Below are 69786 nucleotides of genomic sequence, written 5' to 3' on the forward strand. Positions count from 1 at the left end.
TCTGAGAGTAGTCTTTGGGATGACCTGTTCGACATCTGAAGAGGAAAAAGGGTGATGCTGGCGAACAGATTATTGTATGACGGTACACTTGGTTGTGCTTAAATGTTAAAGTTTGGGCATATGGATACAAAGCGACTGCAGCGATTTGAATTTTTCTACCAATCATATTGTGTCGCACGTCATATTTTCAGCACGCTAAATTCTCTGAAATTTATAAGAAAAGATCTGACAGGAGGTAGGATTTTCCATAAATTAAGAACTGATAACTTATTCGGCCTAACTTTATTCATAACGAAAAGGGTTCATATAAATTCTACGTCACGCAAAACTTGATAGCACTCTAATTAAAAACAAAGATCTTCAACTTTTACCGAAATGAATATATAAAAGGTATCCATTCATTCAAGACACGCACATTCACTCCTTATATTTTGAACGTTACTTTGTGGTTTCAGTAGGCTTGTCCAAGTAAGTGGATGACTTCGCGTGAATTCTATCACCCTCCTAAACCCAAACCCAGACCTTCTGGGCATTAACTCTATAGGGCCGAGCGAGGTTTAGCCATGCTTGGTCCTGTGCTTAAGCCCGCGTGCTTCTATTAAGCTCTAAGTAAAGACCGTCCGTTTCAAAGTGAGGAGGACTGCTAAAAGCGGGTGCAGCCACGCGTCCTCCTCACCATTAACATCCCCCGGCAATGTGTTTGTCACTTATTCAGTTTTCTTAAGAAGTAGGATGTTTGAACATTTTCTATTGGCTACATATTTGACCAAGTAAAGTGCATTCTAACACTCCCACTAACAGTTCAAGCACATTCTCCTTTCCCTTCTGAGGTCGCATATGACTCGCCTTATCCTATATCCAGTTGCGACTTGTCCAGCAAAAATACCATACGACCTTTCGTATTTTTGGCCTACTTGTGGATTTGTAAATAGTGAACACACTCTTTCCTATCCTGTTTTGATCACATGTGATCTATTTTATCCTAAATCAAGTTGCGACCTTTTGGAGATACCATGTGACTTTTCGTTGTCATGACTTTTCACACATCCGGTGATCCAAAATAGGTGGCTCCTTACTTTTGCGACACCCGAAATTTGTGACGTTCCATTATCCATTCCTATTCCCTTATTTTAAAATTTTGTGACCCAACCAGTTTTCCTTTTCCAATTTCCCTATGGTTTCTGCCTCTATATTGCACCTCTACTTTTTTTGTCTTCGCTAGAACCAATTTCCGTCCGTCCATTCTCTCTCAAATTTGTGTTCAGCATTCACAGTTCGACTTAGCGCCTTTGGCCGCGATTAAACCCTGGGGGGGGCTACGACAGTCAAGTAAAACGTCCAGACTTCGGGATGGTTCCACTTAAGCATGGCTGGGGCTTGCCCTTCCCTTCCTTGATGCGGTCAACGGTGGCTCTTACTTGATTTGCGCACGTTATCGTGCTCTGTCGAAGTCTAGTCCATAACCATTGACATGTGAACGTCTGAGAGTTTACCAATATCATGACGTTACGTCTTATTGTTTTTGCTGTAGCCGCATAAGTCTTATCATTGGTGCACTCCAACTTGGCCGTTACTATTTCACTTCAACTTAAGCCGGACGGCTAGGATATGCTACATGGCCCTTCAACCTCAAAGTATTTCGTGATACACGGTGACAGAAATTCCAAAGACCCCATACCTATTGTGGTAAGCGGAGGCATAGGTTCTTTACCCCCATGATACTTCTGAGTTTCCTAAATTGAGTTTGAGGTAGTGCCTTTGTGAGGGCATCTGCAATCATGTCATTTGTGTTGCAGTATGATACTACTATCTTCCCTTATCATGAATCGCTCGAGCATACAGCCCTTTGATATCGATGTATTATGTCGATGTATGATTTACTGGGTCCTTAATTATACTTATTGCCCCCCTATTATCACACCAACATATAATCGGCTGTGTTTACTTAAATCCCTATTCCTCTAATATACCCATAACCATTCGCTTTCCTTAATACCTTCACTCGCGGCTATTAATTCAGCCTGCGCTGTATGGAGGCTCACAGTACTTTGTCTTGAACTTTTCCAAGTAATACACGCGTCTGCCATAATACTCACATACCCAGTCACTGACTTTTGGTTTTCATTAGCATTCGCAAAGCTCGCGTCTGTGTACAGCTCATATATCAGTTCATTACTTTTCCCGTCAAATACGAGTCCGTACGTCGACGTCCCTTTCAGATATTTTAGTACTCTCTGGGCTGCCTTGTAATGACTCTTATTATAGCATGACAGGAATCTATTTAATTCTCGGATAGCATTTGCTACATCTGGGTGTGTACCACGCACAAGGTACATCAGTGACCCCACTAAACCTCTGTATTTGAATGTTTGCGCTGCGATTTCCTCTGGACGTACTTTTTCCTCTTTCTCAAGAACTATATTCTTTGCCTGTGGTGTTGGTTCTGAGTTACAATCGGACAAATCGAACTTTTGTTGTAAGTCCATAATCTACTTGTGTTGGGACATACTCAGAATCATGTTTTGCCCTATCCCTCTTAATCTCCATATTCAGTAGATAGTGGATATCACCTATGTCCTTCATTGTAAATCTCGAAGCCAGCTGGCCTTTCACCTTTTGCATCAATGTCATACTACTAGATGATAGTAATATCATCCACGTAGACGCAGGCAAGTGCTATATGCGTTACTCCTTTTACCTCCCACTTTTGACGGTACAAACAGTACTCCTTTTTGCACCGACAAAACCCTAGGCTTATCAGGAACTTATTGAGGAGTGCATACCAGATGTGAGGTACCTTTTTGAGTCCATATAGGCTTTCTTCAGTTTGCACACACTGGACACATCCCATGCCTAAATTTATGAGGTTGTTGCATATAAATACCCTCAAATAGCGATCCGTTTAGAAAAGCCGTTGACACATCCATTCGATGACATGAAGATCCTTTATAGTTGCTATTGGCAGTAGTAATCTTAACGACTCATACCGCGCCACCGGTGAAAATATCTCATTATAATCAACACCGTGTGTTTGTGTGTTTCCCCTATCCGCCAATCTCGTCTTAAATCTGTCAACTGCTCCATCTGGGTTATACTTCACGTCAAATACCCAGTGACAACCTAATGGTTTTCTTCCTTATGGGTACGGTACTATTTCCCAAGTACCATTTGCGACTAGTTCCTGATATATTGAACTTGCAGCGCAGTCTCCCACTGTTGAGCGTGTGGGCCTCGTCTCGCTTCTTTTATTGATCGTGGAATTTGTATCAACTTCTGTGCTAATTGTGACAGCATTGATTGATACGATACAGTCCTTTAAGCGAAAATTTTGTGTCCTTTTCCTACGACTGCGATATATATGTGGCACAGAAACTCGCGGTTTCTTTGATTTATCTGTTTCATTACCCGGTGCACACGCTTCCGACTCAAAATAAATTTTGGTTGCTTGTTAGACACATCCAGTCCCGTTTCTCTTTTTTTTCTTTCACTTTCCCTGACTTCCAGAACCATTTCCTCATTCCCCTCAATTTTTACGGACGGAAACGATCGTGGGATCAGTCCCTCAGTAATTGTCGCCCCAAATTTTACATCTCGAGTGTTTATGTACCTTTTTCCTTTATTATCGAGTAGACGATACCCTTTGTAATCTTCAGAAAGCCCCAGGAGTTTGCACTCTAGAGCCCGCTCACTAAGATTCGGATTGGTCCGTTTAGATTTTGGTACATGGGCGTAGCACGTACTACCCCATTTGTGAAGTTCAACCCCTGTTGGTTTGGTGCCAAACCGTGCTTCGTATGGACGTTTACCCTTAAGCCGGGCTGTTAATATCCTATTAGTTAATGCTGATATATATGTCAATGCCTCTGGCCACAATTTAGCAGCCATAACCGAACATATTAATGTGCACCTAACTCTACCTATAATTGTCTGGTGAGCTCGATCAGCAGACCCACTTTCCTCTTAGAACTCCACATTTGACTTTTGGTACACAGTCCCACTTTTATCGCAGTATTATTTTAAAAAATTCGTTGACAAATTCAGTACCCCCGTCGGTCCTAATCCGTTTTACCTTGTATGGGAATTGTTTCTCCAGCTGCTTAATAAGGGTTTTTACAATACCCCCAACCTCTTTTAGAGACTTCAGTACGAAATACCATTTATAAGCTGTGGCATCATCCACTACTGCTAGAGCATACTTGTGCCCAGTAGTACTATAGAGGCCCTGCGGTCTTATTTTTCCCAATGAGTCCATCTGCAATGTGTGCAAAGGCTCAGATACCTTATCTGCCACGATATTCCTATAAGACATTCACCATGATTTTGCCAGCACACAGGTATGACAGAAAAATATGTTATGCCAGTTCCATATTCTTTCTAGATAAATGGGGTGCAGCTCTGATTACTCTGCCAGCCAGAATGTTCACCAGTCTGCCTTTACCGACATGACCTAGCCTCAGGTGCCACTCCTTCAACGTCTTTTGGATCTTCAATCGAGATGTACTATCGACGGATAGAACGCCTGCATTATTCTCCCATTTCCTGCTCGGGTAATAGTATACCTCATCTATCGCAACTGCAGCAAATTTGAATCGGTTTAGCTATCAAGAAACTACAAATATTGCCCACCTTTTGACTGCATGTGGTGATACTCTTGTCTGGCAAGATAATATGCACTAAGCAAGTTACTACCGCACTCTTTATGAAAGGCAACATTTTGTATTTAGATATCACTATAGTACCCTCTGGGTTTGAGAATACAAAATCTCACTTCCCTTGTAGCCTGCTTGACGAGGTGCCTCCGCTTCCATATTCAAAGATATGAGTCCGTCCTGTGTCAAGCTGGCTGAACCACCTTCTATCCGAGCTTATAGCGTGTCCAGCTCCTGTATCAACCACCCATAAGTTATCAGTCAGGTTCAACTCCCTCAATTTAGAAAGATACTCAAGGTATCTCCTCCGTCCCTCATCATCAATCTCCATTAAGTGCATCGGCGCCTCAGCCTCGCTTCCTTCACTTGCTGGGGCACTTTCCTTGAACTCAAGCGCGTCGGCATCCTCAATTGCCTTGTTCAAATTGAGGTCGAACTTGGCAGCTTGGGCTGGGGTCCTTTCTTCGTCTTGATTCACATTCACCTTATTGGTAGTCGACTTGCCCCCCCCCCTTCGTGACCGTCATCGCTCGCTTCGTTTGGGTGACAGAAGCCGCTCGTATGTTTGAGCGAAGCAGCTTGCCTCCAGCCCTTTTCGGGTTATAGTCAGCCGCCACCACTGGTCAGGCCTTCTTCCAGTGGCCATCCTCAAAGCAGTAGTAGCACTACCTCACTGCCACTTCAAAGGATTACCCTTGGTTCCTTTTCTTCCCCGTAAACTTTCTTGCCGCATTGACAGTCATGAGCGTCTCTAATCAGTTAGCATCGAGGTTTCCTTCCTCGAGCGATCACCGAAAACGAGGCGAAGATTTGCCTCCACGTTTTCAATAGAAAACCACTCTTCAGTCATGATGATTGAGGCCGTGTTCGTTGAGCACATAATACGTATTATCTAGCCCATAATACGTATTATGCCGAATGATCGCGACCATTCATAATGCGTATTATCTCCGCTTAGTATGCGTTTTCTCAGATTAGCTGTTTTGGTAATCTGAAGAAGGCATACTATGGATTATGTGCTGAAGGGTCGCTCTTGCGTTGAAAGGGTCGCTGTAGTCTGCCCTTTCGGTATCGGTTCCCTGCTAGAGGTGCCTCTTGAATGTCCGTTACTTCTCTCAGAACACTTCCATCAATCGAACACGCGTCAACTGAACTAAAACTATGTTCGAACCATATCTGACTCTCAGTATACGTTTTACGATAATATGCATTATCGGCGAACACGGCCTGAACCTCTCCAAAACTCTCTTGGTAGTAACGCTAAATGCACAGCCAGGTCTCGGTCACCATGTCCTTGCCAACCAGACTCCTCATCTTCCTGTTAGTGCCGTTACGCAGCTTCTTTAGCTGGGCGAATAGGGCCCCCAAATTGGTCCAGTTCGCTCCGAGAAGACGTTCCCACTGGCGGCATAGCTCTATTACGCCTCCTGCATCCCCGATTCCGTACTTTTGCTCCTCGAGCTCCTTCCATATGTCACAGGGGTTCATCCTGGACACTCGATCCGGCAAACCAATAAAAAAACGAAAGGAAACGCTTGGTTGAATAGGTTCAACAGCTCGGATCGGGTCCTAGTCCAGTGTTGGTGTCGCCAACGCTTGACCTTCGCCTCCTCTTCAGAAATATCCCCTGCCACCGAAATGACGGGTTTCTCAGGCGTACCCTCAAGGAAGTCCATCATGACAACCGTAGCCTCGGGTTGGTCCTTTTCAACCTAATATTTCTCATCCAGCGTCTCTATGTGCTTGAGCACCTTGTCTCGCCACCTGGTGTAGTCCTCCTCACGGAACCTTGCCAGCCTTAGGACCTGGCCACTCCTATTGTGTCCTTTAACCTTGGGCCTGACCCTAGGTACGTATCTGAAATATTGAGCTAGGCCGTTTGTTGCAAACTGAGGAGGCAACCACGCGTCCTCCTCGCCATTAACATCCCTTGGCAATGTGTTTGTCACTTATTAAGTTTCCGTAAGAAGTAGGATACTTGAACATTTTCGATTGGCTACATATTTGACCAATAAAAGTGCATTCTAACAGCTTCCTTAACACCCTTTTGCGTATGAACTGGGTTTGTATGCCATAGAAACAAAAGTGTTCTGAAGGCACAATGAGCTAGAATGACCCGTTTGGTTGTTCCACTCCTTCACAGAAATGTATCCATTTCAACGCTTCCGTCATGCGAAACGATCCATTGTGGCTCGTTTTGAATGCATACGTCATTGGTTGAAACGAATTATGTGTGAAGCCGGATGCCCATTGGCCGACAGAGTGGGCTTTCTACGCAATTTATGATTTATGAAAGTGCGACGGACGCAATCAACAGAATCTGTCTGATACGACGAAGGTTAGACATCTTCATCTAGCGATGCAAATGTCACACTATACAGTGTATCAATGAGATCATCAAGATGCAGACGCAAACAGGCATCTTCACTGCCTAGGACGAGAACGACCCTTTGCTTCGCACTATCCTCTCACGAGAAGAGAGACCCGCAGCGTCGCAGCCGCGGGAAGCCAGTGTATTACGGCGAACGAGGGGTCGTGAACTGAAACCGCAGCAGTCCGAGCGAGCAGATGCCGATGTTCTCCAAATTGGCGCTCCAAATGCAGGTAGTCGGGACGTGTATCAACCTGGACAGCTTCAACAGCACCAGCAAGGTAGTGGCTGCGACAGCAGGCGCTGTAAGCGTAGACCAGCACTTCTCCCATCCACAACGACAGCAAACAAGCCATCGAGAGCAAAAGCAGTGACAACAACAACCAAAAGCAAGACCCCTGTCCAAAATCTGGGTAAAAAAACATAAACGCAACAGCGCAGCTTAGCAGCAGCTCTGGATAGAACAAATTCTATTACAATCGAAGCCGTTTGCCCAGAAAATAAATTACTAAATGTCGCCAGTTGCAACACTGACACCATCTCCATTAGCCGAAGCGGAAACAAAAAATCTCGAGATCGGTCACCGCTTACGGCCGCATCGTTGCCTCAACTATACATCGAGAAACTGATTGCATACTCACAGACCTGGTTATGTGGTCGAGTATTCGACGACGCGGGAAGTGCGTTCATCGTCGGCTGTGTCGCAAGATATGACAAGAAGAAGGCTCTATTTCAGGTTCATTGGTTACTCAATTCCAGAAAGCCGACAAGTGGATAAGTATGAGTCTTGTAAAGTCAGGGATGGGGAACTACAACTTGTGGTGGGTTCTCCGACTAAACCTGGTTGGAGATCACTTTGTCAACTTGACAACACGGAGATCAGTATTGGAGAGAACGACAGTGACCTGGAAGAAGTTGATGAGGATCGGTATGAATCTTACAATCCCTAAGTAGTAATTCCATCTTCGATGCGGGAGGTGGAGAGCATTAGGAACATGAATTTTGAGCCCCGCTGCACAGATTGTTGGTCCTTCGGATTTGTACCAGCACCCAAATACTACCATAAAGACTCGCATTCAGCCTCAATTTCGATATTTGCTCGAGCACTCTGCAACGGCTAGTTTTTTTTTGCGTATATACCGGTCTACTACTGGGTCGAAGTGTTACAGCAGACAAACAAGGCGATGACTGAGTACCAAATGGCACGGGCGCCTCGTCCAAGCAAGCCGCTTGCGTTGCAGAAGCTGATGACATTTTTAGAAATACTGTACTTGATGAAGCTGGTGGATAGAGGTGAATACGCAAATTTCTGGGGTGAGCAGTTTTGAAGACTCCGTTCTTGGTGGAAAACGCGGAGGGCTGGACTCGGTAATGTCTCTTAGTAGGTTCAAATTGATACGTCAGCATTTTTGCTTTCGTCACTCTCCAAATCCAGCTGCAACAAGTCGGTCAGCTGCGAGAGCTATTCAATTCTGGATACATCCGCATCTGAAGTTGGTAGTGGTGGTCTACCACCAGCAACAACGCAGCTGAGCAGCTATCAACTCCTCTACCTGATGCAGTCTTGCTTCTGGGCACTGCTCACGTTGACGAGGTGGTTCAATCTCAACACAACCAGGATAAAGAGACATCAGCTGCAGAAGTACAGCACATCGACCCTGTCAGAAGAATTCGTACGCTTTTGAGTATGTTGATAATTACCGGAGGGAAATATGTCGATATTGGACGAGATGTATCTCTGGACAAGGCGAGCGTGGCTTCTAGGACAAAGTTAGGCTGCCTGTTGATAATGTACAATCCTATGAAGCTCGGTGGAAAGTATCATTTCCGTATATATATTCTGCTGTGCGTCGTTGGGGATTGTTATAAAATTTCGCGTCCATTGTGCAAGTGATTTATCAGAGCGCCTGCAGGGCGTGGTCACCCCAGAAGAAATTGCAGATTTACGACAAGAACTAGACGAACTATCTGTGAATCGAGGGCAAGTCATGGAGGTGATGCGGCCTCTTTACCATACCAACCGCGCGATAACTGCCGAAAACAACGACGTGTCTGTACAACTACTTGCTGCGTTGCCGGTAAAGGGCGTATGCTGTATGGCAGGGGAAAATTTCTAAGAATAGTTTGCACTTACCTCACCATGTCGTCCTAAAAAAGACCGAGTGCCGTCGTGGGCAGTACCGGCAAGGTGTGTCGGTGGCACACGGTATGATTTTTGTGTCATATTCGATAGCGCCGTGGTGAAGATGGTCTCGAATGCAGATAAATCGACCGAAACTGTGTTGACACGGCGCGTTGGCGTCAAACTGCAACCTTTTGAGGCGTCAGTATGTGTCGGGCATTATAACACGAATATGCAGGGAGTCGATAGACTCGACCAGCTGCGCGGGCGATTTTCGATAGCTGACGGACATTCTTTCAGAAAATGGTACAAGAAACTTGGGATGGCAATCGTGGATGTTGCTTGTGTAAACGCGTACATGTCGAGACGGTTGAATATTAATATGACAAAAGAAAGAGACCCTCTTCGCTCCTTTATCACACAGCTTGCTCAAGAGTTGAAAAAAAGATTTGAAATCAGGAAATGGATGGAGGCTCCAAGCGACAGCAGAATGTTTTACTCAGCAAGGGGCGACGATGCAGAAGCTAATACAGTTGAGGCCCCTGTATTGTGGTGGCGTGGGGTGGGAGCAGCTCCAGTAAAAAGCAGCCCGCAAAAAAACTGTGTTGCTGTGAGCTCCAAACAGGTTTTCGACAAACAAAAGCGACGGTGTCATTGCGTGGTATGCCGATGGGAGGGTCGCCTTCCTACAATTGCTACAGGTCATTGAACCTTGCACGGCGTAAGCTTATGCCAAATCGTACACACAACAGCAGCAAAACAGTACCTTTGTCTGTGGACCTGCTGGGAGAAGTACCACATGTTTTACCTTGCTCAAAAACTATTCTTCAACAAAGGCAATCTGAGAAAGGCGTTTTTATTGGTCCAGCAGCGAAAAGAAGAGGAAGAATGCACAAAAACATCTCAAGACACCGCGAACCAGGAAGGCCAAATTGCTATTGTCTAGGAGAGTATATGGGAACATGAACAGCGTTTATTTTACTTCCGCTCAGTGTACAGATATGCTAAGACGAGAGTCGCAGTCCAGCTCACTTTCAACTTAGCAATATTTTCCAGCTTCCATCGAGTACAGAAAACATATGAGCACGTGGAGCTGTGGCGGGGACAAACCTTGCTGGTGAAGACGACCAGCCATGCATCAGTCAGAAAGAGCAGCTCATTTGTGATGTGGAGTGGAAGGCTCGAATCGTAAATTGTTCGCGAGAAGTATTGTTGCGCTGGAGAATGGGTACGTCAGCAAAAGATCGATTTGGTTCACATCTTCTGCATATACCTCCACGTTTTGTAGTTTCGCCCACTCTGCTACGTGGTCAACTAATACAGCGTTGCAGCGATCTACCAAAACACGCCGTATCTCTATGCCAATGCTGACGCGGACTTTGGTCGAAAGAGCAAAAAGAGCTATCACATTTCCAACACCAGATCCGATATCCATAAAAACGTCGCGTGACTGAATTTGATTAATCCGCTGAATGGCTTTGATCAGCGCAGTAACCCCATCTGGAAGCAACTCTTCAAACAAAATGCTACTAACGCGCCTTTGAGAGTTATTGAGATAATCGCTCTCAAAGTTGACAGCTCAAAAATCGTACATAAGTGAGGTTATGAGAAACGGACCAGTTTTCATTTTTAAAAATTTGAAGGAGGTGTATCGTCATTGAAGATTTCATTTACGAACTCACCAGCATCTATTCATGCCAGAGCAGCGTCAAGCCAGCGCGCCTGGCGAGGCTCCTGTGCAGGATGACACAAGCGCTTCGGCCCCCGCGCCTTCGTCTCCCGCCAGCGAGGATGAACCTGTCTGCGCCGTCGCTTTTGACGAGACTAGCGTCGATTTGGATGAAGGTGTGTGCCTTATCCGTCGGCAAGCGAGTCCTGTAAGAGTGACGACTACGAGGAAAGTAGCGATGAGAGCTTTTATGCCGCTTCTGATACAGTGGACAGCGCCGTTGAGTCGGCGTCGTCAGTGTCTACAGCTAGCGCTCCAAGTCAAAACGAAGAGGAAAACATAAGCAGCTTTTTGTTCGACGGCGATCTACATACACAAGTCACTAAGATTATCAACGCTGACAAGTGCCAGAATCATTGCGTATTAGGAAGGGCGAAAGAACTGGAGTCCTTAGTTGGGTCTCTCGACAATATGACAAAGGCAGAGCGGATGCAGAGTTTGTATACGTTGCTGGCACTGCTAATGGTTGCACCTACGTCCGAGCGCAAACGTGGCAAGGGCGTCCGCGAAAAGTTCCTCTACTTCCTGCCGTTTGTTGGTCAAGTTTACCGACCTATTCTTGCACTATGTTACGGAGTAGTGCCGATGATCACCAGCGTTGTAAAACACGCATCCGAGGCGGAAGCATTTCCGTCGCCACTCATGGCAACACGCAGAACAAGAACGCAGCAAAAGTGGACGTCGTGTGGTTGGTGAAGTGGTTTGAGCGATTTGCTGGGGGATTTGGCGAAGTGGTGCCTGTGAGAGTGCGAATGCAGAAGACCGTGGATGGCACGGTACGTAAGTATTACAGCAGCGAGAAGTACACCCTTTTGCCTGCCCACTTTGCGTGGAATGCAATCTACGACGAGATGCACGCGTTTGTTGCGTCAGGGCTCATGGCTCGCGAGCCAGCTCGTTCTACAATGCGAAAGCTGTTGACACTGCACTGCCCAACCATCAAAATCCGCTCCCCGCGATCAAACGTATGCGATGTCTGCTCAATTTACCTCTCAGCAATACGGGGCAACAATACGGCAGATAAGACAGAGGCGCTTGGGCGTCATACGGAGTCTGCGCGCCAAATAAGGTGAATTTGAATTTGGAGATAAGTAACATTTGGATTTTCTGCTAGCATTTTACCGTGGACATTGGTAACTTTTGATTTTGTCTTAGGCGAGAATACAAGCAAGACAGGCTGGCAGCAGACGGCGACCATGCAGTACTTGTGATGGACTTCTCGTAGAATCTTACAGTTCCAAGTGTTGCCAGTACGCCATCGCAATGGTACTTCTGCTCGCTGCTTTCGGTCAGCTGTTTCGGGATATTTTACGAGAACGAAGGTGTTCAAACGAACTACTTGTATGACGAAAGGACTAGTGGTAAGGGAAGCGACCATATCAACTCAATGTTGGATCCCTTTATCGGCAAACTGGCTGATTCGGGGAAGAAACGACTGACAGTTTACGCGGACAATTGTTCAGGTCAGAACAAAAACAACTTCGTCACTAAATTCTTCCTGGCTCAGGTCCACATGGGCCGTTTGCAGCACGTGAACTATAAGTTCTTCGTCAAGGGCCACACGAAGAACTCGTGCGACCGCGGCTTTGGGCATATTCGAAAGCATGTTGCGGGTATTGACATTAGGACGATGGATCACTTAGTAGACGCTGTTGGGGCAGCTGCGTCAAATGCAGCAACCGTATACGTGCCGGCGGGGGAAAAATTCTTGAAGGAATTTCAACTTTTCTCGATGGACAATGACAAACCCTGGGTAGTTTCCTGCCGAAAGAGCCCTGAGTCGGAGGTTGATGAAAGAGACTTGCGTAGGAAATTTGACGGCATCTTGACACCGAAAGAAAAGGTGATACGCATCCTGATCGACCACATTGAGTACCTCCCTCCTCCGGTACCAAACGCGGAAAAGATTGCTCAGCTCTATCAGTCAATTAGACCCTACGTTCCTGCTGAATTTAGCGACGTCCCTCTCTACGCGAAGCCGACTGCGCAACAAGGAGATGTTGCCAAAGCAAACAAGCAAGCCCGGCGTCTCCACCGTGCTGCAATGGTAATAGCTGCAAAAAAACACGAAGATCAACGAGGAAGAGGGGAAGTTGAAGACCATCCCGAGCCATCGCCCGAAAACCCAACTCCAGCTACAACTACAAATAAGACGAAGGGAAAAGCTGGTCCCGTACTGTCCAATCGAGGGGCAAAGAGCCGAAAAACTGCTGAGGGGTAATGAGGGAAGTCTCGTGGCAACCTCCACAAAGTTAGTTGAAAATGTTGCTAATGTCCTGTGAGCATTTTGACAAAACAAAATGTCACTAATGTCCAACAGTCTAAATTCAGAGAAAAAGTCAAAATATACCTCCGAAGATTTTAACCCACTCCACTCTATCGCAATTTTATCATCGCAGAGTGCGATTAAGCGCACAAGACTGCCACTAATCGATTCCTCGCTAATTTTTACGTCTTGTACAACATCAAAAAAATTGTCATTTCATGTTCGACATCGAGATAATTGTTTTGATGACCTCGTTCTCAACCCCACCTGCACCAAATTGGATGTATGAGAGCTTTATGGATAGATAAGACGTCCATCTATCGAGTGGTAGTCTTAAATCGCGATTCGTACTTAGGTTCATTAGTTACAATTCGTTTGACGCAGTCTCAAATGATAAAAGTGAGGAGCCAGACTCACTTATTGACCAATCAGGTGTAGACATGTGTTTGAGTGGCTCACACGAGACCAGGGGTAGCCGCCCTGGTCCTAAATAAATCAGAGTTGAATTTGACACAAACGAAAGACTTGGTTTTACTATTGCGGCTTCCTCCACACTATAGTGTAAGCTAGTGGCGGTAAATCTTACCCCGTTACACCTGGTAGCACTTTGTAGTCCTTCCAACGACCAAGTCAACGATGAGCCAAGTCCAGATCTCCGGGGCGACCCTGGGGCATGCTGCGTTCCCCCCGTCTCGCTCGCGTGGAGTGGGAAGCGCTTCACCGCCTCGTGGCGGTGTCCGGAGATGCCGTTGTCGCATCGCTGCTGAGCTCAGCGACGCCCGACCAGCAACGTCTTGCAGCACAAGCGTTCATGGAACGCGAGCTCGCCGATGCGAATCGGCGGGTGTCAACTCCCTCGCGTCCATCCCAGAATGACGTCGTCAAGTTGGAGACGTCTACGTATTCTGACGCCGGCAAAAACCGGCTCCCGCTAAACCGGTGGTTCGGCAAGATCAACATCGCTATCGCCTCGCGACGCATCGAGGCGTCATCCGCCAAGGTGAGCTTTCGCCTTTCCAGGTTAGCCGGGAAGGCCAAGGAATGGTCCCTTGAGAAGCTGGCTGTCGACCCCGAGGCTTTTCCAACTCTGGAAACTCTCCAGAACGACTTGCACCTCGCGTTCGAGCCCCGCAACATGAGTAACGCGCTCGTGCAGAGTTCTTCGCTCTTCGGCAAGTAAAGATGTCCATGCGTGATTACATCCAGAAGACGCGACATCTGGCATCATTCGTCATGACCTAGCCAATCGACATGGCCTCGCAAGTCCACGTATTTGTGTTCGGCATGCGCGAGAGTATGACCCGTTACTGCCTCACCAGAGCTGAGGCTTCCTCTCTCGAGGGGGCATTTGCACTCGCGATTCGCGAGGATTACATGGTCGCTGCATCGTACGCCGCAGCCATACCTGCGGAAGCCCGAGAGTCTACCCCGAGCCCATGAAGATCGACGCCATCAACGCGTCGATCGATCGACGTCGCGGGGCCTACCGCGGTAGCGCTGGGCGAAGCAATCGGCTCCCTCATTTAATTTCACTGTGGGAAGAAAGGTCACCGCGCGGCGGAGTGCCGCGCGCCAGCTCTCGTCGTCGCGCACACCGATGCGGAACATTCCTCGATCGCTCATTCAAAAAACGACCATGGCCAGTAGGGTGCGGGCACCCTACTGGCTTTAATGAAGGACCGGACCCTCCGGTGGCAGCCCAACCTTCGATCCCTCCCGTGCTCCAAGCGCACACCAATGCACCACTACGCCGGGCGACCCGAAACTGATCATCGTCCGCATCCACGTCGCCGGTGCCCGGCGACCACTGCGCGTGCTTCTTGACTCAGGAGCTACCAGTAACGGCTTTCGCGCGTCGTGTTTGTCGGTCTACCCAAGCACGTCCGCGTCCGGAATGGTCCGGGCGAGATTCAAGTCAAACTCACAGATGGTAAGGCTCGCCGCATTGCGCGGCGTGACGTGTCCTTGTCGTACACGTTCGACGGCTTCCGTAGCAAGGAAGACTTCTGGGTGATCGAGATGAATTATGCGTCTGACGTCATCCTGGGCATTCCTTGGCTTGCGCGATATCAGCCAGAGATTGACGGGCTGGCCCAATCGGTCAAGCGTCGACGTGGATTCGACGTGAGCGAGGTCTTCACACATCTCTTGGTGGCGCCAAGAGACTGGCCCCACGTCACAGTCGTGGACAAAATAGCAACGACGCAGGCAGTGCACAGAGAGAGCGATGGCCCTCTCTGCATGGCGTGTGCTACGTTGTTGGACGATGAGACCTCGCCGTATTGCAAGGTAGATGATGAAGTGGTCGAGCAGAGGCTTCCACAATACAAGACGGTGGTCGAGCAGGGGGACCCACAATACGAAACAGTGGTCAAGCCGCGTCTCTCACAACACGAGACGGTGGTCGAGCAGGGGCTCCCGCGTGCTCCCGGCCCGGTCGGGACGGTCCCCCGCGCCTCGGGGATGGTGATGCATTGTCGAGGAGCAGTGAGTCAGGCTCAAGCGTGAGCTCGAGGAAGCCGAAGAAGAAGTCGAAGAGACGACGCCTGAAGCCTCGTCGAGACTCCACGACCAGCGATAGCCCGCAGATGGTAGGCGCTCGAGTACGTGGAAGGAGGCCCAAGTCGGTCGCGCACTATCGCAGTCGCGAGTCCGCCGCGCGAAGCGGCGGCGATCACACGCCTTCCAGGCTTGACCTGGAAGAACTTTCTTCGGGACCGCTAAGCTGGAGACGTCGAGCAAGTGGGCTTGGTCGCCGAGGCAGTCTCGGGGGATGAGTCAGCAAATGCAGTCGCAACGGGTAGTGAACGTTCACGTCCGCAAGGTGCTGAACCTAAATCGGCTCGTGAGGAACGCTTCCAAACGCAGTCCTGGTAGGCCTTGCGGGAGTCAGCGAATCCCGTTTACGACACCGCCTGCGGGTTCGAAGACGTCTTTCCGGATGAGATCCCCGCCGAGCTACCGGCGGATCGTGGGGCTCAGCACGAGATCGACCTCGCGCCAGGTACGAAGTACTGCGTCACCAGACAATGGCCACTTCCCCGTGATCAAGTGAAAGCGATCGATGACTTCTTCGAGGGCCGCCGAAAGGCGAATCACGTGCGCGAGGGGACCTCGCCCCATTCAAGTCCAACGCTCTGTGTGAAGAAAGCTACAGGTGGCTGGCGCATTGTTCACGCAATCTACAATTTGAATGATGTCACCATCCCCGCGCAGACTCCGATCCCTCGGAAGGACATGGTACTGGACGCCATGGCTGGTACTGTTATCTACAGCGCTATCGACCTGAACGATGGATTCTACCAGATCCTGATGAGAGCATGTGATGTGCCTCTCACCGCCGTAAGAACACCGAGCGGGATGCGTTGGGATTGGCTCGTGATGCCACAGGATCTGAAGAACGCGCCTGCCACATTCAATCGCATGGTCTCCCATGCACTTCGTCCGCTCCGAGACTTCGCGCCGAGTTACTTCGACGGCATCTTCGTGCACAGCCGCACTGAGGACAGCCTCAGTGTCGTGGAAGTACATCTGAAACACCTGAGGCAAGTCTTCCAGGTGATGCGAGAGAACAAGCTCTACGCAAACCTGAATAAATGCGTCTTCTGTGCACCGGAGATTCCGGTGTTGGGATGCTACGTGAGCAAGAGCGGTGTGCGCGCGGACCTTGAGAAGGTCTCGTCTATCTGTGCTTGGCCAACGCCGACAAGCCCCACTGAGTTGCGCCAGTGGTTTGGCTTGGCCAATTACTTGCACAAGTGCACGAAGAATTACGCTGGGTTGATCCAACCGCTGCCCTCGCTGCTGAAGAAGGACGTGATCTGGGAGTCACCAAGCTGCATTCGACTCGGTGAAAAAGAGCTTGGCGTCTGCGCCGATCTTGAAGCTTGCTGATGACTCGAAGCCATTTCACGTCGTCTGTGACGCGAGCGATTTTGCCATCGGCTGTGCGCTGATGCAGCTCGATGATGACGAACATGAACGAGTTATCAGCTATCAGTCGCGACAATTGAGGCCAGCCGAGAAGAACTACCCAGTCCACGACAAGGAGCTCCTGGTAATGCGGTACGCTCGGATCAAATTCAGAGTGTACTTGCTCAGTGAACAGTCGTTTGCGGTTTACACTGATCACGCATCGCCGCGGACAGCGATGAAGAGCCCTCACTTGTCGCAACGAATGGCCCGTTGGCTGTCTTCTTCTCCGAGTACAGCTTCACTGTTCACTACAAGCCGGGCAAGAATAACATTCTCGCCGACGCGCTGTCTCGGCGCCCGGACAATGATCCCCGTGAAGTGCTAGGACATCAGGTGGCTGATGAGGACGACGACGAATGTGCGGTCTGCGTGTCGTCGGGCATCAAATTGACGCTGACCACGCCCACGCTCCCGCTGGGTGACGATATTGAAATAGCGTACGATGATGACCCTATATACGGTGACATCTTGAAACACCTGCGCGCTCCCAGTAGTGACATACTAAGTGCCCTGTCAAGGACCACGCGTAATTAGATCGATCTATATCGACTGGACGGCAATCTGCTGAAGTACAGCATCGTCAGGTTCGATGGACCTCGAGTCGTCGTCCCAAACGACGCTGATCCACGTGCGCGAATCATCCACGAGTGCCACGACGCCCCGACTGGAGGACATCTCGGTCGCGAGAAGACGTACGCGGCATTGTCAAGAGACTTCTATTGGCCACATATGCACAAGTGGGTACGCAAGTGGGTCCGCACATGTGAAACTTTCCTGCGAGTCAAACCGTCTTCGACGTCTCAGGCCCCATTGCGCCCTCTTCCAGTCACCACGGAAGCCTGGCGCTCCATATCGATGGACTTCATCTTCGGTCTTCCGCACGATACAGCCGGGTGCACAGGTGTACTTGTGTTCGTCGATCGTTTCAGCAAAATGGTCCATCTCGTTCCTGTGGCAGCCTCGATCACCGCGGAAGAGTCCGCTGCCCACTTTGTCGACGTGAGTTTTCGTCACCGTGGCCTGCCGGGGTCTATCGTATCCGACCGCGGCTCATCCGGAGTCGGATGGACAGACAGAGCGCGTCAACCGAGTCCTTGAAGACGTTCTCTGCAGCTACGCGACTTCGTACACGAGCTGGAGCTCGTTCCTGCCTCTAGCTGAACTCGCACTCAATAACGCCGAGCACTCCTCGACGGTCATGACGCCATTCTTTGTGAACCACGCTCGACACCCTCGTGTTCCGGCACTTCTCGCCGTGGGTCAACCCACGGATGCTGGCGGCTCCACCCTTGGTGGGGGAGGATCTCCTTTGGTCGTCATGGATGCTGAAGCTGCGATCAGTCCTGCAGACAACGAGCCCGTGTCGTGGTCCCCACCGGTACGCGAACCGGTGTCTCAGCGCGCACCGGTAACCTCGCCGGTCTCAACAGGTCTGTCAGCGACTTCAGAGTTATCTTCGGGCGTAGCCAGTGTGAGCGCCTTGGCCCGCTCCCCGTTCAAGCAAATCATTGAGCCTCATCGATGTACCGCATCTCCGATAACGAGATGGACATCGCAGAACTTGATCGATCCAGGCAGCAAGACTCGTGAGCAGGACGTTACCACGGTCAATTATACACCGAAACCCTCTGTGCTTCCAGCCCATCGCTCAGCTGTTGCAAAATTCGTCATGCAGAGACAATCCATCTCAAGGTTCGTCCGCGACGCACTGCAGAGCGCAGTGGGCAAGCAAAAGGAACAAGCAGATAAGCACGGTCGAAAGAACGTGAATGTATTCAGGACAGGAGACCGCGTTCTCCTTTCGACCGAGGGAATCCGCGCTTCTGCCGTAACCAACCTAACAAGCTTGCTCAACGCTTCATCGGTCCCTTCCGGGTAGCCAAGATTGTGGGTGGCTCCTACGCCCTGATCATCCCGTCGTCACTTAGACTCCACCCGACCTTTTACGTCGGGCGACTCAAGCGGTATTTCCCTGTGACGATTCCTGACACAAGCCGGCAGACGGAGAATGCGTCGGGCGACCAGCCCGACGAGCCTGACGCGCCAGAGACCCGTCAGTCCGCCAGGCACGATCTTCCGTCCGCTCAGTTCCAATATGATCGTCCAACGCACGGCTCGAAGCAGTCTCCACCTCGCCCTGGACGTACAAAGTGTTCGTCGTATCACCGTGAAGGTCCACCACCGATAAGTGACTCTGTGGGTGACGCGCGCTGGATTGTGGAGCGTATCGCTGGCCACGAAGATCCCCACAACTCGGCTGCTCAGCGTAACGTCAGTAGTCGTACTCCTCGCGCGGCCACGACCGCGCGCCGCTATCTGGTACGTTGGCTTGGTTATCCTCCAGACCATGATACGTGGAAGCCCCGCGCCAACCTTCTCCGCGACGTGTTGGACGCGGTCCACGAGTATGAGACCAAGCTGCTTGAGACGAAGAATTCCGCGGGCACGCGAATGACCCGTACGAGGAGGCGACAACGACGCCGGGCTCCGACGCGTGCAACGTCGACGCGAGCCGCGGCGGACACTGACACAGCTTGTCAGTGCAAGAATAAAAACATGAAACCACCGGTGACATCGAGCCGGTGACTAGTGGGCTGTCAATCCGACACGCTACGACTGCGCCAAAACGACTTCGATTACCAGCAGCGACACGGTGGTCAACAAGTACCTGTTTTGGTGACACCAGTGGTGACAACGTGATGCTCACTTGGGTTGATCAAGTGGTTGACTTCCGTCGACAAGTCTCATGTCTTCGAGATGTCCGAAGCCGCTCCGCACTAGCAGAAAAAAACACTCGCGTGTGCGTGAGTGGATCCGCCTGGTGGGAATCGAACCCTGGCGTCCTGACTAAAAAGCCCCATACATTGACCACTGCGCCATGAAGTCAGATTCGCGAGATTCCTCGTGTCCGTGATGCAAGTGCCTCAGGCTTGGAGTCATCTAAGTCGCATGTGCGCTGGGCGCTTCGTCGATGTGTGTCTTGGGAGGCGAGAGGCGCAGTGCCGGTCCTCGCAGTACATCTAGAGCTCGTGGTGCACCTGTCGATCCTGGGCTTGCCCTTGTTACCACCGCCAGCGTCGTGCTGGCGCCGCCGTCCTCGCGCTGTCTCCGATGTCTCCGCCTAAATCTGTTCCGTGCACTTACGTTGCGTAAGCGCAACTTAGAGAGGAGGGTGATGTAATGGGCCCAACTCCAATGACATAAGTAGGTAGATATTTCTTTAGTTATTACATAAGTAAGTAAAGTGGCACACGGGTAGCGCGTGCCAAGGTGGCATCATCTGATTGGTTAATAGTGAGGATCCAGACTCACTTATTGACCAATCAGGTGTAGACATGTGTTTGAGTGGCTCACACGAGGCCAGGGGTAGCCGCCCTCGTCCTAAATAAATCAGAGTCGAATTTGACACAAACCTAAGACTTGTTTTTACTATTGCGAGCTTCCTCCACACTATAGTGTAAGCTAGTGACGGTAAATTTTACCCCGTTACACCATCGAAGGACCGGTTGAGCTTGTAGACTCTCCAGTGCAGCCTACACTCGTTTCGCAATGCTCGTTTTCGATCTTACGGCTGGCCCGGTGAATTCCTCGTTTGGGTGCTTGAAGCACAGTTCTGTTCAGTGCTCAGGTTTCTCTAGCTCGTGGATGCCGAATGAGCTCAACATGCGCGCTCCTGCGACCGCGATCAGCACGAATGGGAGAAAAGAATGATGATAGATATCTTGTAAGGTCAGTGCCACAAGTACGTTTTAGAGAGTTCATTCGTTGCGCAAGCTCCACCGGATATCGCTTTCAGCGCTTCAACGCTTATGCGACCCTCTTCCACGGTATACGTCCGGTTCCTAGCTCCGCGTATTTTCGAGCTAGCTGTACCAGTTCTCTGTCCTCCTCGTCGAGGAACTTGGTGTTAAGCATCGGACATTTGCACTGTACAAAAGTGAGCCTCGTTATTGGAAATGTTCATGTGCAGATATCTTAGATGAACACAAAGCCGCCTCGGTTCGCTTCCCCCACTCGACAGCCACTGCCCCAAATTCTGGGCAACAACAATTCATCTTCGAAACACTTCCGAGCGCACACAGTCAAAAGCACCCCTCTCGATTGTTTCACATGTTTGCAGAGCCAAGCACTACGCTTACGTACTTGCAAGCCGGACTGAGGATAAAAAAATGCTATTATTCTAAATTTACTGGAGAGTGACACTAGGGACACAGGTTTTCCCATAAAGTACGAAAAAAGGAGCACGAATCCATATTAACCCTTTCGCGTCAAAGCGTGCTAGTCCGATTTGTACGTTGCTCAACCTCCAAGCCGAAAAGTACCACGGACTGACCGTCACAAAGCAGGGAAATCCATTTGAGTAAACCAGAATCGAAGGCGACCTGAAAATTACGATTATAGCCCCAGCACAATGCAGTAGATGAAATACCATATTGAATGTGCTGCAGGAATCGCCATTGAACTTCGAGACAGTTAGTGCTCCATGGTGAGAGATCTCGCCTTCTGCGTGTCAGAGGACAACGCGTCCCGGCCCTTCGATGAGCAATGTCGTTTTTCCAGTCCAACAATACTTTGTACCCTTTTATTCGAGCTTTCAATTTTTAGCTTGCCTGATCAATGCCATGTTGCAATAATAGAGTGCACACTTTCTATCAACTCGGACACCAATAATGGAGATGCTGCAAGGCGGTTCTGAGGAGTATGATGGCGACAACCGCTTTGACGAACACGAAGCGGAGATTGTTGCTGAAGTCGCGAGCTCCCGGTTGCCAGAGTCACCAAATGAGACCAAAGTGACTGACAACCCACCTTTTCGTTATCGCAAAGTTCGCTCTGCTGCCTCACGTTCGACCGGATTTGGTCGTAGTAACATTCTCGATGGTATTCCGAGACCGTATTCCGCGGCTGGGGCTGACGCGCTCTTGTCGAGTAGAGGTGGACAGAGCAAGAAGAAATCAGCAACTTCGATCAAAAAGACCGCAAGAGACAGCAAGACGCCACGTGAAGACCGTCCACGCTCAGCAGGAGTGAACGAATGGGGCGATTTCGATACAGATCGACTACTAAGAGACGACTTTGAAGAGCCTTTAAAGCGAATGCCACCCGATCCACAGGACAGACAACGCTCTAGATCGAGAAAGTGTCGACGATCGACTCCTGCGCCGTCTTTTCCGCCCTCAAGCCCACGGGAAGGCTATCTCACTTTCAGCAACGAAAGCAAGGAGGTTTCTAAGCCGACGATGCAAGTGCTTAAACAGAAGACGATAGAAACCCTCAATCTGGATCTTGTGGCACACACGAATCCACCTTCAAGCAGAGCAAACGCGCCACCAAAGCCCCTTCTGAGTCGAGCATCCATGGAGAGACTAATGTCGCCACATCCAGGACCAGCCACAAGCCACGTCCCCTCATCGACTCCTCTCTTTGGCACTGAAATCTCTAACACCCCAACAAACCGAGCGGCCATCTTCTGTCGGTTAACAGACCTGTGGTCGCTTATTTCACGTCGCGCTGATAATGAACTGGAGGCCGCAAATCTCCAGACAAAGTCCCCGCTTGAATGCAACACGGTTATGGTAAAAGTGTGCAAAACAGTGGGGATCTCGCTCACTTCTTCAGTGGCCACTCGCTTGTCGTTCTGGAACGCAAACGAGCAAGGAGTCGACTTTGATTCGTTTTGCGATCTAGTGATCCAATGCGCTATCCAGCCAGCTCTTCACCATTTCAACTTGGACAACTCCATCGCTGAGTACGTAGCTGCACTCGATCTAATCACACAAAGTCTCGTGGCCATGGAACCAGCTCGACGCTTGAAGCAACTTAACGAAATCCAGCCGGTTTTTATGAGTTGGAAAGCTGGCGTCACTCCTCGTTATGTTCAAGCTGTAGAGGGTACACCACCACAAACTTTGCTCACCGCTGAGAAGGTGCGAAGGGCTCTGGAAGCCTCAGCTAGTCAGCATATGCTCGCACATCAGCTCCCGTCTGAAGAAGCGCGCGTCACTCATGTTGCGAATATCCGTCGCAAAGTTCAGCTGTACAAGTCGTGGCAGTCTACTGATGAAAAAAAGGTCTCCAGGCCAGTGACTAATTTACTCCGTGGTGGGTTCATCTGTAGCGACGAACACCGACTTTCCACTTCAGAAGCTACTGATCTTGCCGAGATGCTAGACCGTGCATGCACAGTGTTCCCAGCGAGTGCGGGTGCTGAAGTTTTCCTAGGAGATGAAAGAGACCAAACGGAATTTTCAAATGAGATTTTTACCGACAAAGCGAATGACCCCGAAAAGGCAATTCGGTCGGAGAATGAAGAAGTTCTCGTGTGCGGTTCCTGTTCCATTCGACGTGCAGTGTTGTGGTGCTCGTCGTGCTTCACGGTAAATTGTCAGATGTGCTGGCAAGAAGTTCACTTTTGCACCGTTGACATGTCGAGCGTATCGTCAGAAACGTCAGCGAGGGAGCCACTACTAGGGCCCAGTGCGCTTGGTATCAAGACACGCAGTGAAAATGCCACACTGAGCCCGCCAGTGGCCATGATCTATTTGCCAACAAGAGCGATGAAGTCCGGGACACTGGCAAAAGGCGTTCGACACTTACGAAATATCTCCAATCAAGTAAATGCCATTAAAGGCGAAATTCCACTTGTTGTGGCTAACGCTATCTTGCCTTCTCTTCCTAAGAGTCGGTCAACTGGCACACTACCGCGACATTTTGAGCGCCCTCAGGTGGAAAGCACACCCGCTCGTGCAACAGATTCAGTAGCTTATTCGACGCTAGGCAATCAGACAAGTGGCTCGACGGAGCTCGCCAAGCGTCTGCAGAAACATCACTCTGGGTCCCGGTCAAAGCTCCACCTCGCTCCAGTATCGCTTGAGGCAGAATTGCTACTGTCAACTACACCAGATCGACGACGATAGCACAAGAGGCAACTTTGCTTCAACTTCGAAGTATCCATTTTCTGATTGGTTAAAATGGTTTTCATTTCCACAGTCGTCTCGAACATGGCAGATCTTGTCGTGGAGGCTGGCGCTGACGGCTCCTTCGACGCCAATTCTGCAGACACAGCCGAAGCTTTACGGCAACAAGGCAACGTAGCGTTCAAGCGGCGGCAATTCCGCGAAGCCAAGGAGCTTTACACGCAAGCCATTCATCTGCAAAATGGCAATCATTTGCTGTTTGGCAACCGATCGGCAACGTGCCACCAACTGAAGGAGTTCGAAGAAGCCCTCGAAGATGCGGAAAGGGCCATCGAGCTGTCGCCTAATTGGGCAAAAGGGTATCTGAGAAAAACAGCTGCGTGTGAGTCGCTGCAAGACTGGACCAAGGCAATTGCAGCGTACGAGCAACTTTTGCGTCTGGAAAGTGATAAATCGTCGACTGAAGCGAAAAGAGTGGCAGAGAGAGTGAAGGTCCTCAAACGGAAAAGCACCGAAAAGAAAGCAGTAAAGAAAGGTTTCCTTTCCGGCAAAGTGAAATCCTCGATTTACTCGGAAAAAGAGGGTACAGATCAAGATGCGACGCAGCGATCTTGGAGGTTGATGTTGAAAAAGTTGCTGGAGGGATGCAACAAGCGTGGCGTTAACAGTCGTGGCGAGAGTGTCGTGCTGGATGACGGAGTGTTTGCTAAGTTGCTGCAAGAAGACGAGTTCCAGCGACTTATTTACCCGGGAATACCAAAGGAGCAACTTGCCCATGCGCCGAAAAACTTGCAGACATTGCTGGAGGATCCGTGGTACGAACACGAGTTGCTGGCGCTGATGCCAAAAGTTGAAGCGAAAGCGGCAAGTGTGCTGGCCAATGTGAAGAAAAGAGGCGCCGAACAGGGAGACGCCATGGATCCGGCAACTGAGCGCATGCTCCTGCCACAGGTGTTGCAAGAAGCGTTTGGCAGAGAAGTACTGGCGATGGTGCATCGCGTGAATTATCAGAAACACGTGAAACTGGCAAATGATCTCAGATTAATTGCTGATCCGAACTCGGAGTTTGCCACTTGGGACCAATTGGACGACGACTTTCTTGACGAGTTACTCGCGGATAAACGCGATGTACGTGGCGTGGCCGTCATGGACGAGTTCATGGGCGAGGAGTGGACGCAACTGCTGCGTAACGACGTGTTTCGGATGGCCAAGAACGGACTTTTGATGTCTACGGTGCCTAACGTCGATGCCAAGCATGTTCTAAGTCGCGAAAATACTGGAAACGAATCAGAAATCTTGCCTGGAGCTAATATCCGCTTTGTGGAGCACCAAGACTGCTCGGCGGAATATCCTGCGCTGGCGGAGTTGATCGAAATGTTGCATGCTTTACCTTACGAGATCAACAAGAAGCGACCGGAAAAGGCCAAACTTTGTGCGCAATTTGTGCATTGCACTGCCATCCAGCAACTCCCGGTTGGACACCACCAACCTTTGCGCTTGGATTGCGGGACTGGGGACAAAGACAACAGCTTTAAGCTGACTTGTGTATACTTTTTCAATGCTGTTGACGCGTGTACAGCGGAGCAGAAACGGACGCGTCTGAAGCTGCGAACGAGTCTGAGCGAGAACGCTCCAGTGCGACAGATCGACCCACAGCCCGATCGACTCGTCATGTTCCGCAGCCAATCGGTGCTCAACGAGATCACTGCGGTACGAGAAGGTGAAGATCTCTTTTACATCACGTTCTGGATCCACGGCCAAAGTCTAGCGCAGGGAATCAGCACTTGGATGATCTAAACTATAGTGAATGTCGAGGGACTTAGTCAGCTCTGGTGACTCACCGTGGTGAGGTATACGCAGTGCCGTTTACGTGGTACGGTGCGAGCCCGTTGTACGTGCCAAAGCCGTTGGTGAGCTGTTTATGCGCTGCGTTTACCGGTACCGATGTCACCGTCGCACGTTGAGCCTGAAGCAGACGAAATATCAGAGCAATGTCATTTTATTGAGTCTACAGTTTTGGTCACCGAGTGGGTGATGACTTCCGCGCGAATGACGCGTCGTAGCGCTAAAAAGCCCTCCTCACGCGGACTCCCACCTTTCCCAGATGCGATTCCAGATGAGTTATCCTAAATTACTGACACACATAAATCCTTGCCCTCCATGAATCCACTCGAATTCGCTCTGGATCTTGGTGATGTTTAGTTGCGAGGGTCCAATAGCGCTGTGGTTGTGTAAGCAGAGAAACTTTTTTTAAAAGAACTGGACTGTTTGAACCAATGCGACTTTAAAAAGCTAGGTATTAGAAGTAGTATGGCCGACCAGCTTGAATTTGTCTACGTACCAGCGTGGCAACTCAACGTACGCGACAATGCGGTTGGGCCCTCGTTTTGGCTCTGGACAAAGGGCACAAGGATTTCATGGTGCCGACATGGAGCGAGGGCGATGATTATTACACACGATCTCAGGGGAAAGTGCGTTGACGTGAGTGTTATATTTCAATTAAAGTATTGTGCTTGGCGGGCTGCACGCGAAGCAGCGAAAAGCTTATTGTGTCCATTCACAAAGTCAAGTACATGTATGACTCAACTACAGATATTCCAAGCTGTACCCATGCGCACTAAGCGACAGTGATGGTGCCACTACTGAGCGCGATACGGCCGCCGTCTGTGAGCTGCACCACGCTCTGCAGCGATCCGAGCACTCGTCGCAGCGTCTCCAGTAGCTGTAGATTCACCAATAAAGTGCTCACGTGACCCGTGTGATCCACTACAAACGTGTGCGTGCCGGCGACGGCGGTGGTGCCGGTTACCAGCGGCAGGACCAGCTCCGGATCCACCTTGCCAGTCTTGAGACTCGGGAACAATCTGTCGATAGTCTGACGATGACAACGCAGATAGACCATCACCTCGACCTCCACCATGACGCACTGGTCGCCGACGTCATGCGTCTTCCAGATCTGCGGCTCTAGTACAAACAGCGCAAAGTGCTGGTCGTACAGCCGCCACTGCTGAATGAAGGCGTCGACTCCACGCAGGTCGGTGCCCTCGACGTCTGTAGCTAAGATGGAGCGTAGGAAGCGCTCCTGCATACTCGACAAAGGCAGCGAGTAGCCGTTCTGGTACACACGGAAGAACTGCATGACAAGCGACCGTGCGTGGTCCTGTAGTGACCCGTCCGGACGTTGCAGCTGTTGTCGGCGTTGGGTCTCGGCGTTGGCCGCCGCCAGTTTGCGAAGCTGCAAGTCCCGGTACAGCTTGGCGATCTTGATTTCCAGAGCCTGTACATCGTGCTCGAGCGAGCAGATCTTCTGGTCACGCTTGGCACGGAGCTTTCGCTGGTACAGGCGGTCCTGCAGTCGCTTTTTCATGGCGCGAACGGCCCGCTTCTCGGTCATGTTGGTGGTGGCCAGAGCCTGCGCATTAGCAGCAGATTGCAGCTCCTGGAAGCAGCAGCCAGGCGTGGCAATGACAGCCATGTGCGGTTTTAAGCTGACGAACGCGTTACGTGTGTAGAGAACTTTGGAGAATGAGACCACAACACTGGCAAACGCCAAACGATCCGCTGGCTGAGTTTCCATGGAATGTGTCTGAGGAGCGTTTTTGCGGTAGTGGCACCGCCGTAATAGTAATATCTGTCACGCCCTGATCGCACACAATGTTTGCCATTTTGCTGTCGTGTCCGACGCGAATTGTCGAGCGTCTCGTGATTTTGCAGCGCCAAGTGGCTTGTTTAGTCGCACCTAATGTAAGTGATCTTGAAGGGGTCGTAGTGGCATCGAAGGATCTTCCTTCATTACGCTGACAACAGTGCTCTAACGAGGAGTTTTTACCCTGAGGCAGGCGAACCGTCGATTGAATAATGTGATGACAGTGCCAAATTAGCATAACCAGTTCAGTCGGTGAAACCGAATGCTCTCTCTCTCTCTCTCTCTCTCTCTCGACACATGGAGCTGGCGCGATGTGTCTTTACAAATTCTTTCTTTCAATACGGTTTCGTTTACTGCATGCGTCTGGGACCTGGCCGCAGACTTTGCTGGTGGAGCGAACAAGCTCTTCTCCTGAGACGCAAACACGCTGCTCTCATGGTTCGTAGTAAGAAAAAGAAAAGGGTTTCTTACTACGCAGGCAAGAAGACTTCTTACTACGCCCGCATGCTCGCAGTTGTGAAGGGATGCTTGAGCAGAGAGAAAGACGGAGGTGCTGTGTCCTGCTCGTAGTAAGAAAAGATTTGTTACTACGCTTGCAAACTTACCTTTTCAGAATATTTCTTCAATATAGTCGAAGTCGCCTACGCAGATTGCACGCTATATATCTTTGCGTAGCCGACTTCGAAAAATCGCTGGCGGCTAATAAATTTGGCCCCCTTTTAAATTTAATTGTAAATGTTCGATTTCGCACTTATAACTTTATAAAAGTTGATTTTTTTTACCCTACAGGAATCCTGTCAGGATCACCATGACGGCGCCAGCCCCTGCAGCGTTGCAGGCTCGTGTGCACAAGCTGCTAGGTTCCCGTGCGGAGCTGGAGGCCACCAAGGCACTTCTACGGACACTCGTGACGGATAAGTCCTCACCTAGCGCGTCACTCGTGCAGCTGGATGCGTCGGAGACGCCTACTCTCGCGACTCTCCGTCGCAATTTACGCTCAAGTCTGGAACATCAACAATTGGCGCTAGCTCAGAAGGCTCTGGACGGTTTGGAGCGCACGTTAGAACAAGTTTCAAATCTGGCGAATCAGGTGGATGCGCTGGATACCAAATGTGACCATGTTCATAAATTCCTGGAGACTACCAAGAGGGAGACGCAACAGGTGCAAACGGAGGCAGCGGCATTGGCGACCAAAAGGTATGAACAGTTCTACATTTAGAATCTGGAAAATTTAATGCTAAAGTTTTCTGTTTCATAAAATGTGTAGAGACAAAGTGCAGGAGGCGTGGAAGGAGACCAAAACGTTTCTAGACCGCTATCAATTGACGGAGGAGGAGGTACGTGTGCTGTATACAGAGAATCTGGCAGACGAAGACATGGACGCGTTCTTCAGTACATTGGAGCGAGTCCGACAAGTCAAAGCGGACTGCAAGGAGCTGGTAGCCACAGGAGAAGTCAACTGCGCTCTGGAGCTGCTAGACGCCGTGGGCAAGTGCCAAGAAGCTGGCTTTGAGAGACTGTACCAGTGGACCGCGAAGAAGTGCGCTGAAGTGGATGGAGAGCCCAGCAACCTGCTGCATCGAGCAATTGCTCTCTTAAGTGACCGCGCCGAGTTCTACAAGTACGTAGACTTATAGAGCGAAGTCTGGGCTGGACAAAGTACTAACGATGTTTGCTGTCGTAGCTACTGCAAGGAAAGTCTGACTGCATCGCGACGGTCGCTCATTGTGCGGCGCTTTATCATGGCGCTGACTGTGGGAGGCCCGAATGGCATCCCGAGACCAATTGAAATGCACGCACATGACCCTGTTCGCTACTGCGGCGACATGTTGGCGTGGGTGCATCAGGCTATTGCGACCGAAAGCGAGTTCTTCCGTGTGCTATTCGATGGTGACGTCGAGTTCAGTCCTTCGTCCGAGACTTCTACTACCGGCTCGGTCGAAGGAGACAACAGCGCTTTACCTGCTAAGACCGAAAGCGTCTGCGCCTCCATGGTCGGACGTGCGTTTGACGGTGTAGCGAGACCGCTGCAGGTGCGTGTGGAGCAGACGCTGAGCTCTCCACACGGCATCGTCATCGCCTACAAGTTGGTGCACCTGCTGGCGTTCTACCACCACAAGTTCGACCAACTTGTCGCTCACTCGGACGTCGCCCGGGCACTGCGTCACTGCCGTGACGCTGCAAACGAAGCATTCCATCGCCAATTCCAGCAACTCGTGGACGCCGTCGCAGCCTCAGCTCAAAACTACGCGGCAAGTCTGGCAGCTACACACGTCACACTTGACGTCTCGCACCGTTTGGTGGCACTACTCGAAGTGTTTCAGACTTCGCTCTTGCCGGAACAAGAGAAGGAAGCCGATCTAGCGCCACTCTTCGACGGCATTCTACCGGCATTGGAGCTCATGTGCCAGCGCAGCGTCGCAGCTCTCGATCCGGTGGACGCGTTGGTGTTCCGGATCAACAACTTCAGCTGTCTACAAGCCCCTCTGGCTCGGTTTCCCGAAGTGAACAAGTGGTATTCTGAAATGGGTCTAGATTTAGAACGTTGGCTGCGGGATCTGAGCGAGTTACAGGTCACGCGCGTGTTGGATCGATGTCGCGTGTCGACATTGTTGCAACATATTCAGAACTTCCAGCAGAGTCACGCTACAAACCCCAGCACTTCGCCCACAGACACGCCAGGTCTAGACGGCGAGACGGTCACGCGAGTCATGGGAGACTTCTGCGCGGCGCTCATGACGCTCATGTTCCCGCAGCTCGACAGTCTGGCACAGCCGGCACTCGCAGACAAGGCCCGGACGCTCACGTCGGCGACACTTGCCGGCACCTACGCGTTCGTCTACGAGTTCGTGTTCGACGCGAGACATGGCTACATCCCTGGCAATGATCCTACGTCGTCGTCGTCCTGGTCCACAGCGGAGCGGAGTCGTCGTGTCGCCCTGCAACATTCACCTGAAGAAATCCGTACCGTGCTGGAACTCGACTCCAAGTAAAAACTGGTCGATTCAAATTTAGAAATGTGAAGTTTCGAAGCTGTGAAATTTGCCTCATCTGGAAATTTTCACGTTGAGAAGCGTATCTTTTGGCGAATCGTCGCAGATTTGTGTGCTGATGGTAATATTGTCCGTTGCCAAGGTGAAGGAGGTGACGGCGCGTGCATTCGAGGAGCTGCAGCTCCCAATTGGGGCGTCAGAGGAGCAGGTTGTCTCTCGCTTTCGAACTGTCTGTCTGAATCGAGTCTTGAGTCCCGTTCCAACGGACATCAGCGAGTCTGTAGCCCCCTACGAGTCTGCAGTCAAGATCAACGCTACTGAGAACGGAGACGAACGCTTCCAGCGTCAAGCTGTGGCCTATCGCTTCTTGTGTTCATTACCGCTGCTCGCAGGCGTCGAGTACCGCGCGGAAGATCTGCTCCCGAAGCTGAGACCGCTAGATCCTCACGTTAATGACATCGAGACAAAGCAACGTGCTAGTGCCCTGCTGGACGTGAGTATCGCGTCCATGGAGCGAGCTCAGCAAGCCGGTCGACTCCCCTATACGAACTTCGTACTGCGTGTGCACTACTGTCTTCGTCGCCATGTAGTTCGTCGTAGATACAGTGAGTTCCTAGCGCTCCATTCCTTACTGGAAGCCAAGCTACCGGTGATCCCTCAACTCCCGGAGCGTAACTGGATCTACGCCTTACGGACGCCGTCAGCTGAACGTGCTCGTAGACTGGCCAGCTACCTACAGAGAGTGACAACTCTGCTATCTGCTCGTGGGGTCTTCTCCTTCCAAGTGATGGCATTTCTCGAGATCGACGTGACTCGCGTCCGCGCAGAAGAAGAAGCTCTAGCGGTCGATATCCTGTCTCGAGCCAGTAGAAGTGAGAATGTCTATTACATCGTACACAGCAGCTGGATCGCAGCGTGGAAGCGGTTCGTCGTGACGCACAAACTGCCGCCAGGAGCCATCACGAACCACAATCTACTGGAACTAACCGAGGCATCTCGTCGGCCTAAGGACGATCTGGTGGCAGCTAGACACTACCGATGTGTGAACAGCAGCACGTGGAGATACTGGCAGCTCATCTACAGCGGTGGACCTGCCATTCGTCGTCAAACGGCGTCGATTTACGGCCAACCAGCGTGCGATCTGCCCACTCTAGCCACTTTAGTTCAGCGTCTTGTACGTGGCTTTCTAGCCAGGAGAGCCATGCAACGAGCGAGGATCCAACGGAAACTGCAAGACCCTATAACATGCCAAACAGTAGCAGCTACAGCACGTTATCGGGCGCTAGAGGCTCGACTTGACATCGTGCGGCAGTACGTGGAAGTACGCGAGTTTCAGACGCGTCACGTGGCTGCGATGAAGATACAACGAGCCTTCCGCGTCTTCCTGCTACGTGCCGAGCATGCGCTGCTACTGGCCGAGTCCGCAGTACCCGATAGTGCCGCAACACAAGCCCTTCAGCACTACGACGACCGACTGGCACTGGAGGAAGTGGCGTTAGTGGAGGACCCAGCACTGCGTCTGGCCCATTTCCTAGCGACCATGTTGGCTGGTGTGCCGCTACGGAAACTCCGTGCGAGGAGCAAAACGCCCGCCTGGAGGCTGTTTAAGCTGGACTCGATCGCCTCTGAGTTGCGGTGGAGCTCGTCAACATCCACGAAGACCAACGCGATGCCCTTCACAGACGTCGAGAAGCTGACGATGGAGTCGCCTTTGGCTCGAAAGGGGCCGAGTCTGGCGAGACGCATGAGTTTATCCATGGGGGCGGAGGATACTACAGCAGCAGCAGCGGATACGTCTTATGCTGTAGTGGCAACATACCGAGAAGGCGGCGTTAAACGCGAGTTGATGCTCATCTGCGAGGCTCCTGGGGAGATGGAGGTGCTGCACTTTGGATTAAGCGCTTTAGTCTTGGAGGTCGCGTCACGGACAGCGAATGGTGCGACGTTTGTGGACGGCCACGGCATCATCCGGAAACGCGTGCCACATGCGAAGAAGCTCCTTCGCGAGGCTCACGAATTGCTTGAACAACGTCAGGATAAGATACCGGATAACGAAAACTAATGCTGTTTTATCCTGCTTTACTATCCTGCTTTAAACCGCGTAACTCGGTTCGTGTCGACCATGTGGTTAGCGTCGATGACAGGTTTACGACGCGGCTTGCCGTCTTCGTCCGTGGCAGGGTGATGCAGTCGCAGACGCCCGTTAACGACCAGCAGCGGGTTAGCTCCGTCCAACACGGTTGGGCTCACGGAGATGCCGGCGAGATACTGCTGTAAGATGGTCTGAAGTTCTCGGTTCTCGTTGGCAACGCGTTCTTTTTCTCGACGCAGGGCCAACTCGTCCAGCAGCACCTTGTTGTGTCTCTTCCAGAAGAGATCGAGGTATTCCCACTCGCTCACAGCGACGCCGTTCTGCAGTCCTTGTGGCTGGAAGTCGAGCATTTGCAGCGCTTCTTCGTCCTCACGACCGGTTTCTGTACGCATCGCTAGTCGTACAGTTTCTGTAAGTTCGTTCGCTTCCTGTTCGTCGGCCAACGTCGACTGGTAAAACGGAAGCACGCGCTCTCGCTCCGTCTCCAGTTTGCGTACAAGTTCTCCAAGCTGCAGGATCCGCTCGCTCAGCTGCAAATGAGCGTCCAGTTTCTTGGAGGCTTCGCGAGCTCCGTGCGATAGCCCTGCGAGTCGACGTCGCTGGTCGTCCCGCATGCGGTTCATTTTGGCTTTGAGCGTCTGGAAATGATGCGAGATCGCCGCTTTCTCCTCTTCTAGCGCCTTGTTACGCTCCGAGCACTCGCGTACATTTTGAGCGATCTTGGTCCTCCAGAGCGCCAGACTCTGTTGCAGACGCTCAATCTTGCGGATCTTCAGCTCGATATCACGGGACAGATCCTGGTCCTTCGCCGTCAGGTACTTGAAGTCCTGTGTGCGCTGATCTGTGTTCTGCAGGTAGTTGAGATGCGCCGTCTCGAAGTGTTGCTCTAGCTCCTCAATGCTACTGTCCAAGGTGATCCGCAACACGTTGATGTCTTCCAGATTCTTGTTCCGGATCTCCTCTCGAAGCTGTTCGTGCTCCTGCTTGGCGTCGGCCTCACGCTCCTTCTCCTGCTGATCTACCGCCTGCATGATGCGCTGCAGCTCGTTACGCTCCATGGTGTGCTGAGCGATGAGTTTGTTCTTCTCCGTCTGGAACTCTAGCTCCAGCTCTCGTAGATCGGCTTCAAACTCTTTCTCTAGACCTAATAGACGCTCATCTTGCAGGTCGATCAGCTCGTCGACGTTGAGGAGGTGGGCCCGCAGAGCCATCTGGAACTGCTCCTCGGCTTCCTCCAAGTCGCGATCGAGCATCTGGATGAGCGCGTCTTTGCGATCCACGTCGCGCTCGTGATTCTGAGACCGCACCTCGACCTCTTTACGCAGCGCCTCCACCTTGACAAGCCTCATGATTTTCCGCCAATGGTTCTGGATCTTGAGCTTGTTCATACGAGAGATCTTCTCCTCTTTAGCCATGAACTCCTGCAGTAGGGCCTTCTTGGACACCGTGAGGCGCTTCAAGTAGTCGTTCATCTCCATCCGTCGAATCGACTCCTGCAGTCTCCGTTCTTCCTCTGTCGTCTCACGACCGTCCTTCTTGCCTTTGCCATCCTTGCTTCGTCCCTTGACGGCTTTACCGAGCTGTGCACCGCCACGAAGCTTAAGACTTACATGGAAAAGAGCGGGGAGCTCGTGCTCTCGACGGGGATTGTTACGGAGGCTTTTTCGACGAGGCATCGCGGGTAAGGTGTCAGCTTCTTGGCAGGCAGGCGTCTAGGCCAGATATACTTAGCTGGTCGTCGGGGAAACGGATAACGTTTTGCTAATTCGAGTTGCGTCTACCTAAGGCACAGCAAACTCTCGTAGTTTTAATCGTCAAAGGCATTTTAATTCACTCCTTACCACGGGATCGGAAGTGGCTTTACGACCTTCGTTGGGTCGTTGTACTGAGCCGAAAATCTAATGGTCACGCCGCTAATGCGCTCGAATGATCCCTACAGAGCAGCTTCGTCCTCACAAAGGACAACAATCTACACCGCTGAGGCAATCATTGCAGGCCTCCTGGCTGGGATCCAAGGCTTATAGAAAACGTGCTCATGTATTTGATTTGTACTGTACTTCAACGTCGACTTTTATTTCATTGGCTGCTATAGTTGAAGTGCTTATTATTTCCCTTGGGACTGCCCAGCGCCCCCGATGATCGCATAACAATTCCGGCAGTCCATCTCTGCTGTCACGATAAAAACAGAGAGTCTACATTGTAGACTCTCTGTAAACTCTACATGTACTGCTCGACTGGCCAGAAAGATCTAGAAACGACGGTTTCCATCTGTACATAGGCTAAAAATTGGCCAGCACCAGTCGTACAAACTGCGGCCAAAACGCTTGGCTCGTCGAGGCCCAGTGGGCCGCCCACCCCACTCACGGTGAGTCTCATCACGTGCGGAATGTTTGGCCTGCCTCACTTTACGGATGCTGACTGCGACACTCGTGGTATTTTTCATTTCACGCTGGGACCGAACAACGCCGTTCGTCTCCGGTTCGTCATAAATAGTAGGTACCTCGCGCTTGCCCGTTACGACTAAGCACTTCTGTAGCGAACAACTTCAACGCCTTGTGGCCAGAGAGTTTGGCCTCGAATGCTTTAGCTACAACGACTCACCTAGTTGATCGAGTCAGGCATCGTCGGGAGCCTCCTAGTCGAGCTGCAAGAGTTCAGCGGTGCTGTGTCGAGTTCGAAAAGCGGCGGCCTCGTTTAACGTGTTAGGGCGTTTGCTGTTTGACCAAAGTGCAACGGCGCAGCAGAAACACGTGACGCTGGACTATCGACGCGCTCCAACGAATCCATATATGAGACTCGGCTCCAGTCGCTGTCGCCAACACGACCGCACCCTTTCCGCCAATTTCCGCTACGGTATCCGCGGTGAAAGCGTTTGCACTGTGCGTTTAACTTTTTTCCCTTCCACCGGTGGCTTGAGGCCATCATTCCAAAAAAATCGCTGCGCACGTAACGCGCGTTTCGTCATCTTCATAACGCCCATGGCAGTCGTAGCCACGCCCGACTGTTGCTTCCAGGAGCTGCAATTAGCGCTTGCTCAGGCCAAAGTGCAGGTCCTAACCACCACCAATATGACCGAGAAGCGGACCGTGCGGGCCAAGAAGAAGCGTCTGCAGGACCGCCTGTACCAACGTAAGCACCGCGCCAAACGCGAATATAAGATCCGCTCGCTCGAGCACGACGTACAGTCGCTACAATCCAATATCGCGCGTCTGTACGTGGACCTGCATCATCGCAAAGCTGCAGCGGTCAGCGCCGAGACCCAACGACAGCAGCAACTGCAGCGTCCAGACGGGTCCCTGCAGGACCACGCACGGTCGCTTGTCATGCAGTTCTTCCGTGTGTACCAGAACGGCTACTCGCTGCCTTTGTCGAGTATGCAGGAGCACTTCCTACGCTCCATCTTAGCTACAGACGTCGAGGGCACCGACCTGCGTGGAGTCGACGCTTTCATTCAGCAGTGGCGGCTGTACGACCAGCACTTTGCGCTGTTTGTACTAGAGCCGCAGATCTGGAAGACGCATGACGTCGGCGACCAGTGCGTCATGGTGGAGGTCGAGGTGATGGTCTATCTGCGTTGTCATCGTCAGACTATCGACAGATTGTTCCCGAGTCTCAAGACTGGCAAGGTGGATCCGGAGCTGGTCCTGCCGCTGGTAACCGGCACCACCGCCGTCGCCGGCACGCACACGTTTGTAGTGGATCACACGGGTCACGTGAGCACTTTATTGGTGAATCTACAGCTACTGGAGACGCTGCGACGAGTGCTCGGATCGCTGCAGAGCGTGGTGCAGCTCACAGACGGCGTCCGCATCGCACTCGACAGCGGCACCATCACGGTTGCGTAGAGCACATGGATACAGCTCAGGTTATTTGTAGTAGAGTCACCCACACTCGTATCAACACGATAAGATTTTCGTTGCTTTGCGTGAGCTGTCAGTAGACAGCACTGCGATTGCAGGTCGCGAATGTTATATGTAGACGCAGCCTGGTAGTAAAACCTTATCCCACAAGTAGCCCTCACAAAGTTTAGGCAACTCGGTTCGCGGTATCTTCACCAAGATCATTGAAGTCGCGTCTTGTAATAAATTAGCGTCTAGCTCCACGTCGGGAAATAGGATGTCGCTGCGTCCAGAGTGAAAAATGAGGCGCGAGAGCACCCAACAGCGTACGTCGAGTGGCACGTAGGCAAATTCAAGCTGGTCGGCTCTCGGTTCGTCTGCTTCGGTGTACAGTACTTCCTGGAAGCTGAACTGCTTATGAAGCCTCTGTACGCAGGTGTACTGTATTTCTGAAGCCTACCGAGACTTTTCCAGAACGACAACGGACCGACTAGGAGCAATGATATTAGAAAAACATTACGACACGGCACTGGAGACGGCATAAATACAGGTGCTGCTCTATGAGAGCAGGAACTCTACGTTATGCCGAGGGTCAACGCGGGGCTTCATCTCGTCTGCGGGGGCTTCATCGACTTGGATTTGACCCGTAGACGACGAGATGTTTGCCCCCGAAAGTACCGTGGAGACGTCGGCCAGGCCGCCCAGCGCTTGCTGCAGCGCGCCCACAAGGTCCCATTCCGCGCTGAACCAGGTGATGATCCCGTTCGAATCGAACGTGAAGCGGTATTTGCCCTGGATGTTGATAATGCTACCCGACAGCTTCTGCGTGAGCCCCAGGTCGCCGTTGAGCGATGGGTAGAGCGTGATGATACCGTCTCGTCGCGCGCGGACGCTGAAGATGGAGTCGACCACGACAGCAGTGAGGTCACCGACAGTCGCAACGTCAATGGCGAGTGGGTCGTACCTCGTGTACGCGAAGAAGTTGCAGAATAGCCGCCACTGGGTGACGACGGTGTCCACACCCACATAGTCCGGGCCGACGGTCTCCGATGTCATCACGGCCCGTAGATACTGCTCCTGCTGGTCGATGCCATTCATCGAAGATGCACTATACTGGAACAGCCGGAAGTATTCCATGGCCACGCGAGCTGGCACACCGCCGGTCATCCCGCGCGACGCGAAAAAATTGTTTTCGATCAGGAGATTGTTGCGTTGGCGATTGAGCGTATCAACCTCAGCCGCCAGGCTCTGTACCTCGAGCTCGAGCGTGGACACCTTCTGCTTCTGCTTGGCGCGGTGACGCCGCTGGTGGAGCTTGTATTGGAGCCGGCGCCGTAGCACTTTTTCGTCAACGTCCTCGTCCCTGGCGGTGCCGGCACGGGCCTTGGCCTTACCGTTGGGGTTACCTGGCGTTTTAGTGGACGACGACGTGTTCTGACTCATACTGAACGTTGAGGAGTGTCCACCAGGTCGCGCGTGGCGGTTTTTGGCGGGTGCTTGTCTTCAAGCGCGTAGAGATTTCGGGGAGGCCGGTCCGTCCGCCGGCTGGCTTGCTCGATAGTGTGAGTCGGACAAGACAAGCGACGTGCAGAGACCAAGGAGATTTTAACCGACACGTGGGGGACGTGGGGAGGCCTGGCTGGCTGGCTTCGCAATCGCAAATGGTTTGCATAGAGCTGATGGCGCCCCCAGCAGCAACGCCGCGCAAATGTTGACAGAGGTGGACGTTTCGGATAGCCACATGGATTTTTGGTGGATGGGATCTCCTGACTCAGCGATTCCAAGTGAGTCAGGAGCGCGCGAACGCCATCGTCGCTTTTGCGGTTTGTACAGGTCTGTCTCGGCACGCGCAGCGAAAAACATGAGCAACAGGGTGAAGTTGTCCACGGTCGGCGTCGCCACCACTCACCTCAGTTGCGAAGACGGCGTGGTCACGGCAGGACCGCGGTGGCTGGACCTCCATCATGACTTTCGCAGCTCTGCACAAGTACATGTCGTTGAAGTCGTGCGATCGTGAGCTGCTCTCTGCGTGATTGCCAGCAGGACAGTCGCGCAGATAAACCTTGCAAGCAGCACGCTGCGTTACACAGCGTACACAGCCTGCCATAATGACACTTGGTTTCTGGTCGAGTTAACCCACTGGGTTAACTCGACCAGCAGCCAATGGCTAATCCCTGAAACGAAAGCAACCGGCAGTGTGACAGTTCGGCATCTGCTCGAATTTGTTCAAACAAGCACACACTGACGCGGCAGTCGACAAGTGTACCATGCTAGAGTAATCTCGGTGGGGGGAACCCGATCCACTCTTAAACAAGCAGCAGTCAACGGATGTGTCCGTCCGCTACTGTAGGAATTCGGTCTCCACCAAAAATTCGATGCACATCAAGAGCTCTCTGTGGCAACAAACGGCTCTCTTGCTTGGTGAAGGTGCGACTTGACTGCCGCCTCCGTTGTTTTTTTGTTTTTTTGTTTTTTTAGGCGAACTGACTCATCGCGACGATGGGAGTCAGCGTGGAGGCGCACACCAAACCGAAGTTGACCGAAATGTTACAAATGTGAGAGCGCGTGCCTTGCAAAGCGAGCCAGCACCAACAAAGACCGCCAATACAGTTCCTATGTGAGTCAAGAGCATATCCGCTGGGATACTGTGGGTGAGTCTTCCACGCGGGGCTTTGCTTCGGAAAAATGGCAAACTTTCCCTTTTTGGCAAAAAGGGAAAGTTTGCCATTTTTCATCGAGTGCAAAAAGTTTTTGCACTCGATGAGTCAGTGGCCGATACAGTACCGTACACACATAATTCGTCCATCTTTGAAGACGCCGCCAAACAAAATACTGTACGCCACTCAGGCACAGCCCCACTTGCCAACACTAAGAGGACCAGAACGCAAAGCACTCCGACGACGATGAAATTTTGCCAGCGGCTTTGCCATGCTGTACATGTACGGTTTCCCTAACCTTGTGGACTTCGTGCAAGCAGCATGGTCCCCTTGATAAAAGGGGCACACCGAATGACGAACGTACGAAGACCGGGCACTGCCTCCTTTCGGTGCGGTTTCTTGCGCACCGAAAGCGTCCGCCGTGAGATTCGTCGGTCCAACTTCAAAGTAAATGTACTTCTGTCTCGTCATCGCGCAGACGATTGCGCCCAAGTCGAAGCAAACAAAGTGTGTATTGTTCATGTAGTCAATGCCCTATATGTATCATGCATCGCAGCAGCTTCTGTTTGTTGCTAACAGGAGACTATTGCCAACAAGTTCACAGAGTTCGCCGACCCCTCCACACAACGCCCAGATCGTGCCTCGAGATCATTTCTGAGCGGATGGTGGAAGTACATACAGTACCGTGGCTGTGAGACGTATGGTCTTTGTAGCCGCGATGACGCCCGAGCAAGAGAGGCATGCAGGGCAGCGTGAGACCCGAAAATTTGCGGTTGTACAGTAGTAAATCATTTCACAAAGATAACATCTTTTTTAGCTCAGCTTGAATGCCCAACGGACTTTATTAGGAAAGCGTGGAGGCGTTTCCCTGACTCACTGGAGTCATTGACTCATTCAGAAGCCGCCACTGACCAGCAACAACTGGCCTGTTACACGGACTGTCGCGAATTTCCTGCTGGCTGCCAAACGAATTCTCTACGAGTCGACAGTTTTGCAGCTGGTTGCGGCTTCGCTCGCAATCCTCTCTCCATGCGATGGTGATCAATTAGTTGCAGTCCTCGGTTTAAATGACTCGAAACTTCCACTATTAACATTTTAGGTCTTTTTTATGTCATTTTTTGTAATACCCTCAAATTGTAGCGTCCTCAAGTTTTGTTGTAAAAACCCTTCAGTATTAATAGCTTTTACCAGGTACTTTTGTAAGTACCGGTAGTTAGCAAATTCGTGAGAACGAACAAAAGTCTTAGGTAAACTCGCTTATAAAAGGCAAGTGTAATAAACTTCGAGGGTCTCTCGTACAGAGGTACGTTTCCTAGTCCAACAGTAACGGCGCTGATCACAGCTTTTTCGATCCCTAACGAATTCGAGGCGCAGATTCATCTCGATTTCAGTAAGGACTACATGTACCAATAAAACCCAGCCCCATCGTCGATAGCGTGCGGCTATCCATTCTCAAAGATTGAGTCAAGCTCCCCACACAATTGGGACAGCATTCAACAACCGACAGCAGACCAGCACAACACGTTTGCCATTCGCGTCGCCTGGACTGTGAACACGTTCATTTCGCCTCTCACCGTCTCGGAGGAACATCGCCAGTCAACAACCCGCAAAACAACTAAAACGATGGCAGCAGTCGCCGGTGTTGTGGCTGTCGTGCACTCCTCCGCTCGTGGCAAACCGCCCTCTCGCCCCAAACGCCCACAAGAGGAAGACGCGGACGAAAAAGTGCTGCGTCGACGTCAACAGTACAAATTCCACCAGCGTCGCCACCGAGCCAAGCAAAAAGAGAAAATGGTCACGCTCACCCACGACATGCAGCACCTCCTGGCCGAGATCGAACAGCTCAACCACAAGCGGCAAAAGTTGCTTGTGAAAAGCAACTGCTTCAGCTCCCGAGGCACCGACACGGGAGTGCCTGCTCGCCTTACTATGGAATATTTCCGGCTCTTTGAGTACGGCATCTCGCCACACAAGTTGCCGCAACAGGAGCAGTTCCTTCGCTCCATTATGACCGCAGACACGGTCGGCCCGGACTACGCCGGCGTTGAAACTGTCATCATGCTCTGGAAGCGCTTCAGCGACTTCTTCGTCTATAGCCGGTACGAGCCCCTCTCCATGAATGTGTCCACCTTGGCGGACTCTACGGTCGTCGTCATGGACACAAACTTCCACATCAGCTGCCGTAAAGACGGTGTGCTGGCACTCTATCCGTCACTGCGTCATAACATGGATCTGTTACAAAAAGTCATTGGCGCTATGTTGGTGGTACCAGTCCAGTACCGCTTCGAGTTCGACGCCAATGGACTTGTGACGTGGTTTAGCGCCGACTGGGACCTCATTGGCGCCCTGAACGCCATCGTCTCGCTCGTGGACGCCGCGTGCATCCTCAGTGACGCCAACATCTCGAAAACTGGCCAGATACGCACCACCGTCGAGGACATTCCACAGAGTTGCGACGTCCAGAGCGACGCTGGTTCCCCCGTCCAACAGCCAGACGTAGACCCTCGTCATAGTGTTGACTTCTTGCTCTCGTAAAATTCAGAATATTCTGTATTTATCCTTCATTTCTTGGTTGACGCCTCTCCCATCATGCATCACTTTCTTCAAGTCCGACATGCATTTCCGTCTCTTCTCGAGGTTGTTGAGTCGTGGAGGTGCTAATCAAATCGCGTGTTCGAGCGCTAGTCAAGATGGGCAGCTTGGCTCCACCGCAATGGGGCACACCGCAAGAACCGACGTGAATGTACCACGTAGTATTGCACTGCAACAAAGACGCACCAAATATGAAAACCAGCTAGCTGGTGACGCGATATTGCTGGAAAATCACGTCGTATTCGGGGCACTTGTGGACAATATCTCTGGTCTCGTTCGGTGCGGAATTTATTCGGTGTTGTCGCAAAATATGGGGATAAATTACCAAACAAGAAAAACGGGGAATTTTACCCTGTTGCCACACAGCCGACGACCACCTTGATACAAATGCAAAGTCGGATTCGGTGGGAGCTACGACGAATTTGATCTCGAGAATTGGCTGATATTTCGACAAGAACCACAATTCCAGCCCTCGTGCTCTTGCCGCAGATGCTTTGCCTACCAACTTGGTCTCACGCAGATACTAACGAAATTGGTAAGCAGAGATGTCCCACACTGCTTCTCTACTATCGAAGATATCGATGCGGCTTTTAATCACAGCAACGTTGCGAAGGGTTTCGAATCGATTCGTTATGCGTTTCTGCGACCAAGTTCTGTGATTGGAAGTATTTGTTTGTGAGACGCACTTCGAATCAAGTGGCCATCTCCCTCAATACACTGCTGAAACTATGGAAAACTACTTACTGGAACGAACGTAAAGCGAAGAGACCTCGACGGTGATGGTTTGAAAAAGTTGCAAACATTGGACTGCTGCGTCTCCGCGAGTTTGACGCGTGCGATTTCCCTTTCCACAGCAGTGTGAAAAGATCCGAAAGGAAACGACGCACTGTAGACAAGATCGCCTCCGAGATTAACATTACCAGGGGGGGGGGCTAGATAAAGAATGGCGATTCATTTCTTCCAGTCGCTTTTGACGAAGATACTTTCAATGCAAAATACCAGCGGATCAGAAGCGGCGACTCCATTGAGGACATCACGACTCAACAGCGTTGAATCTGCTAGCGTGTTTTGAAGATCGAGGACAAGTCCTGTCGGTGGCAGTGCATGTTCGTAATGAAAGTATTAAAATACCGTTGGGCTCACTTCGTTTTTTTAATCATCACAAAGATACCTCGCAAAGTGTTTGGATACTAGCACTTATGCAGAAGCCAGCACTAGGTAAATTACTTCATCAAATTAAAGCAATTCACCCGCAGCGTTTCCGTGAACTTGTGCCAGGGAAATCGATAAGCTAATAAAAAATTAAAATTATTTTTATTGTTTCCCTGAATAATTTAAATACATTTATGTATGGATTTGGTGTACCTCCACAAACAAATATTTTCTCCCACACAGAGACAACCAACAGTTCGTAATTGGTTCTGAGCTCCACGACTTCTTAACAACACATACTCTACGTTATTCTGCAATTTGCACCGAACACAACGAGGTCTAGTCCCTCCTTTCCCATCTGTTCGTCTCTCCTATCACCCCAGACAGTGAAGCAAGTATTTTCGCTCCCTTACTGCCTGGATAAGGCGACATAACGGGTCTGCACACCTGCAAGGCGTGCGGGAAGATAAGAAAACACGTACCACAACTGGGTACTCCAATCTGATGTCCCACGTGCGTTTCTGACCCCCCCCCACCCACCACCTCTCACTCAGTGACTGAGAGGTGGTGGGTGGGGACTGAGAGTCTCAGTCACTTCGAGGTGGAAAAGGAGGCTGCCAGCACGGCTGCGGCCGGATGTCGCATTCCATAAGCTCACCAGAAGGCGTCTAATCGATACGTTGATCAACTGGATTGTGAGGGCAACGTTAATTTCGTGTCCGCTCAGATTGCGACGTACCAGAAGGTAAATCACAGTAAACTACGACCAGTTATTCAATAAACTTAGCTAAACTCTTATTTGTTGGGTATACCAACTTGGTGCCAGTGTGCAAGGAAACCATCCTTCACGACATGGAGCTCGTTATCAAGGCGGTGGAAAAACAAAAACAGAGAAGAGCCACCAGAAGACTTTGAAGCTGTTCTCAACGACTGAACGTTCGGCAGTGAGCTCTACATGGCGGTGTACGGCTGCTTTAAGCCCAATGACGTGCGCTGTTGTCCTCTTGTCTCCATGGCGTCAGTGATCCAGGAACAGGACAATTGTCATAGGCTGAAACTCATATGGCAGCGCTATCTCGTTTATACCACTTTTCGGTAAAACCCGTCTAAGGTAAAATTTCTAGTTGGTGATAATTGTGCACTAAACTAAGCTCTCCACCCGACTCATGGGGGTTCGGTTTGTCGGTTGGACCAGCCATTGGCCGCCGGCAGCGTTCTGTCTGTTGTACTCCTGTAAAATTACCTAACGTTTTTGACGCACTTATAAAAATTTCAAAAGAAGTTAATTTGCTTTTGACAGACATATTGTATTTCTACAAGCAAGCTATCCCAGAGTAAACCCTTCTCGACCCGAGAGATATTACAATGGAGGAAAACGGACGTCGCTAAAGACAACACGCCGCCGCTCAAATACGCGTAAGAGGTGACCGAATCTCCGCCAAAGACAACGCGAATCCCTTCAAAACCGCAGGATGCGCGGACAAGAGGAGGAACGCAAATGTGGTGATCATCAGGAAGCAACTCTTAGCAGAAAACATCATGAGCGTCTGAGTGAGCAGATGTTCACGCGAGAGCAAGATAGAGATAGCTGACCGAGCATTGCTACTCCGCCTTAACGCTCAGCACACACATAACCACTTAGCTTTTGTTGCGCGGGGTCGAAACAGCTGCGTCAACAGCGAGCAGCAAGTGTTGCAAACGAAGGATTAAGCGTGCCACGAGCTGCAAGCTCGAGCACAGCCTCCGAGAAGAGCAATTGCTTTGAGAGCAGCATGGTAACGATATATGGCAGCTCCAAACGGGAACGTGCACACCATCGAAAAGCAGGAAAGAGTACAGGACGAGCGACAGGAGCAAATATGGCTAGCATGTGAGCAGTGTGAGCTTGATCTAAGACAATAAAGCGTCGATTTACCTATCACAGCATACGACACGAACACTCTACAAAAAGGATTGCAAACCGAAGGTGTGGGCTTATTGGTCTACATCATTTGAGCCACTGTCTTCATTGCGCTCCCAGGCTTCTGCGTCCTCATGCTCTGGTTCAAGACAGTAGTTTCGATGACAACTATATATTTGAGTACGACGAGATACTAAGTACTGACATGGTTGAGGGTGCCCTTCGTGCTTGGATTCGCGGGTCTGACACGATCGAGCCTCTAGAATATTTAACCTATGGTTCGGAACGAGAGGTACTAGCGTATCCCTCGAATGATTTACGGATAATCAATACTTTTTAAGCACAATACAATATTTGGGGTGCCTTTCCTTCTGTCGACCCCAATAGCAAAATTGGACTAATCAGAGCGAGAAAACGTCGACATTGTGAAGAGCGGTATTTAATACAGTACATGTATCGTTATTTCGTTAAGCAACTTGACTAAGCAATCGATATTTGAAGTATTATTTCAAGTACTTACTGTCAAAACTAGCTAGTGACGCCATTCATAGTTGGCGTAGCCTCGATGCGCGTACACTTGGCTTGTGTACGCGCATCGAGGCTTCGGTCTCCAAGGGTTACCCTCCCGGGCGCGTCTCCAAGAATTAAAAGGGTCAACCATCCGAGCAGAATGTATCGTTAGATAATCTTCTATATTTCAGTAAGAAAAGTATATTTTGGGGTTTGGGAAGGGATATCCGTTTTTTTATACGAATTATATCTACGTCGAATCTCACTTCTAGAAGCCTCCGTGGCTTCTAAAAAGGTAGCTCAGATGCTCCTCTTTACTCATGTACGACGATCGCGGGTTCTTAGGTCGACGAGTTTTTGTTTGTTTGGAATTAACAAGAACCTCTTCAAAGACGCTACCGTCTTATATAAGGCATATGTGCTGTAAATGAATACAACACTGCTTGTGTGTTATATTCGTTTAGAAAGCCTATGTGTTGTACAACGAACAAATTGTTTGACTTTGAAGAAGCAAGTTTGTGGGTCCTGGAATCTGGCTTGGCCGTTTAGGCTTGACCCTCCTACGCGATCGGCGTGGGTTTAAACCCGCGTCACATGATGTTGTGATTGGTAGCGGGTCTTTTCTTTCTGTTGTGGCTGCGTTGTATACGGAGGTTTTACGCCTTTCCGATAGTCTGCTAGAGCAGCGAGTTTCATGGATACTATTGCTACGTCGCTCGGCACTCATGGCTGTGTAAATTATAAAATAGGAGAATTAAAGCCAAGTAACAGCAGCACCGACAAGTTTGTTCAGAAGGGTGGTTGGTTGGAAGCTCTCAAGAATATTCACTGTTTGGTACAGCCTTGTGTTTTAAGTAGGTTCAGCCACATGTGTTCTAGTTAGGTAGGTGGTCAAATCGAGGTTTAAGCTAGATGTCGAGCGCATCCCGTATTTTATTTAGGACACATATGCCTTATATGCGGGGTAAGACGGTAGTATTTTTTGCGGGGGCTTAAATATATAATACCACTCCAAATAAACTACCCTAGCGATTTTTTAGGGTATACCAATGGTATAGTATACCCATATCATTTAGTAAACCCGTTATTAGGTGCCGATAAATCGCAGATTTAGTGAAAGCACTCAATCGAGGCTAACTTACAAAAAGGGCTTCACCGGTTGGGTCAACATGCATCCACTACCACATAGAATATCATATATCATCCAGTATTTCAATAAGGAATTAATATTGAAGTGATTACACCAGCATTCAATTAGTCGTTTACATAAGATTTACGATCCCACATAGTCTGGATACTACATGTATCTTTATAAATTTCCAGAGAGGGCAGCGAACGGAGGAATTTATATGTATAGCCCCGTCGATTTAGCGTCTGAATAAGACGAAAAGGGTGGTGATAACAATACCTATCACCCGGCAACTTTTTCGTCAGGATTGGCATCCTTAGTTCAGAGCTTTAAATTCTCCTACATGTCACGCTGAAATCAAGCCGGAAGGAAAGAAACGGTTCTTGATTTCAGATTGTCGGCCGACACTTCACATTTGTCTACAGTTAGTTGATGCGGTCCAAGTTGTCTAGCGTTGGCAACATGACTGTGGATGCTCGACGAGAAAAACCGACCGCAAATAGACTACTACTGTAGAAGTACCCAACAGTACATTGAGAGTGGGCGCTTGGGCTTCTGAGATGGCAATTGTGGCCCCTATCACTCGGAATGGCAGGAGGTTCCACGTGCTGTGCCGCCTGTCCTGTGGTACACATCCGTTTCGGCATCTCTGCGTCAGACGGCACCAAGTGAGTTGTTTTCCTATCGTATGAATTCTATTTCGCAATTCGCTTTGTCTTCACCAGTCCGCGATCAACATGACTCGAGTCCTCGCTAAAGCAATTCTATTGGTGGCTCCCATCGCTTCTGCCACCATGGATACCTCAAACTACTTTGTGACGCCTGAGGCACCAGACTACAACAACAAGGTGGTAGCCAAACTCTTGGCCAACCTGAGCTCGCTACGCAACACTGGCGAGGCCTACGCAGTCTTCGACTGGGATAACACGTGCATGTTCGGAGATATTTCGTCCACTTCAATGTTCTACCAAGTCGACAATCTCAACTTCCGCTTCTCACCAGACGAGTTGGAGTCGATCTTCGCTCTTGGCTACAACGCCAGTAGTGGCGACTCTTGCTTTCCCAATGGCACATATTCAGTAATTGGTCAAGAGGTTAACGGGAGGGATGTGACGCTAGTCGAAGCTCTTGTCGATACCGCCAAAGACTATAGAGTGCTCTACGACGCTTACATTGCCCCCACCTACAACTTAACAAATGGTACTGCGGCAAGCACAACACTGCACGAGATAAAGGAGACCGCCGCGTTCCTGAATTTCCGACCTAAGCTCAGTTTCTTGCTGTACAGTCTGATGGCCATGGACGGCGGCAACGAGTATTCTGAATGCTCACTCACGAATGCCATGATGGTGTACCCACGTCTGCTTGTTGGAATGACCGAAGACGAGATCAGGACGTCCATCCGCGCCAGTATTCGATGGAACTTGGCCGAGTCTCTAGACTTTTTCACGTACACATCAACTGGCGATTTAGTAGTCGAAGGCGCATACTCCAAAGGCATGCGCGTCTTCAGTGGCCAAGAGGCGACGATGCGTGCGTTGCACGAGGCGGGAGTCGAAGTTTACGTCATCAGTGGGTCCCCCGAACTCTTCGCAGAGGAAGCCGCCGATCTCCTCGGACTTGGGTACATCGTGCCACAGCGAAATGTATATGGCGGTCGCTTCACGACTGACGCTGTCGGTAAGTTTACTGGAGAGCTTCAGAAGGGTTATCCTACTACCTGGGGGCCTGGTAAAGCCACAGTGATCGAGAACATCTTGACGCAGATCCACGCGGGTGCAGCTCCGATCTACGCGTCTGGAGACTCCGATGGCGACTGCGAGATGCTCAACACAGTGCGTGACGGCATCATCGACACGAACAATCGCCTCATGGACAACTCGACGTGTATCTACACTTTCTACGAGAAGGCGTGTCTGTATTTCGGCACAGCCGAGCCAGTCACCAACAACGCTTACCTTCTGCAAGGTCAGGATAAATCCATCGGAACGTGGATTACCTCGGGTTTTACTACTAAAGATGGCGTATCCTACTCGTCAGGTGTCACCGCCCATGGCGGGTGCGCAGTGTACAAGTTTCTCATTGTTTAAACTCGCATCGCGCGATAAGTGTATAAAGCCCAAAATCAACGCGGGTTGAAGTTTTTCTTTTTGCATCAGGTAATTTATGTATACCACGCCATTTGGCAAAAGGAAACCCGCCAAAACTTGCACAAAGCGAAAGGCAAAAGGAAACGCGAGCCATCACTCTTGTCTTGCTGCGTCATCACCTCGCACGATGGGGCCGCGCACTACCCGCGCGACCGCGGCAGCCAAACGGCGTGCTGCTAGCAAAATGGTGCCGTCTACACGTGCTTCCCACCGCCAAAAAGCTGCAGAGGGAGAAGAGTTCAAAGCGGAGGACCCAGACTCGGACCACGTGCTGGAACAACAGACTCAGAATCAGACGCCACAGAGAACCCAAACCAGACGTGCCACTGCCTCGGACGAGGTGTTTTCTGGCAACTATTTAGCGCAAGCAGGACGCAACTCGTCCACACTGAGCAAAAAACTGAAAGAAATGTTGCAAGCACTGCAAAACACATCAAGCAAACTGCAACAATGCGAAGACGGAGTGGTGGATGTTCATGCAACACGCAAGCTGCAACTCGTGGCGGCCGAGCTACTGCAGAACAAGCTACTGCAACACCAGGACAAACTCGCCCGATCCCTTGTTGCCTGTTGCCTGGTGGAAATCATGCGCGTAGCATCCCCGGACTCGCCTTTTAGCTCCGATGAGGACCTCTATCGGGTCTTTAAACTTCTTATCGAGCAGATCCGAGCTCTATCCACAGAACAAACCACGACGACGAGAGATTTGCACCATTTCCACGTGCTGGAGAGTCTGGCAACAGTGAAATCCTGTCTATTGGTGGTCGATTTGGACTTTACCACCGAAGAAAACGAGCCGAGAGTGATGGTCGAATTGTTCGAAGCGCTTTTTGCCACTCTTCGCGCAGACCACTCGGCCAAAATGGAAAACCTGATGCTCAGTATCATGGTGGCGTGTGTCGAAGAGAGCGACGAGGTGGAATTGCCACTTCTGGATGTAATTTTGCGGCCACTGGTGAATGCGGCAACTTCTGATGAGAATGATGGTCAGAATACTGCAACAAGTCCATCACATATGGCAAAGGAACTGATTCGCCGCACCAGCGAAAATTTGCAAACCCCATTGTCAAATTTCTTCAACAATATTCTAGTTGACGGACCCCGTTCCCCAAACTCTTCGGAGCTCAGGGAGCACGTGTACACGCTCATCTACGAAGTGCACAAGCTGAGCCCGTCTTTGTTGCTCAATGTGCTTCCGAACGTGTGTCTGCAACTGCAAGTGGACGAGGTGGCAACTCGCTCGGACGCGATCGCTCTGATGGGGAAGATCTTCGCGTCGTCGCAGGCCGAGTACGGCCACCACCAGTACATGAAGAACTTCCGCGACTTTCTGGGTCGATTCCGCGATGCCAGCAAGGAGATCCGCCTGCAAATGATTCAAGCCAGTGTGGCGATCTGGACGCAGCAGCCAGACCTGGCGGATCTACTGGAGAGGGAGTTCATCCTGCGGCTAAGCGACGTGGAGTGGGAAGTGCGGCAGCTTGTGGTGCACGAACTGTGCGACTTTGCAGCGAATCACCTGGACCTCATCAGCGAGGAGTGTCTCCGAGCAGTGGGCGAGCGCATGAAGGACAAGAGAGTCGTGCTGAGGAAGGAAACCATGACGGGGCTGAGTCAGGTCTTCAGCGCGCACATTTCGTCGTACTGGGGCGACGAGGACGAGCGAGTTCTGTCGCTGACGCAGCGCCATATCCCGACGGGAAACATCAAGAAGCTCGGCTGGATCCCGGACTTTGTGCTGAAATGCTACGCGTACCCGCAGCAAGAGCTGAAGCTCCGTGTGGTTCAACTGCTGGACGACTTTCTGCTGCCCAAGGCGCTGTCCGAAGCCACGCGAGCGAACGGACTGCTGTTCCTCTTCCACTCGCTCGATGCCACGTCGAGAGAAGCTCTGCGTCGAGTCTTAAGTGAACGCGCCAAGTGCCAGCAAGTCTGTCGGACGTTCGTCGAGTTCAAAGTTACGAGTCGACACAAAGGACGGGCCTCTGGAGGCGACGAAGCAGCTCTGGAGCAGGCGAAGCAACAGCTGTGCGACGGACTGGCTCCTCTGTTCTCGGATGTCTCTAAACTGGACAAACTAGTGGAGCAGCTGTCCACGTGGAAGGATCACAGCGCGTTCAAGCACTTGGGCGACTTGTGCGACTTCTCCAAGACGCAACGAGAAGCTCGCGAGGCGAGGGATCAGCTGGTGCGCTGTGTTGGGTCCAAGACGCCGTTGGGCGAGTTCCTCAAGAAGCTCTGCCGCAAGCTGTCGCTGCTGACGATGAGTCAGAAGTCCGTTGCTGTCTTGTTGGAGTTTTTGGTGCTGAAAGAGGCTCGAGTGGCGAGGGAGAACCGCAGTGTTGTGGACTTGCTGGTGATGGCGTCAGGAGAGCTGCCCGAACTGTTCGCGCCATTTGTCCGCGACGAGATAGCGGCAGTTCTAGTTGACAGCAAGGGGGATGTATCCGGCGAAGAAGACGAGGACGAGACGGCGCCGAAGGACCCGCGCGTGATCCTTGGAGCGCTGCACGTGCTGGCCAATTACTCGCGTCATTGGGCGGCTACCAGTGGTCCAGGAGACGACGAAGACCGCAACACGCCGTCTGCAGAGCTATCACAGCAGCTCGAGAACTTTTGTCTTGGGGACAGCGACGTGGAAGCGCAGAACTTTAACGCGGCCAAGGAAAGTCGAGCAGCCGAGTTGGCAGCGTATGCCATCGCGCACTTTTACGAGCGAGCAGAGACGACAGCGCAACTTGTCGGCAGGCTGTGCTCCAAGACGAAACCCAAGTCGGGAGCGTTGCCGGCGTTGCAGAGTCTCGAGGTCTTGACGAAGCACTGCAGCCACGTGTTGACAGAGGACGGCGAGCTGTTCTCCTGCCTGTGGACGAACTTAGTCGACGATGTGATCGGGAAGGGCGACCAAGTGTCGACGTCAGGCTCATCGGCGGCCAAAGACCGGACACCGAAGGGCAGTAGGTCGACAGCTGCGAAGCTCGTGGAAGTGCGCTGCGCAGCCGTCAAAGTGGCGGTGAACCTGCTCGTGTATTGCTGGTCTCCTGCCTTCCAGCAAGAAGCCTCGACGCTGATCCAGCTGCTGTTTGGCGTCTTACACTCGGACGGGAAGACGTTCGCTTCGACTCCTGCGCAGACGGCTGCGCTCCGAGCTACGGCGTCGTGTGGCTTGATGAAGATCGTGCGCAATCGACAGCTAGAAGCCTCGCTCTCTCTGTCTGAGTGGCATACACTGGGCTGGACGCTTCAAGACTCGAGCGAGGATGTTCGTCGCAAGTTCCTGAAAAAGCTGACGTCGCACTTAGTGAAGCACCTCGGTCAGCACCCGCACAAGTACCTCAGCTACTTGGCGCTGGCGGCCACAGATGCCAGCCCCAGTGTGAAGAAAAGCGCCAAAAGTTTACTCAAGTTGGCGGTAGAACGCATGCGCCACTTGTTCGACGCCGCGTCGTCTCGAGACTCAACGTCAAACCCTGGACGGATGGCGGCTCTGATGGTGCCGGAGTACGCGTTGCCCTACGTCATCCACCTCCTGGCCCACCATCCTTCCTTCCCAGTGAAGCTGGTGGAGAGAACGTCGACTGTTGAGGTGCTATCCAGCGCTCTGTGGGCCGATCAGTTGGCCTACCTGAGCTTCTTCCTCGACGGATTGGTGGCGACGAACGCAGCGGCGGCAGACAATATCGCGTTCCTGCTGCAGATGCTGACCAAACTCTCGCAGTGTCACGACGTGGCAGCCCCCAGCGACATCAATATCTACCCTCTCATCGACAGCGCGGCGGTGCTACTCAAGAAGAGGATCAAGAGTCAGTCCAACTTGAAGCCGTTCCCAGGCAAGATTTTCCTGCCCAAGCATCTCTACAGTCCCGGGAGACCGAGCACACTCGCGACGCCCGGTGGGAGGAAAGAACCGGAAGCGCCAGAGTCGCTGGGGACGCATACGGCATCCCGTGGATCGAGACTGCAGACTTCGCTGTCGCCGATCAAGCCGATGGACTTTGCGACGCACTTTATGAAGTTGAATTCGCCTCCTGGCAGCTCACTGAAGAGTTTTCGGAACAAACGCAAGCGCTCGCTGCTCCGAGTCGGGGAAGATGGAGATGACGTGGCTGGGGCAGAGGAGAAGAAAGAGGAGAACGAAGACGAGGCCATGGCGGCGCCTGCTCGACGCCAGTCGGTGCTGGGAACGACTCGACCAGCGTTACGCACGTATGCGGACGATTCCAGCGACAGTGAAGCGGAGAGGCTGCTGCCAGGCTCGGCTACTGCGTCTCAGTCGCAAGCATCGACCGCATCGCCACTGGATGCCCGTCTAGCGATTGCAGAGACGCCTATCGAAGAGAAGGAAGAAGAGCACGAAACACCAGCGAAGAAACGCAAGGGAACTGCAGCTGATGACTACGAAAAGGTAAAAAAAAAACTTGTCTAACGGATGCGATCAAGCTTGAACTCAACTGACATGGTGCTTGTATGTGCAGCCGCGACTTCGATCGGCTCGACGACGCCAGACGTAGGACTCGTTTTGGGCGTAACAAGATGGCGTGGCTTGAAGCCACCATATTTTTTCTATTTAGCAGCTTTTTATCGCTCGGAGCAATTTTGGGATGCACTTTTCACTTTTCGACTTGGATGCATGAATTTAAAATTTTCATTTTTTTAAGCTGATATTATACTTAATGCAGAAATGATCGGAGTGTGAGAAGTCCGATAGAAAGCTTACCTCTTCTTGATTTTTTTTATTAGTACCAACATTTCTGCTAGATTTTCTTTCTTGACACCCTCCTTCAGCATTATGATGTCTACCACAGACTGGCCGGAAGATGCGGTGGAGGGTGAAAAAAGTGAACAGCGAAAAAGCTGTGGCTATTAAGGTGTTAGATTACTTCTTGAATTTTAAAAATCTAGATTAATGCTAACAACGGCGTCACAGTCTCATCCCCTGTAGTCACGTCGCTTTCGTCGACATCGTTCTGAAAACCAACTTCAAAAAGATCGGTACGGCGACTGGGGTTTTCATCTTAGCTACCATTTGATGGAAGAGTTGCAGCCTCCTTACGGGCCCGAGCCAAAAGAATCTTTTTGATTTGCGACGCAACATCCTCTCATACTGAACAAGTATAGGTCATTTTTTTCCCGAGCCCCCTTGTTTCTAGCTTCCGCGCTGTTGGCCATGCATTCCGCAGCTTTCACTTGTCTGGCAGACAACGCTGCGTTTGTGTCGTCTAGCTTTATTCGCTTCTGCCCAATTTCTCGCTTGCCCGAATCCGAAGTTGGCGCACCGGGGGCACATCCGAGCTTGCTGTTGCTTTGTTTTTTCTTGGAGTTTGCTTCTTTTGACGCCACGACCCCACTTCGGTGAATCCTCAAAGAAAGTACCAGCACTGCAGAAAGCAAAAATTTGCCAATTTTTTTCTTCGATTCGTAAGCCTGGACGACCTGGTGCTCGATATCGGATGCCGTATGACCGCTACGCTCCAGAGCTTCCGCTTTAGCGTAACAGGCAACAAACTTAGAGACGTCGTGCGATATGATGCTGAATCGGCTGCTTAATGATCTAGGAACGCGCTCTGCAACCCACTCACTTTTTTTTCGTAGCGCCTGGTCGAATACCTACTTCACACGCTTGTAAAAGTCACCTCTAGACTGATTCGTGCCCACACCTCCATCTCCGCTGGTATTTAGCCACGCAAAGCAGAGAGCTTTGTCTTCCGCAAGAGCAAAGTTGGGTCCTCTGGCTTTGGAAGGAGCGTCGCTCATCTTGAACAATGAAGAAAGATCACCCTTCGAATATCCGTCCGTTTCTAACTCTGATTACGCTATTTTAAACACCACATTTGAAACATTTGGCGGGACCCCGGGGTTCCCATCTGGACTCCAGGGCTCTCATCTCAAACCGATAATACTCGGTACGTGTATATTATTTATCACCATGTTGCTCAACCCTCCTACTTCCGCTGCGATCTAAAGAACTGTAGGATGGACGGTTAGTTTGACCGCAGCGATGTTTCTTTTCTTTTTCTAGGCCGTCCTGGATTGCGTTTAGCCGATGGGCTGGACCCTGCAGCAGGTGCAGCAGAAGTTTCGTCGTCGGTCTGCACAACTCGCGCATTCGCAATAGCTTCAGGTACGTCTGGGTAATAACTGAGGTACTGCTTTGGGATGGAAAAGTACTTCGCTGAGAGCGATTTCTGTTTTTTGGCTGATAGCTCTTTCTTGGGGTGTCGAGGAAGCTGTACACTGGATAGTGAAGCCTCCCAAATACTATGAACGGTTGATCCAAATAGCTCCGACAACACTGCATTCTGGATACGACTATCATTACTGCTGTCCACCGTAGCAAAAACGATAGCCTCAACATCCGGCGTGTTTACCGTCTTCCGAGCAGTGCATATCCCTTTGTCAATTTCAAAAAGATAATTTGCTGTGTAGCCTGCAGGTAGAGGCGTAAAATATTTAGCGAGAAGAGTTCCCCATTCGACAAAAAATGGGCGATCAGGAGCGTTGTGGTCGATAAATGTTCCATTGACACTTTTAACTTCATTCACCTTTTTAACCAAATCCATTGGTGTGTACAAATTGAGGCCGCGGGTGGCGCGGCGGCACCAAGCTATGACCCGATCGGCTATGTTGTGCGAGTGACCAGGTAGTAGGAAGCACAATACTACCTTCTTGTAGGGAAAAATAATCGACAGCCTTGCAAAAACATCATCACTACTTTGGATTTGTTTTGACCAACGCAGTTGTCCAGCAAACTGAAATTCACTTCAGCTGCAGGAACTCCATTGCATGCATTGCGTTAAATAGTTTTTAAACGGTACAAAAGACGGAGACTGCATACTGCATCTGCATTTTTGTCTTTGCCACGTTCATCATAGAAATAAACGTTCTTGATTCCGTTGGTTATGTCCGCAACGACAAAGTTTTGAGTCATCAAATTGCTGTTGAAATAGTCTGCAGACGGACGGGAATGGCCGTAGTACGGCATCGAAATTCCTCCACCATAATCCTCTGCTTGTATCTGTACACGACAGTGTACATGTTCATCACCCTCAGAACGAATTTCATCACCGGGCATGGTATCAACGGTGTCCGGAATAATCTCATTCGGAATCGACTGGTCAGGTGCATGTAAAGTGATGTATCCTTTGATAAAGGAAGAAACAAATCGGCGCTGGGCGATGGTTTCGTCGATGTGTGTGTTTTTTTTCTCGAGTAAAATTGCTTGTTTCTCATCCTCCGATAGATCGGGTTGTTGAAGAAAATATCGAGGCGAACAAAGCAGTCACAAAGATCCCCAGCGGTTCTCGTAAGTCTCACGCCAGGGTAAATGTAATGAACGTATTGTGTAAGGCGAGCGTAGCTCATTGTTCTTGCGTCTGGGTGCTTACGCCTTACGGCTTCTTCACAGCGAGAATGGATAACTTTCCACGTGACCTTTGGCTCGGTAAAGTACTGCCGCAGTTTGCGGTGTGCGCACGGAAAGCCATCCTCCAATATTCAAGTCGAACAATGTGTCTTAAAACGTTCTATAACTTCGTCACTGTATGCATGAGATGGGGCTAAAGGTTCGCGTCTGGTATGAAAGATTTCAACACCAGTCTCTTGCATTTGCTTCAGGCTTGCCTTACGGCTGCCGCCTACAAAAGGTAATCCCTTTAATTACACTCTCCGATAGACCCTGCCGCAGTAGCTGTAGCACAACACCCTCCGATTGTTGCCATTCGGTACCTCCGTTCTCATGCTGCTCTTGAAGCAGTTGCTCTTCTTAGAGGCTGCGCTCGATCTCGCTGCTGATGGCACGATGTAAAGCTAAATCCTTCGTTTGCAGCACTTGCTGCTCTTTATATTAACGCAGCTGTTTCGACCCCGCGCAACAAAACCTTAGTGGTTATGTGTGTGCTGAGCGCTAAGAGGGGGTAGCAATGCTCGTTCGGCTCTCTCTCTCTCTCTTGTTCTTACGTAAACATCTGCTCACTCAGACACTCACGATATTCCCTGTAAAGAGTTGCTTCCTGATGATCACCACATCTCCGTTCCTCCTCTTACCGCGCATCTTGCGGCTTTTAAGGGATTCGTGTTGTCTTTGGCGGCGATGCGTTTACCACTTACTTGTATTTGAGGGCGTCGTGTTGTCTTTAGTGACGTCTGTTCTCCTCCATTATAATCTCTCTTGGATCGAGAAGATTTTACTCGGTGATAACTTGCTTGCAGAAATGCAATATGGTTGTCTTAAGCATATTGACTGCTTTTGAAATCGTTTATAAGTGCGTCAATAGCGTTAGGTAATTTTTCAGGAGTACAATAGACAGAAAGCAAGTGGAGCTAATGGCTGGTGCAACCGACAAACGGAATCCCCATGAGTTTCGGGTGGCTTGCTTTAGTGCACAATTATCACCAACTATAATTTTCACACAAAACAGGTTTTGGCGAAAAGAGGTAGAAACGAGACTAACGGTGACCAATCGTCCTGTCCCTGGATCGCTGAACCATGAAGACAAGAGGACAGCAGCGTACATCTTTGGGCTTGAAGCAGCCGCACGCCGCCATGTTTCCGCTCACTGCCGAACGTTCAGTCGTTGAGAGCAACTTAAAGGCCTCTAGTGGCTCTTCTCCGTTGTTGTTTTTCCTCCACTGCCTTGGTGACGAGCTCCATGTCCTCAGGGATGGCTTCCTTACACAAGGTGGTATATCTAACTAATAAGAGTTTAGCTACGTTTATTGAATAACCATCGTAGTTTTACTGTGATTTACCTTCTGGTCGTCGCCATCTCAACGAACTCAAAATTAACGTTGCGCTCACGATCCAGTTGATTAACGCATATGCGCTAGTCGCCTTCAGGCGAGCTTACGGAATGCGAAATCCGACCGCAGCCGTGCTGGCAGCCTCCATTCCCACCTCGAAGTGGCTAGGAGGAGGAGGGGGGGGGTCAGAAGCGCACGTGGGACATCAGATGGGTGTACCCAGTTTTGGTACGTGTTTTCTTGTCTTCCCGCACGCCTTGCAAGTGTGCAGACCTGTTAAGCCGCCGTATCCAGACAGTAAGGGAGCGACGCTACTTGCATCGGCGAAAGCTTAATTTTCGATTGAAGAAGCGCACCACGGTTCAAATTAAAAAAAATGCTATCGTGCAGGTGATATAAGTTGTGGAAGCGGATGGTGGGTCGCACGCAGGGTGCCCGGCCGTAAAATTGATAGCAAATTATAAGAGGAAATAAATAATAGGAGCGGCGATATTAAAGAGTGGATTATTAGCTAAATTAACTACCTCGCCTTGCTGTGACTGCCTACATACAACCATTCACTGTGGCCACATCCCAATACCTATCGTTGTCCCTGAGGAAAAAAAGCATCTCCAGCGTGATTGGAGAAAGCCTGTTGTGCTCATATCGTAGCATCATGCGAGCAGAGCTAAGCATCCGTCAGACAATGTTGGATGCCAGGGGATGGCGTCCAGCAGTTCGTACTCCCATGGCGTCCTCTACGTCTTTTAAGCCCATCTTGGTCGGGTACGGCTCTAGGGCAAAATAAGAATTATTGGATGCCTTGAACATTGTCTTAAGAGACTGGAGCGCCGAGCGCACTCCACGGAATTTCCGCTTGCAAGTTGAGGTCGTCGCACCAAAGCTTCTTTGATACAGCTCCACCTCCGATAGTCGCTCCTGAAGTGGCTGTAGCATGCCGTCGATCCTTTGAGTGGACAAGATGTCAGCGCCATACCGTAGCTTCGCAGCTTCGACTTACATGTAAATTAATAACCATGATTGTTGTGCTATAAAAATGAGTAACCAGAGTGGGTTTCTATGAGGTAACTGCCAAAATGTCGTACAACTGTAGCTGATAATAACTGGCGGTACGTACAACGCTGTGCTAAAAGCGCTGTCGCTTGAGCTATAACGATAGAAAGTTTCAGATGGAGCCAAAATAACACATATGTGTTGGTGATAATTACTTCTGTAATCAAATTGAACTTGGCCTTTGTTTTTTAAACGTTGTTTAGACAGCAAAAACGGAAACTTCTAAACTGGAGGACTTGTCGCCAACAAGGGCGCAGGATAAAGTTTTTAACGGAGCGGATAGACAACAATACTACATGAGATGTGTAAATCATGGCTGGGTAATTAGATCCCATAAGAAACGTTAAACTTATAGTATAATCGTTTGTTAAACCATTCTGAAATCTTAGATAAGCTATCAAATAAAAAACACTGCCGCTTACAACAACAGCAAGGCATCTTGCGACGCATTATCCAACATAACTGGCAGGTTCGAGTGTCTAATGACTAATTTTGAATACGCACAAAATGAACGCACTTCAATACATTAAAATTGATACAGTTTGAATATTTCTTAGCTTTTATGGCGTTTGGAATGAGAAGTAATTCAATCTTCAGTTAGTCACAAGCTTGAACAGGCAGTACACACGGGTATTTAGTGCAAGCTGGACGGCTATTTCATTCGTTCCATTGATGGGAGCTAAATTTCATAGCGGCTCAGAAACGACCCATGATATCGACGCAAAGCTAAATATAATGTGTAGCGTTTGTAGACATGCTATTTGAAGTGCAGGTGATTATGACACTGGTAGCCAACAGCAATAAAGAGACTGTGTCAAGATCACTAGAATAGCCTTTTTTAAGCATAGTAAGTATGATGGAAGAGGTCCGGTTTTGTAGAAATAATGGCACGGCTTACTAGGAGCTCAGCATTTTGTAGCGAATTGTCTAAATAAGACCTAGATTGATGAGATTAAAGAAGTCGAGTTAAGTACATAGGGGCTCAGAGGTTTTGGAATAAATGTCTCGCCTCTGCTTCGCTTCGGCGGGAAGGCAAACAACTAGAAACAAACCTAAGCTACCGCCGCGTAGCGGCGGCGCTCCGCTAGTCCGTGTCCTACAAACGTTAGCGTTCTCATTCTGGGCCTCGACGATCTCCCCTCAACCTACATCATTTCGGATCTCCTTCTTCATGTCACTATTGACAACACTACAAAGAGCTGTATACACGTGGCAAGTTGGCAAGACCAGTAGAAACACGTGTGATAGATCTTTAGTGATTACGCGCCCTGGTTTAGAAGGAGAAGTCGTTCACCGGAAACCCGAAGCATTGCACAAAGAACAGGTGCTTCCCGCGAAACCGCCGATCCGCTCCGCATGGTAGTGGGCCTCTCCACTACGACCAAGAAGCGGAGGGGGTCAAGCGACTACGAGGCACCTCCGCGGGGCTTTCCCGTCCGAGGGCACCCCCTGCTACACCACAACAGAGCGCTCTTGTTGGCCGTTTCCATCAACGCATCCTGGTGCTGAAGATTGCACTGGGACTTAGGACTGGTGGTGATGCTGTCCGGGAATCGAGAGGCGCTTGCTCGAGCCTCAGCGTCAGAGACAATAGACCCCGGCAAACTTTGATGGCGAAACACGCCGTCCATAAACAGCCGCGCGGATTGATCACTCATGAAAGTTTGAACGTTGCAGACACTGACGCGAGATTCACCATCTTGCTCAGCCGACACGCGAGCACCAAGATACCGGTGCTCCCGAGCCTATCGGCGGGTGGTCCAAATATGAAGTCCAAACTCATCGCCTTCCAACTGTCAGTCTGGACGGGAAAACCTTGCAACAGAGCTGACGCGCGCCCATTGGGTTTCATCCCAACGACGAGGATCTCAAGTTTGATACCCTTCCGTGGTCACTTAAGCCACGAGAAGATATTCCGGTCGGCCTCTTAGGCCTTCGGGTGGACCAACATGTTCACGTGGGCCACCAGGTACGTCAATGCATCGTTAACCGCACTCCATAATGGAGGAGGCCATCGTGCCACTCATATCGGTGGATCCGAGAATGCTGCCTTGGCGATAGCCATTCAGACTTAGCCTCTTTACCCGCGTCCAAAAATCGGACACTAGAAGTGAGCGACTCGTCGCTTTGATACGCGAAGCGAATCCGACCGTGCAGATCTGTTGTTATCCGCACGATGTGAGTTAGCTCATACTCTGGTCTTCTGGGCAGTACAGCACAAGCACGATAAGCTTGCCAACCTTGTACTCGACACAGAATAGCCATCCTTTGTGAGAGGCGAGGCGAGATTGTCTCTGTCTTCATGGATGCGTCGTCCGTGTAGATCAGATAGGACCTTAGGCCCAAAAGATGTACCCGAAACTTCACAAGGGCATGCCTCACGGTGCGTAGCGCCTTGTCGAAAACTAGATTGTTCCGTTCGGCCGCTTTTAGCTACCTGGATTGAGACGAGATGACTCGTACGTGTCCGTCTACGCCATGCTGCAGCTATGCGCAACTAATTACACACTCGGAAATATCGCAGACAACGCCGAACGGTTTTAATCGTCCGACAGAGCCAGGACCGCCGCCGCTTGGAGGCTAGTCTCAATACAAGCAAATGCATTCTGGTGGTCACGCTTACAGCACCAGTCAGCATCCTTCTCTAGGAGATCCGACAAGGGATTAGCTATGACCTCGAACCCCGCGCTGCACTTGTGGAGGTAGTCGGCCAAGCCCAGCTACTTCCGGGGATCCTTCTGATGTCTGGCATTCGTCCATGTTACATTGGCCTTTACCTTGCCCGGATCAGCTCGACCGTTGACGTTGATACCAAAACGCCCCAAAACGACGCACTTACCGACGTTGGCGTAGAGTTTGTTGGCTCTCATGACCGGCAACACTGGACCAGAGGTAGCTCTATAGATGTCTTGCCTCCTTTGGTACAGCTGTGGACGAAGATATGGTCGAAGTACGTCTCTACGAGCACACGCAGCGGTCTGAAGAGCTGCTTGACCGGACGGTTAAACGTCGCTGGAGCATTAAACAAACTCTATAGCATAACAAGCCACTCCCAAAACCTACTGCCGGTAGTTCTTACGGCTGTGAGAGGAATATCACATTCCCTCGTCAGGATCTGGTAGCATCCGTAGACCAGAGTCTAGCGCGCTGTACAGCACGCATGTCGTTCGACAACACATCCTTCTGTCGAATTGGTGCTTGGACTGGTACCGCTGTACTGTTCACCTTGTTTAAAAACGTAAGCTAGACGCCACTTCCCATTCGTTATCCGGACGCAAAGGTTGGTGTCGAGTGCGGAGATTTTGACTCCCACACCATGTCTGCCTTCGCCTTCGCGGCGAACGAGGCGCCGATGATATTACACTGTTCGTGGGACAGGGATCAATATTTTGAGACACGGTACTTTGTGCCTGCCACGGGATTAATCGCGCGCCAAATTGTTCTCAGTCCGGAGTTGAGGTGATGACTACTTTGACATCACGTCTTCAAACTCTGTTACCAAAAGAATCACCGAATCCTTGGGGTTTCTGAAGATCTCTGACAAGTTCAGCTCTTCCTTAAATGTATATTGCTTGTTAAGAGCCAACCCAGTAATATCTTGAGCCTTAAGGCTGGCTTAGACAAATCCTATCCTCTTTTAGCTCGACGTTCAGCAGCTATGACATCTCAGTCTGTTGCTCCAAGCGGACACCAGTTTCTCTGGCGGGTAAACCGGTCTTGCCATTGAAGATATATAATACCTTTTTGACCGGCCGTATCGGAGTATTCCCAGACCCGGGCCCCGAGTCGCCTGGAGCGACGTCAGCCTAAATAAGCTTCACATCCGACTTGCGGGTGCGACGGTGTCGTCGACGACCACCGTGATGTGCAGCTCCGTTACCTACGCTGTATGATGTTTTAACGTCAGAGGCATTCAAGACCTCATGTAGAATTGCGTTCTACACACAGGAGGTCTGTTCGACACTTCCTCTCCCGTTAAGGTCTGTGCGACAGTGCGTGGTACTGTGTTATCCACAGCGGAAGTGTGTTTGGCGCCTACCTTTTTAATTAGGGTCTGGGTGATCATGTGTGAAATTTATATGTTATCCACTTAAGACACGCTAGTGTCTGTGTTCATGACAGCTGCAGCTGTGTGCTGTAACAAAGCTACCCCCTTGACCGGCGCCTCTTGGCGCTGTCACATTTAAAGTCTCCTTGGAGTCGTCATATACGTCAACAACTCCTAAATACTCATGGGATGATTCGGCACCTCGACGGTCCTTGCGGAGGTTCCAGGTCCTGACAGATGTGGCGACACAGCTCACCAATGATCTGTCGGACACGCAGGGCGGCTGGTACCAAGGACCTTGCCTAGACAGTCAACCCAGCGTTTGTGCTTCTCGAGTCAGGGTTTGCCCAGGTCAAGTTGTACGAGTCCATTACTAGAATAGTAAATTCCGAGCTGTCAAAGGCTTTAAGCTTGACAGTTAGTTCATGAGATCTTGGGAGCAATCATGACCTGCCCGTCGGTCTATCGCACTGACACTGTCCCACTACCTTTTCTTTCTCTCAAATGTCCGACAAGCTTGTTGGTAATGCCAACAGCTATCTAACGGGGCGCAAAGTCTTTCAACGCCCCAGAATATATCTATATTCTAAAGGGATGATCGTGTCCCCGTACATCCGTGTTTCACATGCAGCCCGCCACTACCCTCTGCAGATTTAACAGTGCATTATTTTCCAGGGGCTTCCGTGGTGCGTTGTCTTCTCTAGTAGGGCGCTCCGCCCCTACGGGTTGCCGGCGTCCCCCTGGCCTCAAGGCCCTGGCTTATGCCATCGATCCTTCCGGACAGGCCTAGGGGAACACCGCCTATAGCGTCCTATTTCGGAACAATCCTGCATCATATAGGCTGATTTTCCACAGCCATAACAGCGGATGCACGGCTGCCCAGCGGGCTCAAACTCCATTAAACCTGGTCTGCCCAAACTCGCCCAACTAAAACTCGGCGTGGAACGCCAGGCCATAATGCGGGAGGACGCGCCTATAGATGGTTGCACTCATTTAATAGAGCGCCTTGAAACACTTCTTCAAGGGTGCTTGACTATACCAAAAAAAGCTGGGTGTGTGCCACGCCTACTCGAAGGCCGTCCATAAACAACATCACCTTGGCGTGTTCATTGAGCAAATTATCCACTAGGGAAGCCGAAAGCTCCCGGATGTACTTGTGCAGCTTAAAATGTCCTTTTCTGCACGAGAGGAAGCATGAGCGCTGCTGATAGTCATAGTTAGTGGGGAGGAATGTGGCTCGAAGCTGTTCGTACAGCTGTGCTCAGGATGTAAAGCATCCGGGCGTATTTGCTTCCCTTTTTATACGCCAAGCTCTTCGAACGACCGCTAAGGTTGGCGAGTATAAAAGCAACGCGAATATGCTCGGTTGATATCAGAGTCGCGTCTATAGCGAGCTTTACCTCTCGAACCCAAAACGTTTTTTTAAATTTCATCTTCCTTCCCTTCATACGGATTCACCGTTAGTCGTGATGGCTTCTGGCGTGGTGGCTTCTGTTCCGCCACCGGATCTTGTCGATTTCCCTGCATATGGACGATGAGAACCTCTTCGTAAGTGTCAAACGCATTGACACGTTCGACCTGCTCAACTGGTGCTGATATCACCAGGCTCTGCAAGGAGAGTAAAAGAAAAAGGATATAATATTACTATTATGGGCAAAATAGCTGATTATTGCTAAAAGGTGTATTGGAATTATTTTTATTATTACAACCTTTGAAAATAAAATAAATCTTGATTTAACATACATACAATAAAACAAGATTCAAATTTATTGATTGTAAAACTAACTGTAAAAGCAGATCGCACGTGTACCTGCGCCCAACCACGTGACAAATTTGACCAGATTGCAAACAAATTATGATCGCAGGTTCAGGCTCGTTGCCCTGACTCGGCCATCACGTTCAGCTTCCCCAGCTACGTGATTGGTCGTACAGAAATACCATATTGAAACTTCGTGAGGGAGAGGAGACAATCCTCAGTTGCGCGAGTGCCTGTCGACTGGAGCGCCGTTGTGGCCAGGATAATGCACTCATATCGCCGACCCAACAGCGCACGTGAACTGGTTTCTGCTCGTACTTCCAGCTTCCCAAGGGTCAACGTACGACAGCCAAAACCGCACTCTGTAGCTCGTCAATCGATTTGCATCATGGGTCCGTGAGAAAATGCTGTTGCGTAGCTTCCGTTAAACACACAGAATAACACGAAGGCCCTCGCTTAAGGCATCGATGTACACCTGGACAAAAAGCTTTGCTATGTTATGTTTGCGAAGTATACTATTAGAACGTTCCGGCTGGGATACGATAGATGCAGCGGGGTTGCCGTAGCATTAGCGTCGGAGGAAGACGTTCGACTCAAAGCGTCCTTAATACAAAGTTCTTTATCCCAAGGAACTCTAACCCAGTCCTAAAACAAGGGATCAAAAGTTTTTAAACTCAAAATACTCTTCTGCTTCAAAATCCGAAGTGTTTTATATATTTTTATTGCAGCCAAGCCGCCCAAGGATAAATGTATCTATTTAGTTATCTAGCATAGTTGAACCTAATCAAATACATAACGTGTGGCTTTCCGCCAACGTACATAGAGACATTGTTTACTCTGTAGTTTATGTACAAATAGTTTGTTAACTCTCCGGGTACACCGTATCCTTGTGATCCTACACCGTTACACTCCCCCCCCCCACTAAGAAGAGAGCTTGCCTGTTCTCGACTCTTTCTTAGCGATATCCTGTCTTGTCAAGACTTTAGATCGCATTACCTCTCACGCCGCGATCCACAGCTCATCGAGCTCATTAACGCTGTTGCATCTTAGATGCGCAGTTCCACACGCTCGACCCACAGCCCAACTGCTTCCGCGTCTCGCGAACTCCGACTACAAGTGGTCCCCGACCGTCGCTCACCATCAGCGCCAGCTCTCAGAGCCCCAGTTGTCCTCTCCGTCAAGGAGTACCATCGCCGTCACGACACGCGATCCATGAGCCGCCACAACGACAAGAGTAACATCCAGAGCTTGCCGGAGCCGCGTACGCTGTCCAGGGCAGAGGACCATCTGTTTGAAGACCTCGAAGAGGGGCAGGCTGATCAGGATGATCCCGCGGGCTTGCGCCGCACTCTAACCCAGCCTACCCGAAGCTAGCACCAGTGCCCCCCCCCAGCCGCTCGCCACCACAGTGTGTGCTTCGAGCATCATCCATTTCCAGAACGTGACGACACCGCGCGGGCCTTGCGTGATGCATCGGCCCAACCGTCTCGGTTTGAAGCTACAGGTCGCTTCGATTCGGGCGTCATCACTAATGACTTGGATATGGCCTAAAGACCAGCCGATATCCGCGCATCCGAGATCTCTCCAGTCCTTTTGATCCGTGTCTCGACCACGCACGAGCCCGTCGCGTGGCGACTATGGCTCTGAGCCCCGTGATCCTGCCGAGACGGCGCGCCGTGCAGATCTGCAGCTTTCGGACACTAATGTCTGCGGCCCGGCGGCCTCTACCACAGATGAGAGAGTGCGACGTCACCAGCTTCGTGAGCATTTCCGGATTCCACAAGATATCGCCCCCCCAGGAGTATCGAGAGCCCCTTCGGCTCTAAGTGAGCCAACGGTAGGCTCCAGCCATGCGCACAGTCCATGTGGTACTACGCCCAGGATAGTCGTCGGTCGCTTATGAAGCGCCGTTTGTAAACTGGGTCGAGCACGCTCGACAGCTCCATAGTTATGCGGTTCTCCGAGCGAGTTTCGCTGAAACTGACATTCGTTTGGAGAGGCAACAACGACTGGACTTCGCAAAGTCGAAAGCACGACGACGCGCCCCGGGGCCTAATCCTTAACACCATGAGTCCCCTTTTCCTTGGCGATCACAGTTCTTTCTCACGAGCCTGTTGCCCCAGCCGCCAGTCAGAGCCTGAGCTCAGCTGCTGACCTTTCTTCTTCCCTGACTACGGGGAAGCGCTCCGCGCCTGGTGACGTCGAAGTACGTCGAGGCGGCGCGCCGTAATAGGATTTGCCCGATCAGAAACGTCCACGACGTCTGGGAAATCCTGCCGCAGGAGGACCTCAAACTCCCACGGGTTTTGTGATTGAGGATACCCTCGCCACCTCTTTCGATGCTGGATTTGATCCTGGCGTCGACACCGCGCCACAAGGCGTTCCACGTGGTAGTGGAGCTGCCCATGCTCATCGAGCTGCTCCAGAGGAAGGCGATTCTCCGCGGGATTACCGCGCTACAAGTCGAAGCGACTCGTTTGCGCTAGAGCAACGTGTGAGCCCGTTGAACCGGTATCTATGTTGAGCCTTGGCGGAATAAAGAGCCTGTTGGGCACACGTCTGTTCGGTGCAAATCACTACAAAAGCAGCAGCAAAAGGATTGTCGTCATCATCGAACAGGAATTATTCGTCGCTACTCTCCATCAATGTTCAGGCAGCTTCCCAACGGCTGGGGTTGGTGAATGGTCGCTATTGCAAAAATATGTATCTAATCGAATAGCAATACCCAATCAAACACGTTCGATAGCAACTGCGAGTGGGGATAGCCTAAGGGGCTGGTCGTGCTGGCTGGTGCTGGTTCTCGGTCTGGTGCTCCGAGTGCACTTGTGTCTAGGGGAAAAACCTCGAGGATTCGGGTTTGACAATTTCGATGGCCAAGCACTGCGAACGCGCAAGCTTCTGGGGGCAAGCGTGACCACCAACATGCGCTCAAGCGCCGCCAACCACTGCCAGCTCAAAAAGCGTCATTTGCCAAGAATCGATCAATCTGCCATGTCCGTCGCCACTGACGCAACGACGGACAGCGCGAAGATGCAAAGCTGCGTGGCACCTGCCACGCTCGCCTCCATGATGGCGTCTACTGTCACTTCGATGCCAACTCTGGCTTCATCATCTGCGACCACCGCCATGCCAAGCGTGCCACCGCCGTTCATGCTCGCTCCCCGTGGCGAGGCATCCTCAGCTACTCCTGGCCCGAACATGGAGTCATTGATGGAATACAATGATATGTGGCAGCACCCGTTGATGGAGAGCCACGTAAATGCTGTAGTGCTGCAGCAGCATGCCGTAAGCTCTGGTAGAAACGCCAGCCACTCTGAGCCGGACGCTTGCGTCGATGTCGCTGACTCACCTGGCCGTCCCGATGTCGATATAGCCGATGTTGGCACGCGTGCTGGGGCAAAGGCAGCTTGTGGTGGTAATGAAAAAAACGCCATTAAAAGGATGGAAAAAGCTTCAAAAGTCAAGCCAAAGAGCAGCTCTTCTATTGAATGGGGTGATGCAATGGTTCGCGAGCTGATGACACTGCGCTATAAGACTTATGCTGAGCGTTTCGGCAAATCCAAGAACAACGCGGCAATTGGTGCGTGCTGGGTGCTGCTTACAACCGACCTCAGCGACAGCGTCAAGATGGCCATTTCTTCCGACCAGTGCAAGAACAAGGTGAGTTGCCATTATTTTCTTGTTCTAGCACTAATGGTTCTAACATGCTGTGCGATGCTTATTTGTAGTTGAAGTGGCTGAAAAGGAAGTGGGCGGAGTACAAGGCCGACGTGCGATCGACCGGAAACAAGGAGATCGAAGTAGCCGAACCTCCAGGGCTAGACTTGATGGAGGCGTTTTGGGCGGGGTCAGTTTGTAACCTTATGTGAGCTTATTATTATCTAACAAGACGGTTGGTTTTATTGAGACAGATCATCGGGTTCGAATGGTCAGACACTTGCAGACAGTGAGATAGATGGAACGCAGCTTCTGTCGGATGACGAGTGTCGTAGCGATGAAGAAACACGCCGTCAATCTCCACACAAACAACGCAGTAAAAAGCGAAAAACTATGGGCGACAGCTTCGAGATCGGCATGCAGTCGATTGCCGATGGCTTTCAAGCCATGGCAGCAGCCATGCGACCAGCACCAGCTACAGGCGAGAGCGCAGTGGCTGAGAGAATAGATAATCGCTTCAACCTGTTGCTACAGCGTCAAAACGAGCTGATGGAGCAGATACGCGTTCAAAATCAAAACCTTGCTGCTCTAGTCGCAGCCCTCACGGATAAAAGCTAGGCAACCAAACGTACGCATCAAAACCAAACGTCAATTCGATGCTAAACAGCGCGGCAATGTCATTTCGTTTTTGCGAACCTAAAGTTGCCCGTAATTTTCTATCGTTGGCGCTGTATCCAAAAACCTCTCCGTCGTCTTCCATAACTCCACGTGCGTTAAGTTCAATCGAGGCATCGTCTTGAAAGTCCACTAGTAAATTATGTTGCACCAAACATGCTACAATAACACGCACAGAAGCCATCGGCGAGCTCTCGTCTAGTGGCTTCTTCTAAATGCGAAAACGCTCTTTTAGCAGCCCGAATGCGCCTTCGATTGCCATACGCGTCGAGGACAAGTTAAAATTAAAGGTCGTTTGGGTTTGTGTGAGTCTTCCACCTTCATCCTTTTCGCTGTACGGTGTCATGACTGCAGGCGAGACGCCGTAACCCGAGTCGGCTAAAACGTGATGGCCGCGAGGCAAAAGTCTGTCGATGTTTCTTCCGAACTAAGAATACTGGAAAATCTTGGCGTCGCTCCAAGATCCAGGACGGATGTCAAAAGATATAAACCGCTATTTATGGTCACAAACTGCTTGTACATTGACTGAAGGATAGCCTGCAGTTTAAATGGTTAGGTAAAAAAAATGGAATGAGAAAGTGCTTCACTTACCTTTTCGATTGCACCAGCCCTCAAAGTCACGAGGTCTGTTGATCGCAATCAAAATTCCATCCATGGCACCGCAGCAAAAAGGGAAACCATGCACTTGGCTAAATCCTTCTACGACATCTTCCCAAGCTTCTGGGTTTTGTGGTAGAGCGATGCACGTAGATCTTATGGCTGCTAGTACGCGAGCAATAGAGTTAACGTTAACAATACACCATGCTTTTGAGACACCAAACGCCTGTGCCGTTCCCCTATAGCCTGCACTCGAGCCTAAGTAAAATAATGTACACGCCAAAGCCCTTTCAAAACTATACTTTTTGAACGGCTTTGTCGGAAAATGGACTTGAAGCATGCTGAGAAGCTTCTGAAATGTTGCCTGCGAGCAGCGCAAGTGACGGCAAAACCACGCATCATAACACTGATCGTCAAGCATAGTTTTAAAGGCAACAGCAGCCTCAAAGTGAATACGTTGACAGGTACATTACTCTGCAGCATAATTCAACACACAAATGCTACGCTTGCAGCCACGGTCTTGGCAGCAAGAGCAACTGTAGTGGGCCACGCCATTACATAAGTAGGTAGAT

General features: G+C 50.7%; 14 protein-coding genes across 14 annotated transcripts; 9 read left to right on the top strand and 5 right to left on the bottom strand.

The window, feature by feature from the left end:
• Positions 1-12037: 12037 nt before the first annotated feature.
• PITG_23322 (uncharacterized protein) lies at positions 12038-13092 on the top strand (the record flags this gene model as incomplete). Its single annotated transcript, XM_002901569.1, has 1 exon — positions 12038-13092. One exon carries the CDS (start codon positions 12259-12261, stop codon positions 13090-13092), a length of 834 nt encoding a protein of 277 aa, XP_002901615.1.
• A 9260-nt stretch (positions 13093-22352) lies between these two features.
• PITG_10791 (uncharacterized protein) lies at positions 22353-24029 on the top strand (the record flags this gene model as incomplete). The annotated part of the gene is made up of 2 exons (XM_002901570.1): positions 22353-23183; positions 23403-24029. The coding sequence occupies 2 exons, from the start codon at positions 22353-22355 to the stop codon at positions 24027-24029; spliced, it is 1458 nt and encodes a 485-aa protein (XP_002901616.1).
• A 79-nt stretch (positions 24030-24108) lies between these two features.
• On the top strand, positions 24109-26038 carry PITG_10792 (uncharacterized protein; the record flags this gene model as incomplete). Its single annotated transcript, XM_002901571.1, has 1 exon — positions 24109-26038. One exon carries the CDS (start codon positions 24114-24116, stop codon positions 25824-25826), a length of 1713 nt encoding a protein of 570 aa, XP_002901617.1.
• Positions 26039-26646: 608 nt separating this feature from the next.
• On the bottom strand, positions 26647-27606 carry PITG_10793 (uncharacterized protein; the record flags this gene model as incomplete). Its single annotated transcript, XM_002901572.1, has 1 exon — positions 26647-27606. One exon carries the CDS (start codon positions 27604-27606, stop codon positions 26647-26649), a length of 960 nt encoding a protein of 319 aa, XP_002901618.1.
• Positions 27607-28483: 877 nt separating this feature from the next.
• On the top strand, positions 28484-30668 carry PITG_10794 (conserved oligomeric Golgi complex subunit 6, putative; the record flags this gene model as incomplete). Its single annotated transcript, XM_002901573.1, has 4 exons — positions 28484-28872; positions 28943-29296; positions 29360-29587; positions 29654-30668. The coding sequence occupies 4 exons, from the start codon at positions 28484-28486 to the stop codon at positions 30666-30668; spliced, it is 1986 nt and encodes a 661-aa protein (XP_002901619.1).
• Positions 30669-30786: 118 nt separating this feature from the next.
• PITG_10795 (uncharacterized protein) lies at positions 30787-32730 on the top strand (the record flags this gene model as incomplete). The annotated part of the gene is made up of 2 exons (XM_002901574.1): positions 30787-30912; positions 30976-32730. 2 exons carry the CDS (start codon positions 30787-30789, stop codon positions 32728-32730), a joined length of 1881 nt encoding a protein of 626 aa, XP_002901620.1.
• Positions 32731-32750: 20 nt separating this feature from the next.
• On the bottom strand, positions 32751-34471 carry PITG_10796 (uncharacterized protein; the record flags this gene model as incomplete). The annotated part of the gene is made up of 1 exon (XM_002901575.1): positions 32751-34471. The coding sequence occupies one exon, from the start codon at positions 34434-34436 to the stop codon at positions 32751-32753; it is 1686 nt and encodes a 561-aa protein (XP_002901621.1).
• Positions 34472-35738: 1267 nt separating this feature from the next.
• Positions 35739-36605, top strand: PITG_10797 (uncharacterized protein; the record flags this gene model as incomplete). Its single annotated transcript, XM_002901576.1, has 1 exon — positions 35739-36605. The coding sequence occupies one exon, from the start codon at positions 35739-35741 to the stop codon at positions 36603-36605; it is 867 nt and encodes a 288-aa protein (XP_002901622.1).
• A 552-nt stretch (positions 36606-37157) lies between these two features.
• Positions 37158-38308, bottom strand: PITG_10798 (uncharacterized protein; the record flags this gene model as incomplete). Its single annotated transcript, XM_002901577.1, has 1 exon — positions 37158-38308. One exon carries the CDS (start codon positions 38040-38042, stop codon positions 37158-37160), a length of 885 nt encoding a protein of 294 aa, XP_002901623.1.
• A 2528-nt stretch (positions 38309-40836) lies between these two features.
• PITG_10799 (uncharacterized protein) lies at positions 40837-41791 on the top strand (the record flags this gene model as incomplete). The annotated part of the gene is made up of 1 exon (XM_002901578.1): positions 40837-41791. The coding sequence occupies one exon, from the start codon at positions 40880-40882 to the stop codon at positions 41789-41791; it is 912 nt and encodes a 303-aa protein (XP_002901624.1).
• Positions 41792-47498: 5707 nt separating this feature from the next.
• PITG_10800 (uncharacterized protein) lies at positions 47499-48300 on the top strand (the record flags this gene model as incomplete). Its single annotated transcript, XM_002901579.1, has 2 exons — positions 47499-48223; positions 48291-48300. The coding sequence occupies 2 exons, from the start codon at positions 47499-47501 to the stop codon at positions 48298-48300; spliced, it is 735 nt and encodes a 244-aa protein (XP_002901625.1).
• Positions 48301-48731: 431 nt separating this feature from the next.
• Positions 48732-52732, top strand: PITG_10801 (sister chromatid cohesion protein PDS5; the record flags this gene model as incomplete). Its single annotated transcript, XM_002901580.1, has 2 exons — positions 48732-52636; positions 52725-52732. The coding sequence occupies 2 exons, from the start codon at positions 48817-48819 to the stop codon at positions 52730-52732; spliced, it is 3828 nt and encodes a 1275-aa protein (XP_002901626.1).
• A 1074-nt stretch (positions 52733-53806) lies between these two features.
• On the bottom strand, positions 53807-54443 carry PITG_10802 (uncharacterized protein; the record flags this gene model as incomplete). The annotated part of the gene is made up of 2 exons (XM_002901581.1): positions 53807-54172; positions 54269-54443. The coding sequence occupies one exon, from the start codon at positions 54441-54443 to the stop codon at positions 54297-54299; it is 147 nt and encodes a 48-aa protein (XP_002901627.1).
• A 363-nt stretch (positions 54444-54806) lies between these two features.
• PITG_10803 (uncharacterized protein) lies at positions 54807-55671 on the bottom strand (the record flags this gene model as incomplete). The annotated part of the gene is made up of 4 exons (XM_002901582.1): positions 54807-54937; positions 55000-55354; positions 55399-55454; positions 55512-55671. The coding sequence occupies 4 exons, from the start codon at positions 55669-55671 to the stop codon at positions 54807-54809; spliced, it is 702 nt and encodes a 233-aa protein (XP_002901628.1).
• Positions 55672-69786: the final 14115 nt, after the last annotated feature.

This window comes from Phytophthora infestans, genomic scaffold (genome assembly GCF_000142945.1).
Source record: "Phytophthora infestans T30-4 supercont1.20 genomic scaffold, whole genome shotgun sequence".
Lineage (NCBI taxonomy): Eukaryota > Oomycota > Peronosporomycetes > Peronosporales > Peronosporaceae > Phytophthora > Phytophthora infestans.